Source organism: Bombyx mori, chromosome 23 (genome assembly GCF_030269925.1).
Source record: "Bombyx mori chromosome 23, ASM3026992v2".
NCBI lineage: Eukaryota > Metazoa > Arthropoda > Insecta > Lepidoptera > Bombycidae > Bombyx > Bombyx mori.
Window position 1 is genome coordinate 10,015,581 of NC_085129.1, and position 72,089 is coordinate 10,087,669.

At 36.5% G+C, this 72,089-nt stretch overlaps 6 protein-coding genes and 1 non-coding gene across 12 annotated transcripts in view; 6 read left to right on the forward strand and 1 right to left on the reverse strand.

The window, feature by feature from the left end:
• Positions 1 to 3,405: 3,405 nt before the first annotated feature.
• Positions 3,406 to 8,213, forward strand: hJHBP (hemolymph juvenile hormone binding protein). Its single transcript, NM_001043609.2, is given in 5 exon segments — positions 3,406 to 3,500; positions 4,268 to 4,496; positions 5,748 to 5,872; positions 6,717 to 6,869; positions 7,864 to 8,213. Coding segments are annotated over 5 exon segments (732 nt in total). The 5' UTR covers positions 3,406 to 3,439; the 3' UTR covers positions 8,028 to 8,213.
• A 5,925-nt stretch (positions 8,214 to 14,138) lies between these two features.
• On the forward strand, positions 14,139 to 28,405 carry LOC101735573 (juvenile hormone-binding protein). Of its 5 annotated transcripts, none has more exons than XM_062675235.1 (7): positions 14,139 to 14,245; positions 15,072 to 15,229; positions 21,671 to 21,898; positions 24,123 to 24,354; positions 26,568 to 26,692; positions 26,872 to 27,006; positions 28,240 to 28,405. In XM_062675235.1, exons 3-7 carry the CDS (start codon positions 21,802 to 21,804, stop codon positions 28,401 to 28,403), a joined length of 753 nt encoding a protein of 250 aa, XP_062531219.1. In that variant the 5' UTR covers positions 14,139 to 14,245; positions 15,072 to 15,229; positions 21,671 to 21,801; the 3' UTR covers positions 28,404 to 28,405. The 5 variants fall into 5 exon arrangements, with proteins under 5 accessions (XP_062531219.1, XP_062531217.1, XP_062531220.1 ...); XM_062675233.1 differs by lacking the exon at positions 14,139 to 14,245 and adding an exon at positions 14,578 to 14,697; XM_062675236.1 differs by lacking the exons at positions 14,139 to 14,245; positions 15,072 to 15,229 and adding an exon at positions 19,422 to 19,724.
• Positions 25,021 to 25,092, forward strand: TRNAA-CGC (transfer RNA alanine (anticodon CGC)). The gene has a single exon. It is a non-coding gene; the product is annotated as a tRNA-Ala (tRNA).
• A 1,940-nt stretch (positions 28,406 to 30,345) lies between the features above and the next one.
• LOC101735712 (replication factor C subunit 3) lies at positions 30,346 to 31,659 on the reverse strand. Its single transcript, XM_004932611.3, has one exon. The coding sequence runs from the start codon at positions 31,504 to 31,506 to the stop codon at positions 30,439 to 30,441; it is 1,068 nt and encodes a 355-aa protein (XP_004932668.1). The 5' UTR covers positions 31,507 to 31,659; the 3' UTR covers positions 30,346 to 30,438.
• Positions 31,660 to 32,082: 423 nt separating this feature from the next.
• On the forward strand, positions 32,083 to 40,260 carry LOC101735766 (beta-secretase 1). Its single transcript, XM_012695942.4, has 9 exons — positions 32,083 to 32,327; positions 32,879 to 32,998; positions 33,078 to 33,230; positions 34,849 to 35,023; positions 35,311 to 35,537; positions 36,690 to 36,764; positions 37,765 to 37,872; positions 38,196 to 38,330; positions 39,204 to 40,260. The coding sequence occupies exons 1-9, from the start codon at positions 32,205 to 32,207 to the stop codon at positions 39,513 to 39,515; spliced, it is 1,428 nt and encodes a 475-aa protein (XP_012551396.1). The 5' UTR covers positions 32,083 to 32,204; the 3' UTR covers positions 39,516 to 40,260.
• Positions 40,261 to 57,923: 17,663 nt separating this feature from the next.
• Positions 57,924 to 69,347, forward strand: LOC119628332 (circadian clock-controlled protein daywake). Of its 2 annotated transcripts, XM_004932612.4 has the most exons (5): positions 57,924 to 58,306; positions 64,070 to 64,289; positions 64,861 to 64,991; positions 65,913 to 66,068; positions 68,172 to 69,347. In XM_004932612.4, the coding sequence occupies exons 1-5, from the start codon at positions 58,246 to 58,248 to the stop codon at positions 68,321 to 68,323; spliced, it is 720 nt and encodes a 239-aa protein (XP_004932669.1). In that variant the 5' UTR covers positions 57,924 to 58,245; the 3' UTR covers positions 68,324 to 69,347. The 2 variants fall into 2 exon arrangements, with proteins under 2 accessions (XP_004932669.1, XP_062531222.1); XM_062675238.1 differs by lacking the exon at positions 64,070 to 64,289.
• A 1,515-nt stretch (positions 69,348 to 70,862) lies between these two features.
• Positions 70,863 to 72,089, forward strand: part of ce-0330 (juvenile hormone binding protein ce-0330) — a 10,177-nt gene continuing 8,950 nt past the window's right edge. Inside the window, exon 1 of the mRNA XM_021352185.3 lies at positions 70,863 to 72,089. This exon is cut by the window's right edge and continues 2,250 nt beyond it. The gene's annotated coding sequence lies outside the window, so the exon portion shown is untranslated.

Here is a 72,089-nt window from a genome sequence, read left to right on the forward strand (position 1 = left end):
TTATTAATATTTGTCTAAAGTGTTGGTAGTCTTGGCGAAATCTTTGATTATAGAAGTATAATAAATAGTCTTTGACAATAGAATCATAATAGTTTACAAACTTATAATTTCAATTAGTTAGGTATAGTCGAATTTCGACTACCGGGGACCACTAGTTTACATTATTGCGTAAATATCGTAAATTTTGGAACTCAAACGACTATTAAGCGGATGGCTGAATATACAGCTCAGAAGGCGAACAAAAACAACATTCCCGTATCGTGGTTTGAATATTATTTGATTAGTTAAAGTCGAGGGTTTAATATTTAAAATGAATTATGTATGTAGCATAATTACTTCATAAAATACTGAATATTTTTGTACACAACCAATTTTGAAGGTTACGTTGGAGTTTGGATTGAGGTTTTGTTGTTACTTTAGTTACTGTACATTAGTCGACTCATGTACAATTAAAAAAAAAACGAGTGTGCTTTAGACCACAGAAGGTAAGTAAAACTTCCTTAGCTCTATTTATATATCTATATATTTAGATATACGAAATGTAACTGGCTATGAGGGAAAGATAGAAAGAAAATGTGTGCTGCACCTCTCTCTCTTGCCCCTACCGTATATATGAAACGTAACTCTCTCTCTCTTTCTATCTGCAACTAATTTCCTTCCTTCCCCCCCTCTAAACTTCCGTTCGCCTCGCTTGATCACCCTTTTCGTAACGCTCTCGTCACGCATTCACCGACTTCAATTCAAGCTTGCGGTTTTTTTTATTGCTAAGATGGGTGGACGAGCTCACGGCCCACCTAACGTTAAGTGGCTATCGGAGCCAATAGACATCTAAAAAATAAATGCCACCACCCACCTTGAGATATAAGTTCTAAGGTCTCCGTATGGTTACAACGGCTGCCGCACCTTTCAAACCGAAACGCATTACTGCTTCACTGCAGAAATAGGCAGGGTGGTGATACCTACCGTGCGGACTCAGAAGAGTTCCAAGCGTTAAAAAGTTTTACTTCGAAATTTGTCTGATAGCTTAATATAATATAACACACAGAAAATCGTTGTTCATATACATTGATGAACTTATCATAAACACTATTCATTATTTTATATGAGGTAAACACTGTCATTACTGTTCACTAATTACGAATTATTCGCACTAATAACCCACATCTGATACACGTGTACACACGTAAAGACCAAACATTTTAGTTCAAAAACAATCACTAATTGAACAAATTATTTGATGCTTTTCTTTTAGAAAAACCTTGATTATTTAGGCCCCATAGATTTTCATTCATGACAAAACATATACGATACAAATTTGTTGTTGCATACTTGCGAACATCATTTTTAACCCGTAATGAAGAATTAAATAGCCTTTCTATTCGTATAACACGGAACACGGATGGACATAGGACACCTCTCAATAAACTGCGATTATGCCTAATTTCAAAACTTGCTGATAACTTTTTCCTAAATAAATACTTACTTGACACATAATCACGACCGACTTTCACGTCAAAGGACAATAGCATCGTGTAAGCCGCACAATTTGTAAATTTACGCGTATGTCCTGCTTATTTCTGCTGTCATGGTTGGCAACCACTTAACATCGGATGGACATAATATTCATCATCATCATCTTCATTTCAGCCTATCGCCGTCCACTGCTGAACATAGGCCTCTCCAATAGATTTCCAGTGCGACCGGTCCATTGCCACCTGCATCCAACGAGACCCAGCGCTTTTTACTAGGTCGTCGGTCCATCTAGTAGGTGGCCGTCCCACACAGCGCTTGCCAGTACGTGGTCGCCACTCCAGGATCTTTCTGCCCCATCGACCGTCCTCTCTTCGTGCTATGTGGCCGGCCCATTGCCACTTCAGTTCACTAATTCTACGGGCTATGTCAGCAACCTTCGTTCTTCTACGGATCTCCTCATTTCGGATTCGATCACGTAGAGAAATGCCGAGCATAGCCCTCTCCATAGCTCGCTGCGCGACTTTGAGCCTTCTAAAAAGATCCCTAGTGAAGCACCATGTCTCCGAGCAGTAAGTCATCACTGGTAACACACATTGGTTGTACGCCTTTGTCTTAAGGCACTGAGGTATTTTGGACGAGAAGACGTTGTGCAGTTTACCGTACGCTGCCCAGCCGAGTTGGATCCGTCTACTGACCTCTCTCTCAAAGTTGGACCTACCTAATCGGACTGCCTGTCCTGCCATGTCAGTCCGAGTACAGGAGCATTGCACGAAGGAAATTCCTGTAAAGAGAGGAGTGAGACAGGGAGATGTGATATCTCCGAAACTGTTTATCACTGCTCTGGGGGATTCCTTCAAGCTTCTGGAATGGCAAGGACTTGGCATCAATATTAACGGCGAATACATCACTCATCTTCGGTTTGCCGATGACATCGTGGTCATGGCAGAGTCGCTAGAAGATTTAGGGCGTATGCTCGGTGACCTCAGTAGGGTTTCTCAACAAGTGGGTCTTAAAATGAACATGGACAAAACAAAAATCATGTACAATGTCCATGTTGCACCCACCATAGTTACTGTTGGGAGCTCTACTCTTGAAGTTGTTGACGACATAATATTGCTCTCTATTTAATAATAGTAGCGTGAATTGCTATAAGCTTATACCTGATTTTTAATTGTAGCCTGAGCTAATATGGAAGACAAATATCTCCACCCAAACTAAGACGAAAAGTCAACATTATAATTGTGTTGGAATAAGAGGCTATCACCCTAAGAATACTATAGACAACAGCTTGTCTATCTGACCACGGCCGGAGGTAAGCATTTACCTATCATTGATACTAGAGAGATCGAGAGATTTCGAAGACACTTCGCAATGCGTGTGAAAAATTAAAAAGCAAATTGTTCTGAAAGCTGTATGACGCTGCCGAGTCACCGATCAAAGTCATAAAGCGAAAAAACTCAACTATTTATATAAATAATTTTTCTACTTTATAATTTTCTTTAACTGACTCTGTGCGTTTTGTTGTGTTTGCTACTTCCGAAATGACTGAATTAAAGTAGACGCGATTAGTGATGTTTTGAGATCATTGTGAAATAAATGTTTTGAGATAGGTAAGCTTAGATTTAGCATTTTAAATTAGTTAATAAAATAAATATAAAATAAAAGAATTCTAAAACGCGAATTCATGCTTATAACAAAAACGTTTACGACTGGCAAAAACCGATGAAAATACAAAATAATAGAGCAACAATTTAAATAAATTTGTATAACGGTGACTTGTGAGCGTTGTATATGAAACTAAAGTTAATTATATGCACTGTTGATAATTTCTGACCTGTGCTTGATAACTAAATATACCCATTATTCTTTATTTGTCATTATATAATCAGAATCTATATAAACATGTGATTAATTTGAATCCATCAGTTCGATGTCAGTTCCTCATTAGGCTTCACGGGACATCAAAATGGCTTCTTTGAAAGTATTCCTGGTTTTTGTGTTTGCTAGATACGTGGCTTCCGATGGAGGTACGTGACATTCGTTGGTGATAATGTTTTTTTTACTGTTACAATTATAGTTTTGTTTATTTTGTGACAAGTGTAATCTAAAAATTTCAAGCAAAAATTTCTGTGTGGTTAATTTCACAGGAATCTAGATAACGTAGTGCAAAAGTCACGATTTTATTGGCACGTCCAATAACAACTTGAATTTAAATTATTATTAATTTGGGTTTAAATGAAGACAAATAAAACATTATTTTTTTTAACTTCGAAAATTGAAATTATAGGCTACAAAGTGCTTCGTATATAGAATAAAAGTCAAAATGCTAACTTAGAGAAAGAATGTGGTTGATTACGCTGTGTTTTACTGACGTCAAACTATAACTTTATCTCATTACAATGCTAAAAAGTGAAACTGACGAGAAAATAGCTACTAATTAATTACCCGAGCCCTTTAACTTATCACAGCTTAATTCTACTTTCCACTTTCTCGACAGGAAGTTGAAGTCTCAGTAAATTCGGATTAACGGTTTTGCTTTCAAGGGTCAAAAAGGAACATGTATTAAGTGCTTTAACACAGAGAGAAGTAAGACCAAATATTTTGAAGATTTTACCAAACTATAGTTGATTTAGACTATTGTAAAGGGGAATACATTTTACGATGATTGATTGCGTGTTTTTATAATTATCATATTATCGTTGCGAGCAATTTTTGCAAATTTACAACACTCCACTCCAATTACTTACTTTTATTAATATATGCTTATTGAATAGTCTGGCTTTCGATGTTACAGATGCTCTTCTAAAACCCTGCAAACTTGGTGACATGCAATGCCTTAGCAGTGCGACAGAGCAGTTTTTGGAGAAAACCAGTAAAGGGATACCACAATACGACATATGGCCTATCGATCCACTAGTTGTGACGTCATTGGATGTAATTGCTCCCAGCGATGCGGGAATCGTGATACGCTTCAAAAATTTAAACATCACGGGTTTAAAGAACCAGCAAATATCTGATTTCCAGTAAGTGTATTTATTTGTTTACCAAAGCATCGGTATTATTGCAGAATTGGTATTAATATTTTGTCATGTATTAAAATGTACGGAGTGAAATTAAATGTGTGCCTATATTGATCACAAGAAACGCAGAGGATTTGACAGTTGATTATTATGTTAGTCTGGTTAACTACAAACGCTACTAATGAATGAAAAAAATAAGGTTTTAACTAATCGGGTTACCCACAAGCGCTTTCAAGCAAACATTCTTGTGATGAAAACGTTCGTTTGGTTTACCTGGGTAATAATGAATAATTAATTTAATTCTATATTCTTATAAGTACTTACGTATGTAAAGCAGTTTCCCATACTGTACATACAATCTTAGCTTGGGGCCTTATGTAATTAGTACCCATTATTTTTTAATTCATTAAATACTAAACTGCCCGAGATGGAACTATGCTGTTAATATAGAAAAAGAGTCTTGTTGACTTCTTCAATTTAATATTGTTTCCCCACTTCATCTTTTTAATGATTAAGATCTACACTTTATAATTTCGTAATTCAGTCCTATCTGTCAAAGTGGTCTGGCCACCTCATCCAAATGAACGTTAAACTTTTCTCACTCAATCTCTAGTTAGAATTTATTCTCGTCATGCGTACCAAAAATATGCACATACGTAATATACACAAGCGGACTTCTCGCGTGATTGTCTTATCGATCTTGAATTAAACGAAGGAAGTCGTTAATTAGGCCTAAAGGTTGAGCGCCCGGTGCGTTGACTATGTTGCTTGTCAAATGCGGCAGGTAGGTATCAATTTATCACATGCCAGTGAATAAATTTTCTTCTCCCCTACCTATTCGTTGGTAGCCTATAGGGCTATTCCAGCTACGGCCGAACGGGTAGGTGAGCTTAAGGGGTCAATCTCAGAGAATGTGCAATAAAACGCACGCTTTTTTTACAGTAAAAAATATATTTTTTTACACTATTGTCAATTTAAATTTATTAAAATTTATTTTGTATTTTTTAGTTGAATTTTATATAAAGCGTGTTTTTTAGTTTTTATAAACTATAATTTATTAAATACAATATTACTATGTTATGTATAAACTATATGGTCCGAATCAAAATATGAAAGTGAAACTTCAAACCCAACGAATTAAGGCTTCAAACAGACACACTTCCATTTCCATTTACAATTGAATTGATAGTAAATCAAATAAACTAACTAGCAGTCCGAAAGACAAAGGCAACTTAATATAATATTTCATTACAGAATGGACACTAAAGCGAAAACGGTGCTGCTGAAGACGAAAGCCGATTTACATATTGTTGGGGACATTGTAATCGAGTTGACCGAACAATCGAAGTCCTTCACAGGACTTTACACGGCCGATACAAGTAAGAAACTGCTAATTAAAATACATCACAATCAAAACAAACAAAAAAAATTAAAAAGTTTTATTGTTTTTTTAGAGAGAGAGTATAAACCCAAACACAATTAGCATATAAGCCAGAGTATAAACCAAAACAGATTTTAAAATTATCAGTCAACAGGCAGCAGTGGGCGGGCGGTCTTATCGCTAAAATCGATCACTTACAGAAAACCATGTTTTTAGAGAAATTATGAAAAAGATACCACAGGTATTGTAGCACAACAAGCGGTGTGCTATTAATAACAATATTCAAAGTGATCAATTAAACTAGACCAAACATTTAAACACATTATTCAGTAATGGAGAAAAATAAATAAATATGCACTTACAGTGTGTATAAATCACCATATCACTTAAACACCAATAAATTCACATAAATATAATAAATCAACAGTTTTTTAATCATCACATTTTTAGTCGGTTATGAAACTTAAGCTTGTGTGGTTCTGATGGCTGAACCTTAGCGGTACTAGATCTTTATGGTCCGTAAAAATCCGACTAAAACCTAAATTACGGTAACAATATCAAGATTAATCTTGATACTTTTATTATTATATGTGACATGTCTAGCATAAAGCTAAGTATGGTATATTATGTACCTACTATGCAAAATACGCCATGTGTTTGCTCTTCCGAGTTTTCACGTACTAACGAATCTACAAATCTTCTTATAGTTTATGGACCATTGACACAAGCAACTTTTCCTCCGGGGAACATGCAACGTGTTTGATTCTTTCTCAATTACAAATTTAATGTGGTAGAATTTGCAGTGCACGTTCAGTTTGAATAAATCAATATGAATATTTCAGATGTCATTGGAGCTGTCAGGTATGGCTACAATTTAAAAAATGATGATAACGGAGTTCAACATTTTGAAGTCCAGCCGGAAACGTTTACGTGTGAAAGCATTGGAGAGCCGAAGATTACTCTCAGTTCAGATTTGAGTAGCGCATTGGAAAAAGGTAAGTTGAGACACTACTCAATGAAAATATGATAAAGGTGACAGCGTTGCTTTAAGTGTAAGCATGGCTTTAACATTCATTATACATACCACGTTAAGTCTGTCAAGTGCGGGAGAAGGCATTCCTAAGCATCCAATCATAACAGATGTTCTAAAGCAGTGAACTGAGCCGACCGTTGGATCAATTATGAACAGGAACCGGTGCACTACACAATTACTTTCAATGATCTGCTGATTAGTTGACGGATATAGGGGGGTACTCTATTTCTTATACTGTTACAAAACCATGCGTATAAGGTGATAGGAATTGAGTCAGCGAGGCGCATCGCTTTTCTTAGTGCCAAAAGTCTGCGTTTTTCCCAAAGATCAGAAACCGTTCCGACTAGGGGAACGAGTTGGATATTACGGTCAAAGATCAAGGTCTAAGGTACCAAATGAGGTATTCATATGGGCTGGATGCCGCATTTTTTGGCTGTCCTTAGGTCATTTTCGACAAACCCACAGCGGGAAGAACGAAGTGCTTCCACTTTTGTGGGAATAGTGCCTAATATTCTATAACTACTCAGATCAGAAGCAATCGATTCTTGGGGTCTCTCACAGGCGCAACAGTTTGCGTATATTCTGTATTGGGGACGTAGTCAAGGGTTCAAATCAAGGAGCATCCCCCTGGTATTCAATATGAGCTGGTCTTTGGACCTTCTGATTGCCAACTGCTGCGCCTTTTTGTTAATACTTCGCGAAGCCTGACCTCCGCCTCCACAAGCTTTGGATCTTTTGTCATTTAAGGACTACATGCTGTACGTGAATGATAAATAGCAATAAATATTGTGATCTTCTGCACCTTATAAAAAATATAATTTGAAAAATAAAATGTTACAAATTTCTAAAGCATAGCTAAGTATAACATAATATTTATCAAGGAGCTAAGGATTAAGCCATCAGTGCTTCTTCCATTAAAATGAAATAATCAGATTTTTTTGGTATTTTTTCCACAGATTCCGGTAATAATTCCTTGGAACCCGATATGGAACCTTTGAAAACGTTAAGACAAGCAGCTATTTGTAAAATAGCTGAAGCGTGCTATATCAGTGTCGTGCACAACATTAGAGCTTCGGCCAAAATCTTACCCGCGTCAAGCTTCTTCGAAAATCTTAATTAAGTTTTAAGAATTGTTTATTAGACTCCACTTTCGTATAATTTGTGATTTTAATATTCATTTATAATCTAGCCTTTATATAAAAAATACGGTTTATTATTTTCACTTCTCGTGATTCTGTAGAATTAAAATTAGGATCTCTAACGGTATTTTTTATGGATACAATAAACATAATTTACACTAAGTTTACATAGTAAAATATATAGAACTTGATGTTTCTTAAACAAATAACTCGTAAATCTGATAAAAACTTAATGATAAAGAAATGTGCTTTCAACTCTAATACTTTTAATTCATGATCCTACTATTCCATTAAGCAAGCTCTGTAACAAATAAAACAGAATGAGCCAGAAGTCTTGCCTTATTGCTTATTCTTATCAATCTTGAAGCAGCCAAACATTTCTGTGGATAACAAACCCCCTGAAGTCTTAGCTACGACCTAAATTCGATATAAAATCAGTTTTGTGGAATGAAGGTAATATATTTGAAATGGAATGTAAAGTAATATTGAGCATAGATAGGTACTGGTGGGAGGATATTATATCTATTGACTGAACCTTAAAAAATCATACTTGCAAATTTTAATCTGAATAAAAGATGCTCTCTCAAAATATTATGTCTATAACCTATAATCCAAAGAGTTTCTGTTTTATTTATTACAACACTGGCCGACATAATTCAGACAGACAGAAAGTAAGTATTGTACTGTTTGACGAAGCATGTTGCTGATAACTCTATTTCTGTAATCTGACGAAGCGTTTTGCAGATAATAACATGTACTTTTAGGTTATTAAAATAATATTTTTTGTATTAATTCAGACAGCTATTCTTGTACAACTCTTTACCAGACAACAAAGTTTGAAGTACATTAATTATCTTTACACTCTAAGTGTGTGTAAAGAAACGTTTTAGTCAATATTTATGCAAAATTTAAGTTGTTAAGGTCAAATAATATAAAAAAAATACCTATAAATTTCGCAAAACATATGAATCATTAAAATGGTATTCTAAAAACGTTGTTATTTTAAACCATTCATAGCTTTGAAGAAAATTAAGCCCGCTCAGGAATCCTTGTTGAGTGAATGCTTATAAAATCACGTTCCACGAACGTTCCGAAACAAAGAATAACGGACCTGATGAACCCTTTTCTATTTATTCGGTTGAAAGCTTTGGCTGTATCTTTATACGCAGGTTTTTTTTGAATATTTTTTTATAGCCAGAATTGATATTAAACAGTGAATTATGCAAACGGTTTCCGGACACGAAGCAGCCATACGCTACGATTTGAAGGGTGCGGCTGCCGCCACACGTAATAATATAATGAAGATTTCGATTTTATATTATTACGTCCGAAATAAATTTTGTACTATTAAAACAAATCGATTAAAAGACACGATGTTCTCTTTCGAAATAATTGGCATATTAAGTATTTTATTAGTGAAACTAGCAGTTGAACGTTCACAAAGTATTTCATGTAGCTAAAATTAGGGAAACATCGCTTTAAGTTCAAAAAGAAAAAAAATGTACAAAATATTATCCAAACATATTATCAGTATATCATTTACATTACATATTATCATACTAGGGGAACACAGCATTTCTGTTACGATTCCAATCTTATGTTAACAATTATTTTTTTATCGTCGTATTCTGTCCCTTAACTTATGGTGGTAGCAAAGTATCCGAATTTCATTTTCTTACACATAAAGTAGAAGTCACTATTGTGTAATTTAAGAGCTATGGAGAAGACGGATAGGCCTCCAAGCCGACAGGTATGACTTAGCAGTCATGCCTTCGACTCACTTCGCTTTCTATACTATCGCTAGGATGTTATTAAATAGTGGTCCTTAGCTGCTGCCAGTATTATTAATCAGTCAACAAAAACTGTTTTTTTCAACAGCTACAGAACAATGCGTTTTATTTAATTTTAGTATTAGACGAGATAGGGAGCTAGATTCTGGACACAACTATAAATTACTAACAGCTGCTACCGATGAGTACTAGTACATGTCACGAACATACAACCCTAAAGGCGCTTAATGTTTCTGGTTCTAAAGCGTATAATCTAGGAGTATATGTCACTTTCGATTCTGCAATTTGAATCACATTTTTGCTATCAATAACTAACTCTTATAAATCGTATTATATATGCTTCGTTGATTTTCTTTACAGGTGACCCATGGGTCGGGAAGATAAATCTGAAAATAATGTTAAATAATTTAATTAAATAATGAAATTTTACTAATGTCGCTAAAAGAAAGGATATTGCACGGAGATTGCAAGCACGCTTAACACCGGGTGAACCGGTATTAGCAATATAAAAAAAAAACGTACGTAGTTAGTTCTATTATAACAATAAACAAAAACATTATCTGAAATTTAAAAGACACATAAATTTGTTCGCTTTTATATAAACATAAAAGTCAACAACCTTATTTCAGTAGTATTATCTATACCTAGTCAGGTCATAAATTCTGTCACATGTTTAATGTAAAATAATTGAAACAAGTTTATTCATTATGTATCCATTCATATACCAAAATGAACTTAACAAAACATAGATTCTTATGACACTAAATTTTATTCAAAATGATCTCCGTGATTTTGAATACAGGCCTTCAATCTGCGCGGCCAGTCGTCTATCGCAGCACGAACCAGGTACATGTCAATATCGGCGGCTGCCTTAATCAAGGATGTCTTGAGTGACTCCAAATTGGGATGAGGCTTTGAGCACGCCTTTTCCTCCAAGTGTTGCCATATCTTGTAATCTAACGGATTCAAATCTGGACTAGAGGAGGGCCAGTCTTCGTGCCGGATGAAGTCGATTTCACGCGCCGCCAGCCAGTCTTGTGTGCTCTTCGCTCTATGAGCTGGCGCCGAATCTTGTTGGAATACCCAGTGCCTGTTATTGAACATGGTATGAGAAACAGGTTCCACAAGGCTCATCAGGACTGCATTGTGATACACAACTGCATTCGTTTTTACACCTTTCTCACAAAAATGTACCTCAGTTAAGCCCCAATAAGAAACTCCCAACCATACCATGAGCGAGGATGGATAATGACCTCGTTGGACACGCGGAATACGGTTGCTCGCTTCTTCACTACTGTGTGCGTACACCTTATCATTTTGTTTGTTGTAGCTCTCTTCTACGAAAAAAATTTTTTCATCCGAAAAAAGAATTTCCCGATATTTTTTTCCCGCGTACCGCTTCAACAAAGCGCGGCATCTCTTCAGTCTCAGGTCCATTAGACGAGCATTCAAACGATGTCCTGTTTTTCTTCGATATGCCCGAAGCCCTAAGTCTTCATTTAACACCCTTTTCACCGTGGTTCTGCTTAACCCCATCTGAAGGGCCAACAGTTTCTGCTTACGTTTGGGATTTCTTTGAATTCGCGCCTTCACAGCTTTTATCACTGCTGGAGTCCTAACAGACCGAGGGCGACCACTTCTTGACCTATCATCTACACTAGAGTCTTCATTGTATCGTTTGATGGTACGATAAACGAATCTTTTGGTTATATTCAAATTTTTCAGTATGTTAAAAATTTGAATTGGCGCGTAACCGCAACGATGCAACGCAATAACTGCAACACGGACTTCTTTAAGCGTCCACTCCATATTTAAAAATGAGTAAAATTCTAAAATTCTATACATTTTTATTTTCATGAACAATTCGAAATTCGAATTCAATAAACTTTTTTGTGGCCAGCATTCTAAAAGAAAAGTTTTTACTGTGTGACAATACTTATGACCTGACTAGTTATATATAAAAGAAAGTCGTGTTAGTTACACTATTTATAACTCAAGAACGACTGAACTGATTTGGAAGGACATAAGATCCTTTTTATCACGTTCGCGTGGGACGTGACATAAAACGGGGTATAACAATACGCAACTGATATGGAATAATAAAACGCAACTGACAGCTAAACGTAATGTAGTTTATAGTAGAATTTTGAAGTTAACTTGTTGATGTGTTTGTTTTGAGTTTCTATTAGTTTATTGTGCCGAGATAGGTAATAATTAAGAAAGCCATGCCGCGATTAACACGATCAAATCTTTCCCGACGAAGCCGTAATGCAACTAGGATTCGAAACATTGCGAGTGAACGGACTGAAGATAATAATTATTTATTTATTTAAGGATTACCGACAGGGTTTACAGTAAGACATAAAATAATATTGACAAGTATAGAGCAATTGATAACTGCAACTCTAATTAGAGGCAATCACAGCATGCATTACATTAATATATTAATAGAGATTTAACAATACTATTAATAATAATAATAAATTAAAAACAAAAGAAAGACAACAAGGACAGTAATACCCGAGTACTCAGACCAAGGCTGAGGCTGAGGTTCAACAAAAACTTTTTATAATTTTGTACTTAAATATTGGAAGGGAATCGCCAAATATGTCAATATAATATATAAAAATAACAACAAAAATACATGGCCAATAAAGAATCATTAAAATGAATTATCCAAATAAAAAATTGATCTTGATAAAATCAAAAGTCTGCTTATTTATTTCCTCTACGGCGGAACAAAGTTCGCCGGGTCAGCTAGTATAATATAAAAAGAATAAGTTACATACTGAGAATCGACCTCTACCTACATCAATATGCACATTATGTCCAGTTTCGGAGTCATTTGGAAGGCAAAGCCAAGTTGGCGTCCAAAATGCTGGGAGTCCTCAACAGAGCGAAGCGGTACTTCACGCCTGGACAAATACTTTTGCTCTATAAAGCACAAGTCCGGCCTCGCGTGGAGTAATGCTCCCATCTCTGGGCCGGGGCTCCCAAATACCAGCTTCTTTCATTTGACTCCATACAGAAGAGACCCGTTCGGATTGTCGATAATCTGGAACCTCTGGATCTGCGGAGGGACTTCGGTTCCCTCTGTATTTTGTACCGCATGTTCCATGGGGAGTGCTCTGAGGAATTGTTCGAGATGATACCAACGTCTCGTTTTTACCATCGCACCGCCTGCCACCGGAGTAGAGTTCATCCATACTACCTGGAGCCACTGCGGTCATCCACAGTGCGTTTCCAGAGGAATTTTTTGCCACGTACCATCCGGCTATGGAATGAGCTCCCCTCCACGTTGTTTCCCGAGCGCTATGACATGTCCTTCTTCAAACGAGGCTTGTGGAAAGTATTAATCAGTAGGCAGCAGCTTGGCTCTGCTCCTGGCATTGCTGAAGTCCATGGGCGACGGTAACCACTTACCATCAAGGTGGGCCGTACGCTCATCTGCCTACAAAGGCTATAAAAAAAATGTACAATTCACATCAGTTAATTACAAGACCACAATCCTCTAAATGACTAAGCAAATGATTTGGTATTTAATAATTGATGTCATCAGCGCAAAAGTGGCCTAACCCATTATTCGTTATATCCGTGCGTTATATGTTTATTGCAGTTTATTTAAAATACAATATAATATTTTGATACAAAGCTGGCCTATTCCTAGTTTCACCTATAGATAATAAATGGCATTGTAAACATTATTTTGTGCGTATTGCTTTTGCGTACGAAGCAGTGTAAAAGTAAATTCAAACCTCATTATCTCCATACTAACTATGGTAAGCTTAGGCCACTTTTGCACTCACCGCCTCAATTATTCTTTTGTTTCACAATTTCTAAATTAAAATTTAATCCCGTGTCCATAATTACTGCCAGTAAGTATAATAAATCCGCGTTGCAGTGATAATGCCCACCATAACGATACCAAAGGTGCTCAAGTGCGGAATATTAATAGAACTAGAAAAAAAATGGAGCTTAATTATTGTGTATGAAATGAATCTTATTACAAAAAAAATATGATAATAGGCTGCGAAGGTCAAGCACATTGGTTTTTGGATAAGAGATTGACTTTCCGTCGCCACATTAAATCATTCCGTAACCTAGCCGGACTCATACTCGGTAGACTCCATCTGATTAATGTAAACGGAGCTCTAATTTGAGGCTAGTTTTTATCATGAGATTAGAGATGTTGAGGCTGCAATAAACGCAGCATGGCGTCACAGTCAGTACTATTCGATGTAACATCGGTGAATGATAGCAAAGACGTCATACTGGATCCCGGAGAGCGCTCTCCGCTGGCTGTCAAAGATGATTCAATAAATCTAACCTCAACAACTTGGTGAATCGCAAACCATGACGCTCATCTTTCGGCAGTGATGAATCGGACGGACGGACGATACACAACGTTTGTGAGTATTGCAGAAGCCACTGCATTGTACACGCGATGCGAAGGAGCGGTCCGGCGATGAAAAGCTCCATTCAGACTCCATGAAGTAGCCCGTGAGATGCAAGAGGTGTCATTTAGTTAGCAACGTCTCATTCGAAACAAAAACCACTCCTATTTTAGCATACCACGCATACTGACCTCCAAAAATTGTTTTAATTTGAACGTAGACTCTAGAATGTTGTAGCTATCGTTCAAATAACACTAATCACTCGGCCGACTGCTTATCTTCCATGCTATTCCAAATTGTCAACAGTTGATAATTTTTGACCTGTGATAACTTAAATTTCTTAGTTGATGTTTTATAAATAATACCTTAAATAGTCTGTTCCTTACGATGTTCTTGAGTTCGAAGATATCGCTTCTTTGAAACTATTCTTGGTTCTCGTGTTTGTTGAGCATGTAGTGTCTGTACAGGTACCTATGTGATAATTCATAACCAGGATGTGCATTTCGAGCAATGTAAAAACCACGTTCTAAGTCTTTACATACGTACCTAGCCTTGATTCTTGCAATGAACCAAAGAGAAACGGAGATGACTGAAAATCAGCGTTGTTCGATTTATTGATTATGAACAGCATTAGCTGAGCCACCTCCTTTTGCATTTTTTCTTCATTTATTTATACTCAATTTAATTTAATGTGAAAGGCAATAAATGATTTTTATTTTTATTTATTTTACCTTATTTTTTTACAAATATAACCCGTTAAATAAACCAATTAATACATATATGAATTATTTTTTAAATTTATTAGAGTTATTTTGGTTTTGTATTTGAAATTGCATTACAGGTGTTCTCAAATTGTGCAAATTGTGAAAAAAAATGGCGACGCGGATTGCTTAACGAGTGCCAACGAACAGATTAGAAGTAAATAATGGAGAAATACCCGAATTCCGATCTACTGACCCATTATTTGTAGCATCGTTGGACGTTGTTGTACCAAACGAGGTAGGATTAGTAGTTCACTATAAAATCATTGAGCATCGGACCGCCGAAATCGAGGGTCCGATGCTAAAACTGCTTCCGCACCAGGATGCGGCGATCCCTTGGAGTGGAGGACACATGATCCGCCGCGAGCGCCTCCGCTTCCAGGTCCAATGGAGGCATCGCGCTGACTACAAACGCCACCTCAACTATGCGCTATCCGCACACCACGATTTTTCAAAATTTTTCCTACATGATCATTTAAGCAATTCTAGTTAAGTGCTCATTATGTGAATTTGATTTTTATTTCACATATATCATTAGTAAATTGGATGGAAGATAAATATTAGCGATAAATATAAATAAGAGGAATAAATATTATTTTTATTATTAATAATGGGTATACATTTCAGTCTTTTAGACTAAGAAGAAACAATCATGGGTTTTTTCATTCATAATAAAGTTTTGGCGAATCGAAAACTTTGCTATATTATAATGTAGTTCAAAATGGACAAGGAACTACGTTTTTTAATCAAGATTTAACAAACACGAAAAACGTTACGAAATTACATACTGTCTGCTAAATGATAAATTGCGAATAAAATTAAATAGGAATATTTTCGCAATCTCGACTCCTTTATTGCTCTCGGGACAAGACTACTAAGGAAACGTATTCCGTCAATGATTTTTGGTAGGCTACATCTTTTTGCGATAGAATTTCACAAAACTAGCTCTTGTTTGGGCATAAATGTACTTGAAATGCCATTGTTGAAGTTGGTAATGCTGCTTCCATCCATTTGTCTCCTTTTGTTTTGCTGATTATCATTTAGTTTTTCCGTTTGTTTTCTTCTACAGCTTATTCAACTTCGGATACCCATTACAAGCATCGACGTTGGTTAGGTCAAGCAAGTAAAATTACATATACCTAGCGGTATTTTCCAGCGTGGTGAGCCACAAAAATGTCATTTGTGATTAATTAATTGACTAATTTAAGCATGACTACAATTAATGACCACAATTACGTGCCAACCAAGTTTTAAGAAGAAACTCTGGACAGAATTTGTTTTTATTTTAACATTCTTCTCCCGAGAGCAATAAACGGGCAAAGGTTGCGAAAATATTCCTGTAGCATATTTTTCACAATTTATCTTTTGGTGGACAATAATCTCATGATATTCTTTATGCTCGTTGAATCTCGATTAGGAAGATACGGTATCTACTTCTTCAATCTTGAACTACATTAAAGATCGAACAGTCAAAATATGGCAACTAAAATAAAAAAAACACAATATGCCACAATTCACTTTTGATTCTTTCATGATGATTTTTCTGACTGACATTCCTTGAAATGATTTTTCAATCAAAGACATTTAAAAAACATTTCAATGCCCATATTGTGTCCTTATTATTATTATTAAAGTTTTTTTTTCAAGTTCCTTTCCTTTTCCTTTTTCCTTCGGTGTGAAATGTGCGCCCGTGCACACGCGTTATAAAATAAAAACATTTTTTTTTAATTCTTTCCACTAGATTTGAACCGCCACATAATCGAAATATTAAATATGGGTGTGGCGTGAAAAACGAGTGCTTACTAGAATACTTAACGTAACTTACCAAAAAAATTACAGCAAATTCGTTAAGTACTTGTATAGATCCTTAAATTGCATAATATAAACAATTGTGGATTAGTTCACTCATCGGCGTAATTAACTAAAATTAAAATATAAATTAACATTATTTTAGTCGTTATGGTTAGGATCAAATCCCATTGTTTGTCCGTGTCACATGATGTGCTTAAATCGAGCGATCATTAAATTTGCACAGATCATTTATCAGCTTGGTTCCGGCATAATGAAACTGAAGGGAAATATTCAGAGAATTTCATACATTTTTTGTTAATTGAATTCTCATATCTGCTAAGTTTAAGCTTGAACAATTTCGTTGTGGAATAATTAGGCGTAAAAATCAATTAGAAAATTATTTAAAACTGGATTTAGGTTTTCATACAAATGACTTCTATATAGATAATTTACACTGGTGTAATCGCCGGTTAATTAATACTGTGACTCAAAACAAAATACATAATATGTAGATTTTAACAATAAATGAATGAATTTATCCAAAGAACTATCTTATATAATATACATATATGATCTATGACAAAAAAATCTATCACTCCGGAATAACGTGGATATAAGTAACGTCTACTTACAAATTTATTTTCATAAAAATTCAGCAGCTCCAATTAAGGAAATATCTACACGCGCCCAAGGGACACTTTATCACTGAAAACATTATCGCATCCCGTATATCACTAGCCCGCACGAAAATAAATTGGAGAGCACACGGTATTATCACGGTGTAGCTTGTAACGTCTTATGATTATACCCTACAAGAGATCTTATTGAATAACTATTATAACTACATGTATATATATATTTTATTGCCCCTGAAAGCAGACAAGAACACGGCCCACCTGATGGTGAGTGGTTACCGTCGCTCATGGACGTCAGCAATGCCAGAGGCACAGCCAAGCCTCTCCCTACCGAAAGATATGCGTATAAGAGATGGTATTGGAACAGTTCAAGCACAAATGTTTTTCGGAGCTACATACACTAAGAATATTCAATTATTATAATTAGAATTGTACACATTGTAAGAATAATAACAACCAACTCACGGCTTCAAGGAATTTGGTTACTAGATTGATAAGTTTATATGTCTTTAACAGTAAACAAATATTAATTTTGTTTACGTTAGGCTCGTAGCTTCAGAGGTAGTTGCATTACACCCTGTATGTTTATTTAAGTGATATTATTAAAATTTATTATAACATATTGTATATTAACATAAATTTAGATTAAAATACAGTTCGTAACATGAAATGGGAGCTCAAAAACGTTGAGTCGTTTGAACAGACATTTTTTATTCTCTGCTTTAAATAGTAGTTGATGACTGGCAAGTTATTCAGGAGGTTTTTTTTTAAATAATATCAAAGTTGATCGAACTGCGTCAGGAAGTTTTTAGTGAGCACCCACACTAACATAACCAAACCTGTAGCTTAGGGGTGTCGATTTACTTAAAGAAGACTAACTTTTTGTTTGCATTAGAACTACAAACTTTGTACGGTTGTTCTTGGTTCTAAACATTTGCGTTAAAGTTTCTGCCATTTTTATTTTTATTTTATTATATTACCTTTGTAGACAGACAAACATATGGCCCACCTGATGGTGAGCGGTTACCGTCCCCATCGACCGTCACTCACCGTCGTGAAGATCGCTTGCCGAATGACCATGACGGAAACCGTACTGTCGGTAACTGATCAGCTGGCGATCCTCAAGATACTACAGGAGTTGCATATGTATTTTTCGCTCCATCACCTTGGAAAGCAAGGAAGTTATTGCTAGGGCTATAACTCTGTAGGTCCGACTAGTTACCCTTCTTGAGGATAGTGAAAATTGGCAGTCTTCCATGAAGACAGAATCCTCTTAGTGCTATAATAAATGCGATGCATATACGATACGCGTTAGCGCAGGTGTCAGCACAGGGGATCACTGTGGGGATGCAATCTGATCTACTCAACTTATGGTCGTCCAGAAGCCGGAGCTTCTTTCTGCCTGACTGCAAACTCTGTGAAGCAGATCTCCGGCAGAGAGCTATCACACACGGGGATGTTCAGAGGCGTGGCACTCCCGTCTTCCATAGTAGAGTTCGAGGCGAAAAGTTCTCTCTCTTAGCACTATGGGCCAGACTGTCATCGGATTTGTGCAGTGGTGGGAGACTAGACTGGCAAAAGTTTTCTTCTGCAGACTGGGCAAGCGACCAAAAAGTACAGTTCCCGGAGGAATAGCTCCTTAGCCGCTCGTCTTAGAAATTCTGGAATCTGCTGACTTATACCGACCACCACACTATATCCGGCTAGGTCGGTGGTCAGCAGAAGGTCCAGCAGAGAAGGCTCGTGCCCCTCAAAATCTGGGACACGGGTGGGCTATGTCACCAGCTCAATCGGTCTACAACAAAAGGTGCGCTTTTTTTTCCCACCTCTGCTAATAGCCTTGAGAGGCTATTTCAGCTTCACCCTAACATGTAGGTGAGCTCACGGGGCTCAAACCGGAGTGTTGTTAGCACGGCTCTAGCTAGAGCAGTGCTTCGCAGAATCTACCACCGGATCGGAAACGCGACCCACTGAGAAGATCCGGCGAGAAACTCAGTGGGCTGTGTCTATAGTTTAATTCGCTCGTCGAGCCCTTCGTCGCAAGCAACGGGGTCGACGAGGACGGTGACCAGTGCTTGTGGTACTTAAAAGCACCGTTAATGGATCGGAAGGATCCGTAATGACGTGTTTTGGGCGACGTCGACTATTTACCATTCGGTCTACAGGATCGGGTATGTAATTCTCAGCGGCCACGACAAGAAAGTTATCATGTCGTGCCGCCTTCTCAAAGTGGCGCAATTATGCCGACTGTAGATACTTACTGACTGAATCAAGCTCCAGGTCATCAAGGAGATCCACGTTCCGAAGGTGCGCGAGTCATTTCAATTAGTTTATTCGTTTTATTTATATTTGTATCTGCGTTTTGTTAGTTTTGCAGGTTTGTGTGATTTAAAACAAGTTTCTTTTTTCATCTTATGAAACCCTAGAATAGATACTCATACAGTGATATTTTATTTCCAAAAATTAAATTCGTGTCCAAAAATTTCAAAAGCAATGGATAAAGATTAAAATTTCACCTAAATTTCATTAAAGCCAAAGTGTTTTTACGTGAATTAACTTAAGATATAATCAAGAAAGTCAAGAAGTTCAAGTAAATTCCATTTCGATCTGAAATATTAATTGTTCAAATGTTACTTTAGTATTTTAAGTAAGTAGGTAACGTTTGTCTTAGCACTTTTAAAGTTTCTTTAAAGTTTCCTAACTAATTATGAAAGATACTATTAAACATATTAATTAAAAAAGAAAACAATCTAAATTCACAAACGTAATTAAGTATAAACAATTATTCGTTCACATTCCTATTAAGTCCACACAATTAAATGCTACACTTGACCGTGCGACTGGTCAATCAGTCGCCTCTCACAGAAAGCCTGTATACCGTTGCTTAACCTAGTTTTGTTTTAAAATATTTTTTTGTTCTAGATGCACGGCCGAACTTACAGTTTATTTAGTGTTATAATTAACAAACACATCACATCTTAAATCACTCTGCACAGCATGAGTACGAACTCCTTATCGTATTATACGTCAGTCTTATTCTTCAAATAGTTCCGAATTACCGTTTTCCGCATATATTAGTCAGGTCTTACCATCAGAAATTTATAGATATACGGAACGCTAATTACTAAAATAAGTAGCGTTAGTTACCAAAATACACACCGCCACGTAATTATCACCACCCAATGCTGTATGAATATGCTAATTTGAAAACCAAAAAGTATGGCTACAATCCATTCTTTTGGACCAAATTTCTTATGAGATGCCCGTATACCTGAACTAAAGGGGCGCGCGGGATATACACTTAGGGCATGAGAATTCCCCCCCCCCCTCCCCTTACCAAGGTAACCGCAGATGGAAGTCAGTGCTTCAAAAAACCCAGTCAACGACCCCTTTGTACTTTTCGTCCGACCGGTTCAGCTCCGCTCGGTACAGACCCGGCAGCGGATAATTGAAATCCTAAATTAACATTCGAATTTCAAGATATATTTTTTTGCTTAGATGAGTGGACGATCTCGTAGCCCACCTGGTGTTAAATGGTTTCCAGTAACCATTTAACACCAGGTCCGCCCATAGACATCTACAACGTAAATGCGCCACCCACCTTGAGATATAAGTTCTAAGGTCTCAGTAAAGTTAGTTACAATGGCTGCCCCACCCTTCAAACCGAAACGCATTACTGCTTCACGACAGAAATAGGCAGGGTGGTGGTACCTATCCGTGCGAACTCACAAGAGGTCCTACCACCTACCACTAATGGAATAGTAGTAGGTAAAAGTGGTACAGTTTAATTATTCTCACGGCTAACGTATGTAAATGATTCAAACTTTCACATACCAATCTGTGCAGAAAATTAGTAGCATCTTCTTATCTTTTAGTCATCGTCATTATTGACATTGTAAATAAGTAAACATAAGTTAAGATTTCAAATAGGAATGTCGTGATCGAAGACATCATTATAAAGTCTACAGGAGCAAAGTGGATTTTTATTTGTAAAACACACAAATGAATATTAATTTTATTAGTGACAAAAAATTTACATAGGAATAACAGTAAGAAACGTAAATAAATAATATACATACATAATTAAAATATGTTACGCTCTACGCAATACTCGCGCGAATATACCAACGACCTGAAATGTTAAAGGTTAAAATATAACTTTCAAATTGCTCTAAATTAAACAAAGGGATGTACAATACTGGTTTGTGAATAAAATGACGTGCTTTAAATAATCCTGCCTTCTCTGTTCACAGCTTGGTGTCATTTTGCTGCTGGTGCTCAATAAACATAGTCTGGTTTTCCGTTTTATTTTAAAATAAATTGATGCATAAAAATAAGTCCCGCTATACCTGATATTTTGTTCATATCTGTTTGGGCACACGAGATGTCGTACCTACGTTTTGTAGTAAGCGTTCTTGCAATGAACTATATATTTTTATGTGCCGGACAAAATTTATTAGAGAGAAGGCGTGAAGTAAGCAGTGAGTTATTTCTTTTTTCATTTTAGCTATTCTATTTATTACCTGTGTTGGCTTTCATTTAGGCATACCTGTATTTAGACTTAATGTTAGAGTTTAAAATTACAATTCGAAATATTCCAAATCGAAAATTAAGATCACAAAAACACTGATTTATGTATTTTTTATAAATTAATATATTATACTAAAAAAAACACCCAAACCCCAAAATATCTAAAATTCATTGTCAAATCTCAATTTGCTGATGAATAGATTTAATAATACCAGTGATTTATTACGATATTACTATTATCTTTTAATAATAAAACTTAATCGAAATTTACAGGGTCACCATAAAAATCTACTCTCAATTAAATTATTCCACTGGTTTTACGAGTTATTGATATCTGATGAGAACGTTCGGAAATTCGAAACCTGCTGCTGACATCTTTATTGCCTTACCAATTAAATCTTAATGTCACTGAACTAACATCAGCAAAAAAAAATCTGAATTAGGGTTTTCTTCTATAATAGTGGTAAACTAGGTTTGGATTTACTGTCATTAGGATATTTTGAAATGACGGTAGTATTTAAATTGAAATAGGGAATTTATTTTTCCCCTACTTAAGTATTTGTTGATAGCCTAAGGGGCTACTATACGCTGTGACTGGTAGGTGCGCAAATTTAATATAGAGATAACAAGCTAAACAAGAAGAGAATATTTTGTGAGACAAAAATGTCCAGAATAAACTTTTTCAAACAAATAATTCGTTCTATCTTCTCAATCTAATTTTTTTATTTAATCATTTCATTAGTAGATCAGTAAGTTTAATGAAATCAATTTAAAAAAAATATATGTTTTTATTTCACTGTTGTATTCAAAACCCCGCAATGTGTTTCTATTATACATAGTTTTATTTTTAATTCAATTCGGCTTCGTGGCCTTAAAATCTGTAGGTACGTATAGAACTCTAGATGACCCTTTCCACATGTAGGTACCATGAAGTATATAAAAAGACTTCGAAAGGGCATTAAAGTTTTTTTTTAAAGACCTTGAAATAATACAAGCGTCTTAAACCCAGGGCCGGTTTTAAAATCGAGGTTCGTTAAGAAGAACGGATGCAATGAATAAAAAATTGCCTTCTTTTTTTTCTTACCTAAGATATAGCCTTGAGAAGCTTATCTTTGTTTTATTCAAGAAGCTACTGAGCCTTCCGTTACCTCGAATTCATTTGAAAATGACATGTCATGTTATTCAGAAATAAATCTATGCGTGAATAATGTGTGGAAGTTTTAGTCTTAGGCCCTTTTCGGTTATATTGAGCAATCTCACATGAAACATAAAATATAAGTAGACAGGTATCGGGCACCGGATGTGTTGAATAAATCTAATATTCTGAATCTGTTGGGTCAACATTAAATATTCACATTGTTTATTTAGAATTATTTACAAAAAAGGTTCAAATTCGTTTTAGTATTACTAGATGCATGCCCGTAAACTTATTTATTCCGGGATTTGTATTGTTTAAGGACATATTATCACAATGAACACTGTGAAATATTTAAACTTATTGGTGAATCTTTCCTTAATTAATTACATAGTGTTAAATTTGTAGTAAAGTAGGATTTAAATGTTCGTCAGATCAAAGAGAACGAAAAGTTAAAACAAAATTATCATTATATTGATCGCTTAAGGTTGTATGTATAAAATTTAGATTTATTTTTATATCTTCACACAATTTTTAAGCCTACTGCTCAGTCAATATTTTCAAAGAGGTCTGTACTCGTCGAACTCGACAAAGAGTTCGCCGTGCAACCTAACCCATGAATCAGCTCGCTGAGTTTCTCGCCGGATCTTCTCAGCGGGTCGCGATTCCGATCCGGTAGTAGATTCATTCGCGAAGCAATTGCTCTTGAGTTGTTAGGTCTCCTTCGGAGGCGCTCGAGCAGTTGTTAGCTAATCCCGCCCCTCTTGGCTGAGCCTTTGCTCGCCCACCTGTCCTGGTGAAACTGGAAAGGCCTTCGGGCCACCAGTAAACTATCAATGATAAAGTATTTTACCACACGAGGCTCACACTAAAATAAAAATAGAACTTTTACCCTTAAAAAAATTTCTGCACAAATATGGTAGTTGCGACCGACCATTTCTTTCGACGGAAACTGTTCGTCAGTAGGTGGGCCTGTTTTTGAATGCAATTTTTCATGATTTTTTATGAATGCAAAGTCATATTAAATTATTTTATTTTAGCTACAACAACACCTATTCCCTTTCCGCCATGTCGGGCCGATGACATCGACTGCCTGCGGCGTGGTTTGAGAACATTCTTCAACCTCATGGATTCAGGTCATTACGGAATGACGCCCGTGGACCCGATTTACATAAACAGTGTCGCCATCGCGTTACCCGAGCAGCAACTATCCTTCTTATTGAGGAAAGTCATTGTTACCGGTATCAGTTGGACCAAACTGGTCGATAAAAGGTAATTTTTTAATCCTTTTTAATCTTTAACTTTGCCTTATTTATGTTTATAGGTAATCGCATTGGTTAAAAGAAGTCACTAAAGACAAATGTTACTTAATTACGAGTACCTATAATTATTATCTGTCCGGTTTCTATAAATGTCAATATTCAGTATGAAATGTTTACTAAATAACAAATACTAGTAGTCGCGCGGTAGTCGAAATTCGACTATAATTAATTGAAATTATAAGTTTGTACACTATTATGATTCTATTTTAAAAGACTATTATACTTCTATAATCACAAATTTCGCCAAGAAAAAACTAAAGAAAAATAATAATAAAAACAAACAATATTTAATTTTAATCTATTCTCAATTTGACCACAGAAGTCAAGAACAAAAGTTTGACAGTAAATAAATAGTATGCATGAGTGTGTGCGTCAAATACATGGTAGTGTGATACATGATAATTTTAAAAAATATTAACATTCTGCACTCCTATATAATTTCTCTATAAGTGTGGGAAATTTCATACTCCTCCGTCCGCGCAATTTTCGTAAAAAGGGTTCAAAGTTTTTCCTTCACGTATTAACATATAGATTCTATGCTCTACGTGACATTAAGGTTCAACATCTTAATTAAAAATACATGATATACTACTATTGTTTCATAAACTTTAACAAGGGGGGTGTAACTCAGTGGTAGAGTGTCTGCTTCGCATGCTGAAAGTCCTGGGTTCAAATCCCAGCACCTCCAAACTTTCATTTACAACCTTTTGTAAGCGCAAGAAGTCAAAATTTTATACATTTTACCAACGAATTCCTACTTTTTACGAACTAAATTTCAATATACCTAGCTATTCTAAGCCAGTTCTAAATTCTAGTATTGATATAAAATATTTGATTATTTTTCTAAAAACATAACTAGCTTATTTATTCAAATTTATTCCGCCTGAATTCTTGGAAGAAAGCTTGTATACAAAAATACGGATAAAACAAAAGTGTGTGCGACCAAGCGACAATGCAAACCCCATTGTTCATGGAAAATACAGGGCGAACAGACGTGAGAGAATTTATTTTTGCACATATATCACAGGCAAGCGGTGACTCGAATAACAGACACTGTAAAAATAACCTGAAATGAATGTTATGGCTTATTTTCAGGTTAGGAACACCCACAGAGTAAATGTTATGTTAACGTTAGTTTATACATAGGTACATAAATTGGTATTTATGGACTGAGGCTCACTGTCCACATTAATTAATTGTCACGCATTTCAAAAATCACCTTCATGTCTGAATGTTATTGTTGATGGCATTTATGATCTTTGTGGGCTCGGAGAACAAAATGCCGTTACTTGTTAACAGAGCCATATTTCCTCAAAATGTACTGCATACATACGTAATTTTAATACCGGCGGCTGTTCGCCCCACTCAAAACATGGACACATGTGACTTATCCTTGAGGCCATGACGACTTTAACAAAACCCTCTACAAGTAATAGCGGTAGTAAGATTTAGTTCTAGCCGTGTCCCACTGTTTTATTTGCGTTAAATTAGTGTTTGTTTAAGTTTTTTTTATTTAGAGCTATCTTCATACTCAACAATATAACCCTCTACAGGGCGTTCGAAATGGACATTGAAATATCGTAGCTTAACTTATAGGCTGGGCCGGGGCCCAGCATCGTAGGATACTTGTTTAATTCCGTATTAACGTGTTGCAATTTAAAAGATAAGAAGTGGCTATTTCTACATAATTATTATGGCTGACCTCGCTTCATATAGTAAGCGGTAGTAGGTATTCATTTTGTAGTGACATTGACTCCTGTAGGAAGCGCACGACGATTTTTTTTATTGCTTAGATGGGTGGACGAGCTCACAGCCCACCTGGTGTTAAGTGGTTACTGGAACCCATAGACATCTACAACGTAAATGCGCCACCCACCTTGAGATATAAGTTCTAAGGTCTCAAGTATAGTTACAACGGCTGTCCCAACCTTCAAACAGAAACGCATTACTGCTTCACTGTAGATATAGGCGGAGTGGTGGTACCTACCCGCGCGGACTCACAAGAGGTCCTACCACCACAGTCCATGTCTCAATCATCGCTGATGTACATCATATTATAATAATATGTACTAACCACTTAATAGCTTAATACCACGCACGGCATCGTAAAATGGTGATGGTACTAAAACTTGTCCATTGCAAAATAGCTTTTAACATTTTCAGATTCCATGAAAACGGAATTAAAAATGGAGTACTCTTTAGTAGCGACTTGCATGTAACCGGAGATCTAGTCATGGCGAAAGCGGATATATACGAACCCTTATTCGCACATATGACCATGGACATCCGTAAGTACTATGTAGAAAATCTACATTCAAGAATAAAATTTCTTAAGATTCTATGAAAAATATGCAAGCCTTTTTTAATGAACTTTACGATAAATTACCTTCAATTCAGCAACTCGTCTGCTTATTTAAGATTGTTAAATACTTCTTACTTAGATCAATCAATGTCTTTGTTTTTGTAGAGGGTGTTCAAACTAACATAACGTATTCGTGGGATGTTGGAAAAAAAAAAGATAACGAGTATTACATTTCGTTGGGACAAGAGCGTATCGCAATCAGAAACGGACGTCTACCAACTTTCTTCCTTCAGCCAAGGGGTAAGAACTATTTTTTAAGCTCGTCAGATATCTCTACATTTATGCCAGAATATTTCAGTGTCTAACAGCAAATGTGCTGTTCGTTCGTGCTTTTTTTTATTGCTTAGGCGGGTGGACGAGCTCGCGGCCCACCTGATGTTAAGTGGTTGCCAGAGCCCATAAACATTTATAACGAAAATGCCGCACCCACCTTGAGATATGAGTTCTAAGGTCTCAGTATACTTATAACGGCTGCCCCACCCCCACTCTTTGTCATTAGATGCTTTTAACTGTAACTCTAGAACGCAAAACAGAAATACTCGCCAAACTCTTCGAAGCGTTCGACGTAAACGTGACGTAGCTTATTCTCCTAGCCCGGAAGCATTTCTAGCTCCACCTGAACGGGGAAGGCCCAAGCGTCTTCACAAGAAGCCTAACACTTCAAGGTCACCTACTTCCCAATTGAATCTAATGTCGGAATGGAAGCTCGACCCACTGAGTTGATCGAACGAGAAGTTCTGCGGCTGATATTACGTGATTCTTGTCACGTCAGACTCTTTAAAAAGTTCGGTGACCTGTGCTATGACCGCTGCTAGTGCTAGAACTAGAATCGTTCAAAAAAACTGAGAGTGGATCAAGTGGATCCATCAGGCTACCACTGACTGGCTACTGCATAAGCCGGGTCTTGGACATAGTTAGCTGGTGCCATATTAAAGGGAGTCACGAGGGGTGTTCAGAGGAATACTTAGAGATGATTCTTCATCTCCTCTCTTCATCAGAGTTTATTCAGGTCTGAGGAGCCAATTTAGCTGTGTGCTTGGCATTGCTGATGTTCATGAGCAAAGATTACTGCGATTAGGCGGAAAGTATTCTGTACAAAGAAATAGTATATTACGCACCTAGGGAGAAAACTAGGACATTCAAGCCTGCGAATTGGGAAATCTCGGATGGGGATGTTCTACTTTTCTCCTTAGGTGCTTATACATTTTTTTGACCCGCGAGCCAGGGAATGAATGAGAAGCAGAATTATTTGTCGAAAACAAAATAATTTCTTTTTTCAATGACATTGTTATCTCTATTATATAAAACAGTTGACGAGCATTACTATTGCTCAAGAAGAGTAAGTAGCCCTTAAGGCGATTATGTAGTATAATTTTCTGATCACATCATTGGCAAAAACTTTTAAGCCCTTAAAAACATAACATATTAATTTAAGAATGTATCATAATTATTTACTGTACCTTTTGTTTACAGCATCAGCAGATACAAAAATCATAGATAAAACGTTGCAATTAAAGACTTCAATTGTAGACCACTTTTCGGAAGAAATAACTGCAGCAGCAATGCGGATTGTGATGGACAATATCCGACTATTTGCTCATACAGTACCAGTGAAATACTATTACAAACTCTTTTAAAACCAGTTGTTTTATTTCCTAAGAGACCTTGCTGACATTTTTTTTTTCCTACCTATGCTGATAGCCTTGAGAGGCTATTTCAGCTTCGCCCTAACGTTTGTAGGTGAGCTCCCCCCCGATCACCCTCTTCGGCCAACCTATACCCTGGGCCAGGAAGGTCAAGTACCTGGGTGTCACCCTGGATGCATCCATGACATTCCGCCCGCATATAAAAACAGTCCGCGACCGAGCCGCATTTATTCTCGGCAGACTCTATCCCATGATCTGTAAGCGGAGTAAAATGTCCCTTCGGAACAAGGTGACACTTTACAAAACTTGCATAAGGCCCGTCATGACTTATGCGAGTGTGGTGTTCGCTCACGCGGCCCGCACACACATAGACACCCTCCAATCCCTACAATCCCGCTTTTGCAGGTTAGCCGTTGGAGCTCCGTGGTTCGTGAGGAACGTTGACCTACACGACGACCTGGGCCTCGAATCACTCCAGAAATACATGAAATCAGCGTCGGAACGGTACTTCGATAAGGCTATGCGTCATGATAATCGCCTTATCGTTGCTGCCGCTGACTACTCCCCGAAACCTGATCATGCAGGAGCCAGTCACCGTCGACGCCCTAGACACGTCCTTACGGATCCATCAGATCCAATAACCTTTGCATTAGACGTCTTCAGCGCTAACACTAGGAGTAGGCTTAGGAACCCCAATAACCGTACTCGTCGAAATCGACAAAGAGGTCGACGTGCAACCTAACCCATGCATCAGCCCGCTGAGTTTCTCGCCGGGTCTTCGCAGTGGGTCGCGATTCCGATCCGGTAGTAGATTCATTCGCGAAGCAATTACTCTCGAGTTGTTAGGTCTCCTTCGGAGGCGCTCGGACAGTTGTTAGCAAATCCCACCCCTCCTGGCTGAGCCTTTGCTCGCCCACATGTCCTGGTGAAACTGGAAAGGCCTCCGGGCCACCAGTAATCTATCAATCATAAAAAAAAGGTGAGCCCACGGGGCTCAAACCGGAGAGTTGCTAACACTGACCCTAGCAAGAGCAGTGCTTCGCAGAATCTACCACCGGATCGGAAACGCGACCTACTCAGAAGATCTAGCGAGAAACTCAGTGGGCTGTGTCTGTGGGTTAATTCGCTCGTCGAGGCCTTCGTCGCAAGCGACGGGTTCGACGAGGATGGTGACCGGTGCTTGTGGTGCCTAAAAGCACCGTTAATGGATCAGGAGGATCCGTTCCATTTTCTAGTGATTAAAAACTATCTGAAATCACTCAATACAATAATACTAAGACCGTATATCTAAAGGTCGATGGTAGCAATCACACTGTGCTGTCTTTGCGCCCTGTAAAATATCATTTATAGCAGCCAAAAGTTCATAAATTTTTAAAATTACTTTTTTTGATACATGTATGTTTGCTTCACATTACTTTTGCCTAGTTATTATTTAGTTTTTTTTTCTTTAATTATGGGTAGAGATGTCTGCTAATCATTAATTACTAACAGTACAGAATTAAGAAAGATCAACTTTATGATCTGATCTGAGATTACCTATATACTCGCTTTTTTTAGGGATTCCTACCATGAACTGACATGTAGTACACTCAATAGTAAGTGATCACTGTACTCATAAACACCAAAAATGTCCTCACAGCAAACTGGTTGCCTTCTGGTGAGAGCACTTTTTGAAAAAGAGCATTTCATTGCCCTCAGAAGATATAGAGTAGTGAAAAGTTAGAGTGAAGCTAATTTCAGACCCAAAAAACATATGGCAAAAATTATATCTGGCACCAAGCTAATGTTTACAGCAAGCCCACGAGTAGGTATGAACTCTATGGAGTGATCAGTGATGGTTACATAGAGATTACTTATAGAACATAGAGTATAACCACACAGGGAACCAAGGTTTTTCTCACCAGACCCAGAGGTTTCAAATGATTTACTTGAATTACAGTCACAATACTAATTTAATTTTATTAAAAGCTATTCACAATTATTTTCACTTTACTTAATACACAAATAATAAAAAAAATCAGTCTGCTCAAAACATATCACCTAAGGATTCTTCCATAAATTTCTTATAAATAGCCATAAATTTAGCAACAAAAGCTTCAAGGTGGAATATTGGCTTATTCCCTAATCGCATCCTGTGCTCATATCGTGCTGCATAGCTCGCTACTTGACATTTTAAAGTCATATCACAATTTCTTACTAATTCTTTAAGTAATCCTGAAAATATAGTCTCTGTTGGTATTCCATGTATTATTAGTTCATAAAGTTTCTGACGTACTTCACATAGTTTTTTTGGGGACTGTTCTGATAAAATCATTGATGCAGTTTCTCTTATGAATGTTTGCCAATCCGGTTCTGGCACTTTTTGATCGGGTGTAAAGGGATATTGTTGGACCTTACAAGCCTCACACATGAGTAATGCTCGGCGTAAATTACGATCAGCAGATTTGGCTATACGTAGTGCTAAATCATTAGGTAAGCTTAGACATTCCTTTTTACAAACAAGTTGAAGCACTGTTGCAATTTCAGATTCAGTGGGTGCAGGTACTGATATCGTCAAACAACGTGATCTTATCGCTGGAATGACTCTAGAAATAGAATTAGCAATAAGTATGAGACGACAAGTTGCCACATATTTCTCCATGGTTCTACGTAATGCGTGTTGTGCGTCCTTGGTTAAATCATCTACTTCATTTAAAATGACAACCTTGAATTCACGTTGTCCGTTTGAATCTATCTGATGAGTTTGAGCAACGTTTTTTACTAAATCCATAATAACAACGCGATCATGAATTCCGACGTCGGTTGGGTTAACTTCAATGTGATAGTTACTGCTAACTGTCATAATTTCGATTTTCTTGTTTGAGGGTGTTGTAAAATTCATTGTTTCTTGCCTTAAGCGCTCCACACCTGATCCATAAAGCTCTCTCAATAAGCACATAACTCGTGTTTTCTTACCGGCTCCAGAGGGCCCGTAAATAAGAAGGTGAGGAAAGTCACTTTGTTGCACAAGATTTTTCAGACGTACAGCTTGTTCTTTGTGGTAATCCAACTTCATTAAATCTTTTGGTCTATGTTTATCAACCCAGAGACTCATTTTTCAGTTAATTTATAACTTTTAAATAACTTCAATTTTGTTTATAAGTCAAATTTGTCACAAGTTTCGGCGGCTTTTTTACTGATTGTTATTGCTTAATTTGTTTGTAGTACAGGCAAAAGAAATACAGGCATACCGCCAAAATCTCCTTCCCTGTGTTGATCTTTTTGAGATTATGAGTGTGTTAGCCATTATTCGAAATCGAAGTCTAAAAAATTTACCAGGCTGAGAAGACGATTTGAAAAAGCGATTCCTAAAAATTTTTAAATTTTCGATTTACTTGAGCTTTTAGAAATTTATTGATTTATTTAATTCGAAGATCGGTGAACGAGCTCATACTAGGAAAAAAATTTACACGTGTTTGCAGATGCGTGTAAATTAAATTAATTGATTACACTAAAATTAATTGCTAATTATTTGTTTGTATCAATACAGAAAAAAACGAAATTTTGATACTATTTGGTATTATTTTCGATTAATTTAAATAAAACTTAATTTTTGGTTTCAAACAAATCGATTCTGTGAGAAGTCGATCTTGAATCGTTATCCCTATCTGACATATGTGATACTTGACTTGACAATTGACATTGTTTACAAATCTCAAAACCTTTAACAAATCCTTAACAAACCCATTGGTTTAGTTTCGATAAACCTGGTTCAAATATTAAGCCAATTTTTCGATGGCGTAGATCGCTGAAATGGCGAAGCTGTTAATAATTTTTCTCTATTGTATTTGTGCGAATGGAGAACAGTTTAATTTGCAAGGAGATGCCGGCCTTGCCTATTCTGTTGAGGTAATCATGGGACATCCACATCAAAAGGTAATACTATATTAATTAATCTTCTTACCCATAGCACACAAAATTGGGTCGGAAAAAACAACAAAACATAAAGTTTTGTTCTATTTGCCATTTCCATTTTCTGGCAACTTCATGACGTAGGTAAACCAGTCAAACAGTTATTATGAAAGAATTCAGTTTCTAAATATAAAAAAGAATTGGTCGTAAAATTATCACACATTATAGCATTCATAACTATTTTTTCTTATGATGTGAAATCAGTGAAGAATTTAAGAAAAACAACCAAATATTTAAACTAATCAGCAAATTTTGTAAATTGATAAGAACTATGAGTGGTACATCTTGTAAATACACATCTGTGGCTATTTTTAAACCACAGCTTTACTTTTCATAGTCATTAAGATTTCAGCCTATGTATAAAAGTGCACAGCAGTATCCCATGTCTTGGCTTAATATTAAATATCATTTAGTAAGTTTTGAGCTAGTCTGCTCAAAAATGGTATTAAAGAAATGACCATAACGAAAATGCATTCGAAGACCATCTAGTCTAATAAAATATTTATTTATTTCAGATAAACCTTTTAATTGATACTGGTAGCACAACATTAGCTGTTGCTTCATATTCAAGACAAGATAGTGATAAATACTTTGATGCAAACAATTCTAGCAGCATTTATGACAGTGGGAAAAAGGTATTTATTATTATGGTTAATTTTAAAATTGAAACAAATGTAGTTGTTCATAGTATATTAAATTTAATTTTTTTTATAGGTGCAGGCAACATACTTTGAAGGCAAATGGATTGGCCGTTTAGTCTCAGATTATATACAGCTCCCATCTATGCCATTGGTGCCAGAAGTCAGGACTGATATGGCACTTATTATGGAAAGCCACAATTTTTTTATGAATGGCTCACAATGGCAGGTAGCTTACAAAATAATTTTTAAATCAAAACATAAATATATAAAATATTTTAAATTATTAGATAGAAAATATTCTTTTCTCACAATATATCATAGTGTAATTTATTTTTGGCTAGTAAATTGCTGACTTAATTAGAATTTTTGATTAGTTAGTTATTAGCATTCTAATTGAGATATATGGTCAAGAAACTTAGGCTGGTGTCTACTGCTAGATTATTATTTAAAAGAAGATGTGTTAGAGTACTCACAAAAAAAGCTGCAATGTGTTATTCTTTTAGCACCAAAAGCATCATGTCCAACACTTTATGTGAAAAGTTTTTACAGGTCACATTGGCCTAAAGTATGCCTGGTGCTTTAGTATCAAGAGATGTAACTGTGCAACTGTTTGAGACCTCCTGTGCCGAGGCTGCCTAAAAATGTTTCTATTATAATACATACCTAACTGACTTCTACGGTTTAGGAATGTAATTGTTTAATAAAAAAGAAACATGCTAGCATTTTCGGTGCTAGCATGGCTTTGCCCCTGGCATTGCTGAAGTCCATGGGCGACGGTAACCACTCACCATCAGGTGGGCCTTGTGCTCGTCTGCCTACAAGGGGAATAAAAAAAAAAAAATTTGCTGGTGCTAGGGCATCTTGCACTCTGTAGGTGGCGGCCTCCCCCCGGTGAAGGTCAAGGGGCGACCTGAGGGGGTGAGGCCGCGCGGCGCGCTACCAGCACTCTAGCGCGCTGCCGTGGAGTGAATAGAGCGACCGGTCGACGGTGTATCGCGTCCCGACCCGGCAGGCTGGTTCTGGTCCAGCGGGGTATTCCGGGACACCAGCGGCACCGTCTGGGCGGCCCGACGGGCTGCCGTACCGAGACGGCCGACGTTTCAGAGCCTTCGATTCGCCTCGAAGGCTCCGTCGGCTGGGCGTCCTTGGGGTGAGCCGCGCCGTCTGGTTGTAGTGTTGACCGCGGTAGCCCCCCTACCTCATCCGGGTTCTGACCTCGGAGGGGATCGGACGTCGGGTGTAAGAGTGCAGAGGAGTCGTTTAGTGGGTGGGCTCTAAAATCCTTGGGCCCGCGGTCTGCTCACAACACCATGCAGATCGTTGAGTCTCACATACCCCGCGCGCCCCTTTTGCGCGGGGACCTCGTAGGAGGTTCGGCCCTCTACCCGAAAAAAAAAAAAAAAAAAAAAAAAGGGCATCTTGCACTGGTAAAGGTACCACCACCTTACCTATTTCTCCTGCATTCTGGTTTAATGCATCTGGCAACTGTTGTATTATTAAAGTGAGACTAGAAACTCAAATCTAAATGTGGGTGGCTGCATTTACCTGGTAGTCGTGTATGGACTCTGGTAACTAGTTGACACCAGGTAAAACGTGAGCAACCTGACTTAGGAATAAAATAAGCGAGGGTTGATTGTGCATACCTATAAGAGCCTATATTTTAGATTTTCGCATAGCAATAACAAGGTAAGTTTATTCAATAAAAGCGTGTCAACTAAAAACAAATTCAATAATAGCTTCTAATGTAATACTCTTAAGTTCCTTAAATTTTCACACCATTGCTTTCCTTATTCTTCTTACATTTAAATGCATAATAACAAATAATATTAATAATTCTATTGCAGGGTCTTCTAGGACTCGCATATCTACCAGTTGGAGCAAGGGGAGCAGATGTAATTGTGGAATCATGGTTAGATTCCCTTGACCGTACTTTGACTAGACCTGTATCATTTCAACTCAAACTTTGTGCTACATTAAGTACACAAAATGCGACGCACTATGGAAACTTTCAGATACTAGGTAATGAATTACTAAAAACTAATGAGGCATGTCTAATATAATAACTTAGGTAGTTATTATATTAAACATCGGTATAAAGTTACAACCAGAAAATGACGACTATGATTGCTATGTGACCCATAATTGTTTTTATAATCGGTTCATTATTCAGCAGCAACATAAACAGAGCACTGAATACTAAATTTCTACGAAAATATTATACAAAACTAATAATTAAGTTTAGTTAACCTCGATTGATGGTTTCCCAAATACCAAAACAGTAATTTAAACTCTTTATTTTATTACAGATGGTAAACAAAAAAATGAAAATTTAAACAAATCATACCGAACAACTATAATACAAAAAAGGTGGTATGAAGTTGGTGTTTTATCTGTGAGGGTTATGAGACATGTAAATAAATCAAGCAATCCTCCAGACATAGATGAACATATGTGTCAAACGCTTAATAAAATAAAGGCTATAGTTGATAGCGGAACAACAAATATAAGGTTACCTAATTGTTATTTTAGGCAGGCAAGTTTTTTTAATTTATAACATCATACACGACATGCATAATTATCTTAAATTACAAAAAAAAACGTTGATGTTAATGTTTTTAAAATTAATTTAGATTGAACCTGCTCAATTAGAATTGCATTTGAGACATCGTAACTGTACATCGGTTTTACAAAAAAAATATGTATATAATTATAGAATTGATATGTTGTTTTTTGATATTAATAGCGACACCTTAGTCATGTAGTCTGTGAAACTAAAAAAACAAACGTCGCGTTAGTTTCGATTTTAACCACATGCAAAGTGACATGTCAGACTGAATATCAGTCTTTTTTCTTCCGAACGTGATGTTTTATATAAAAAAGACATTACATAAATAATTACGATGCTTGTGGTGTATATATCAGAACTGGTATGAGATATCTTATTAGAGAAATAGACGTATCAACGCCACTTAAGACCGAGTGGTCCAAGTGATCTTAAGTGGCGTTGAGCGTCTTATCCTTTAGGTCGGGATGACTTCAGAGTTCAGTACAAGTGACCCCCCTATAACACGGTAGATACGTTTGTACTGTGCGTTATATGAGTCTAGAAGTCAGTACAAAAAAGGTAACTATTTTTTCTGAATGAAACATCTTAAGTTATTGTACATAAACAATAATAAGTAGTAAAATTTTGGCTATATCCATATATTGTGTGTTCATAGTACATAATGTAATTTTCGAAATAATTTTAAACAAAATCTCGTTATCATGTTGTATGTAGAAGTACCGTGTTATAAGTAAGAGGGTTTTGGGGAATTTTTCTTTTCGTATTAGTGAAACAGTATGGTAAAAAATACCGTGTTACAGGAGAGTTAACTATATATAAATTTGATTTATCTTTAGATATATATTTCTTATCTGCGTGTGTTTGTCACTGAACTCCTCCTAAGCAGTTGGACCGATTTGAATGTTTTTTTTTGTATGCGTTTGGCTGGCAACCTGGATGGCTTAGATTCACAAATCAGCCTGGCAGATGGCGCTGCAGTCGGTATCTAGGTTATTTATCTTTTTTTAGAAATAATTTATTTGGCAAAACAACGTTTGCCGGACCAGCTAGTAAATATTATAATAAGAATACGACCAAAATTTGATAAGATCAAGGAAGTAATAGAGCAATTTTTTTTAGATTGTTGATGATTTGAGAAGCGCAGCACAGACTTCTAATATGTTAATTACGGATGACTTTTGGTATGCGGGAGAGGTAAGTTTTATTATTTATAAAATTTCAAATTACGAAAATGCTGTTGTATTATGTTTCCAAATACACATTTTTTGAGTTATAATTTTGAATAAAACTTTGTAGTCAGTTATCAAAAAGATGTCATCTTAGAAACAATTGAACTCAATTAAAAAATAATAAAAATAAATAATAAGAAAATCCATTAGTAAGATGTGCCTTTCGAGTGATAATTCCTATAACATTTGTTTATACCAGGCACGGATGTGATCTTATCACGTGATCTTCTTCTAGAAATTACTCGTGTACGTTAGTACTAAGTCCAACATAAATTATACTTTGCAATGTATTTGGAACATCACATTCAAAGTGAACGTAAATCAATCTCGGGGTAATAATGCTTAGTAGTATTAGAGGCGAATTGACTCCAAATAATTTCGTATAAATAAAATCCTGTCGTAATATCTGGAGTTATGCAATATTCTAGTCTGATGTTAAAGCTAAAATCATGTGGCATAAGTAATGAAATTACTTTCCGAGTACGTATATCGTTTGCGTATAATCGATTTCTCGATAGAACGCAAAACAACACAACAGGTCAGGTCACACCATACACATATTAATAACACAGATAATAATACAAGATTTTCAACATAGATACATAGACTAAAATACGAAAACCGCCCCTTTTTCGAGGCTTAATTAAGTTAATAAACAGAAATAACTGAATTCATGTTATCGCAATAGCATTTGTGGAAGGACATAGTGATAAAGTTATATAGGAGAAAAAATATACGATCCGAGTCGGGAATGTACCGTGGCCTTAACTCGGCCACCCGGCCGCGTCGAAGTCGCCGAAGTCGTAGATAAAAAGTAAAAAATTAAATTTCAGCTTGCAATTAAAATGTGGGTTCTCGTTAGTTCGAGAATACTTTGTCCCGTACCTGTGTCTTCTAAGTTAACAGCTGCCACTTGTAGATCCATTGGTCTAATACATTAGAATACAATTTTTTTTATTTTGCAGACTGGATGTTGGCCAGAGCCTCAAGACTGGTCACTACCCTGGGTAGCGGTAGACCTACTTAGCTACGAAGCAGATAACCAGTACTTTACGTTAATGCTGTCGCCGCAGGTAAATGCGTTTCATATACGAGTATAATGTCTATCATTTTATTTTTAAAACAAAACACACAAAAAAAAAAAAACACATGCGTCCATATTTGAAAGCTACGATAGTCATTATTATAAAACACTTAGGACACGTTTTTTGAAATGGGTGCCGTGTTTTCGTGTATTGGGTTCCGTGGAAACTATTGAATAGCAGGTAGACCGCAAACTCTTTAACAATAAAAAAAAAGAACTACCCTAATACATATTATGTAGACTTGACCTAATGGTTTCATATCATTGCACAATAAAAAAAAATCATAAATTTGAAAAATAAAATATTTACAGAATTATATGAGAGTCGTGGCAGCACAGAACAGCAGCGGTGAAAGTGGGACCGTATCAGAATACTGTTACAAATTGGGTTTTGAAAAAGGCGGAGATGAAACTGTACTCGGCTATACAGCCATGGAAGGATTTCAGGTAGGCCCGCAATAATATTCTAACATTAGTATTGTCGTAATAAGAAAAGCGAACCACCGAGCTACTATTTTTCAAAGTTGATGGAACGAACTTCATTATGTGTGACGTCATCTGGGGCCAAAATTATATGCGACAAGCCAACCGTAAAGTATGAACTAAAACAACGGTTAGCTTCAAATGAACACAATATGCATTGTGATTGGTGTTTAATTATGTTAGAGTTATTACGTTTTATTTAATGATTTCACATTTAAATCATAATTTTTTTAAAGTAAATAGTTTAGATATATGTATATGATTCTTATCGATAAAATGTAATTGAAAACTTTAAAAAGTCGTTTCACACATGGAGTGCGTCAACCAGCTACGAGCAACTTGGTTGTTCATCAATTTTGAACATAATTTAAATGACAATTATTAGTATGTTTTAGACACGTTATTACGGATCCTCCCGATCCATTAACGGTGCTTTTAGTTACTACAAACACCGCTCACCGTCCTAAATCAGTAAATTAACCCATAGACACAGCCCACTGAGTTTCTCGCCGGATCTTCTCAGTGGGTCGCGTTTCGGATCCGGTGGTAGATTTTGCGAAGCATGGCTCTTGCTAGGGTCAGTGTTAGCAACACTCCACTTTGAGCCCCGTGAGCTCACCTACACGTCAAGGAGAAGTTGAAATGGCCTGTCAAGGCTATCAGCATAGGTAGGAAAAAGTGTGTTTTATTTTATTTTTTAACTGATATTTTCTTAAGCTGTAGGATAATATTCCCGTTGTATTTGATACGATTTCCTTCCATCACGTATTGAGGTATTGCTATTCTAAATTTTAAACGTGTATACTATTAATGCTTATATTTCTAATACTATTTCAGGTATTATTTAACAGATCAGCCGGTTGGATCGGCTGGCAGACCTCGGACTGTGGTCCAAACACTAAAATAATGGGACCGTTTGTCGTTTCTAGTTCTCTTAAATCAAAATGCAAACTCATTAAGTCCGCACCTGACTCTACGATCTCGATAAAAGCAGCTCAATGGGCCTTAAGCGCCATATCTGTTATAGCGGCTAGTATATTACTGTACTTACTGTATCCGTGTATAAAAACATTACTGACGAGACGGCTTAGATCTCCTTCACAGATTTCTATGTCACAAGCAGCCTTAGTTGAGCAAGAATCTACGTGATTGACGTAATGTATTAATAGATGGCGTTGTCTATTGATTAGCTTAATAGTCTTCATATTGCAACTTCAGAATTGAAGTAGCTTAACTAAAAACTTGAAGACAACATGTATGCTATAAGTATAACATATCAAATTAAAATAAAAAAATTAAAAATTCAATTTAAATTTTAGGTTAGAAAAGGCCAAGTACACTTTCCGTCTCTTTTAAGTCAAGCGCTTAATCTATAAGCACCTTGAACATCTTAAACTTTAAGCACTTGAAACTATGGTGTGGTATTGTTTAAGGCTTAAAGTATTAAAATCGAAACTGAAAAACTACAATTCTCCTAATACGTTTTTGGCGTATACCAAAAAACAAGAATTTTGGATTAACCCACTTCAATTCTAAAGGTGCGATATCATTCTTACGTTGAGTATGTATCTGCAGATCATCCAATATCCAAAATGTTAGTTTAGAATTTTTAATCTATCATAGATATGTTTTTCAATAAGCTTATAATTTGTGTTTGTATGTGTACGTGTTTTCAAGTAAGTTTTTATTCAACTAGCTATTAATTTTTTGCGACCGGTGTTTGTAGTAAAAATAACACCATTAATAATTGATAAAAAAAGTTTGGTTAAGTTATTTTAAATAGCAGTCATAGATACTGGCAATAAGTCCTAAGAATAATGTTTTAGTCAAAACTAGTTGATAATATAATTATTTAAAGAAAATATGTGGCAATAAAATTTTAAAAAGATTAAAATGTAGGAATTTATTACATATTTTGTCGTTTTGCGTTAATATAACGCTTAGGCGAGAAAAAAAAATCAGGAACCAATACCAAAATTCGAATTATTCTGTGTGATAGTTTAGTTGTGGGCATTGTATAATAAGTATTATGTAATAAGATCTTGATTAGATTGTAGTTACTCTAAAAGAGTCGTAGTTTTAAAAGTCTGAGTAGAATATAGTCGATAGTTTAAAATACTCATGAAAAACGTCTTTGGTAGCAAATAAATATAAGTGATCTGGAAAATCAGTGATACAGATTAATTCAACAGTTACCTTCCCAAAAAGGTTCTGAGGATTTTAAATTTACATACATAGTAATATATTTTGATTTTTTAAAATGCAATATTCACTCATACTGCTTCATAAGTGTAATAAAAAACTCTGATAATTTTTCAGCACGGTACTTAAATTATTTAATAATTATTAATCTTAAGTGCACATTCAAAAAAAAATCCTACGAAATAATCAATTTTATTACAAAATTGCGATTTAAAAATATCTTTCAAGTTTCACATTTTATGAACATTTATAATTATTGTCTAGCTATTATAGAACAGGAGAAATTTTATAGTAGCCTGAATCGTTCTAACGACATTTTCAAGATATGTTTGCATAAATGTACACAAGTCTCGAACATTTGGATCGTCCATTACCGAGAAAAAATTCATTTCTGAAAAGAAATTTCATGGCGCCAAATTTTTTGACAATATTTTTAAACCATGAATTGCCTCTATTGCTTAAAATAGAAATGAAAAGAAATTTAAGGGCGCCAAATTTTCTGACAATATTTTTAAATCATGAATTGCCTTTATTGTTTTTAGTAAGTATTATTGTGTAATAGTCATTGATATCACTACAAGAATTTACACACACTGCTTTTGTTATTACTTTAAGGAATTTACTTTTGGTATTACCTCGTTATTAGTTAAATGAAATTTGAAAACATATGTTACTATGTAATTAGGGTAATTGCTACTAATTCTTGCCTTTAAATATATTATGGTCAATGTTTGTCACAATATTTAGTTTTCCATTGGAAATATAGTAAAAAACGAATCATATTTTTATATCATTTAGTTTTATTAGTAACGTAAATAGGGGAGAATAATATATTTTTCAATAAACACTGTATATTTCTTGAAAGCAGGCTATATTCTATAGGCTTATATTCCAAGGATAAATAATATTAAATAATATTTACGTTATTTTAATTTTTTGGAAACAACTTGCTCCTAAAGGCCCTTCACAACAAAGACAATTACATTCCGGAAAAGATTCTCTAATTATGACAATACTTAGTCTCGCACCATCCGACAATAAATCAATTTTATGTGGTCGAAAATAAAATGTAAGGTGCTTTCAGACTACGCTATACTGTAGTGCCATATAGTATTGCAGCGTATATTACTTAGCCAATAATATATAGTACAGTACAGTGTGAACGTTTCCTTAACAATGTATGGTGCGCGATATTGTTGTGCTATAAGCTATATACTATATGCTATTATGTTATAGCGTAGCCTGAAAGTAGCTTAAGTCTGCCCTATCGATGATTAACTATCCGACATTTATATATTATGGAATAAAATTGCAAACATTGACCTAGAATGCTAATTTTTCTGCTAACAATTTTTAGATTGTTAGCACACCTTTAATATAATCAATATGTAGGTATGTACTTAACATATTTTTATGGTATAGTTTTTTAATGTTTAAGATTTTTCTAGATTGCCCTAGATTCTAGAAACTGAGTATTTTTTATTTGAAATGTAATCAAGCCCGTGCAGTGTTTGAATTTTCTATAAATTTACTAAGTAAAGGACAATGCCCAAAAGTGGGCCAACTTCATGACAAAACTATTTGTACTTGAAAAACTATGCCTTATTTTTTCATGTTGTTTAGTTTATGTATCAACATTTCTTTCACCCTGGCATTGTTTTACAAAAATATAAATTACTTATTTGATAACATCCCAAAACTGAGTGCCATAGTTTTTAAATTCGCCAATAGACAAAGGGAAAATTAGCCCATACAGCCTTATAGTAAACTTATATGCTGACAAACGAAAGAGTTGTCTGTGACTTGAACAACAAATTAAAAAAATTGCTAATGGTTATAATTCACAGACTTTTTAGTTTATTGTTGTTCAATTCAATATTTATGTATTGTAATAATAATTATTACTTAAAACCATGAATTATTTAATATTTTTAGATATTAATGATTCCATTAGTAAAAATCTCAATGGCCTACCATTACTCTATTCTTATTATATATGATCAGAGAGTTTTGGCAGCAACCCGAGTGAAGCGTCACTTGAATTTTTATTTTAATGTTTTTTTAATAGTTTATTGTGTAATTTGTATTATTTGTATTTGTAATATTGTGTATAAAAGGTCTGCGTAAACTCATGCTCAGTCAATGTGGTATTCGTCGACTTGACGTCAAAACTCCCAAAAAGCAATAAAAAGAGATACACCGGCTTTTTATTGACATATATAACTTCGACAGACTAGGCTGTATAGGCTACGCTCTTTGCCTGCTTATTGGTGAATTTAAAAACAACAACAACAATATCGTTGCCGGCTTCCGGCTTTTCATTTCATTTTATTATTATTATGAGGATATAATAATAATAAAATGTACGTAAGGGCTTATTTCTAGCAACATTAACCACAATTAACTTATTTAATACTGTAAATAATTATGAGAGCGATTATTGATTTCGAAGAAAACATTTAACAACTTAATTTTAGCTGCAGAAAAAAACAGATTTCTCTTAAACCTGGGTGAGAATATAAAAATCGTTTTCTGAATATGAAACTATATTTCTTTGTCTATCAAATTAAGTTAAAACCATCATGACAGGACAACTTTTTTTAGGGGCCCAAACGCCCATAGAAAATGGGCATTGTCCTTTGCATTGTGTTGTATTTGTGACAGAGAAGCGAAGTAATGAAACGTGGAATTGCGCGCCAATATTGACGCGTAATTGACGTTTTCACGCATTCGTTACATAAATACGTTAAGGTTTGAAAAAATCGGCTTTTTTGTGTTGTGATATTTTTAAAGGAAGGAGAAAGGCAAAGGGAAAGTATTACTTTCATTCACATTTATTTATATGTATTTAATGCTTTAAACACTTGACTATGATTTGTATTTGTCTCAATTATTAACGTAAATATTATTGACCAATCAGGTAAAAGGGTACAATTGTAATTGGGAAATAAAAATATATTTACAGTAAAAAAAAAACACGTTTTATTAAAATATATTCTGACAATTATTTCATCATGCTTTTATCACTTATACATTTTTACAAAGTAATTTTTTACTGAAATATTATAGTTTATAATTAAAGAACAGTTCTCGACTTTAGTAGCATCTTGTTTTTTTTAATGTTGTTGTTGACCTTATTGGGACTTTTAAAAAAAACGTAGTATTTTAAAATACATTAATTTAAAATTTGAAGCCTGTATAGAGATCTCTTGGATCAATAAAAAATAATACATGCGGACTCAATAAATGCCGTTTTTGCAGGCAAACAAATCGAAGTCGACCAATGCGAATATGCCATTGTTGAAGAAAAATTCAGGTACGAAATGTTCTAAAAAATACGTGCTTGCCAAGTGTTCATGAACTACTTTAACGTTGAAGGAATAACATCGTTTTATTACAGTAAAAATCGTAATTACAGTTGGTTGAGCGTATTGGAAACCCACTCTGATAGGCATAAAGATGTTACCTAATTTTCCGTAAGGCAGTCATACATTCCTGTTTGACATGTAGCACAGCTCATGTTGGATTCGGTGAATCGTGACAGAGGACGCCTCACTTTCCGGCTCACGCAGGTGCTCACTGGGCATGGTTGTTTCGGTGAGTTGGACACGCCGGTTGCGACTTGGACACGGCAGAGCATACGCTCGTCGCCTGCCCCGCATGGGAGGGGTGGCGCCGTGTCCTCGTCGCAAAAATAGGAACCGACTTGTCGTTGCCGAGTGTTGTGGTATCGATGCTCGGCGACGACGAGTGTGTGATGTTCGACTTCTGCGAGTGCGCCATCTCGCAGAAGGAGGCGGCGGGGCGCGTGAGAGACGCACAATCCCGCCGCCGTCGAGCGGGGGCCAGGGAGGCGGAAGTCGCCTAAGCCCTGGCCCTCTAAGTGTTTCGGGTCTCCCTCACATGTCGGTCTGGGGACCGGCGAGTGGGGCCTAAGAAGACGACGTGCAAGCTGCTCTGCACGCGTTTTACGCAAGAGCATCCGGGTGATGGAAGGCCGGCTATCCTCGACCCACGTTGGTTCTGGTCCAGCGGGGTATTCCGTAGGATAGCTCACTCTTACCGGCGCCATCTAGGCGGGCTTCGGATAGCCTGCCAACCGAGAGGGCTGGTGGTCGTGGCGCCGACGACCGCCGGTCCGGCGTCCCGAGGGGGAGGGTGATGGGAGAGATGTACTCCGCACTAAACGCTTCACTTACCCCCTTTTTCATGAGTTCTGTCTCATGCGAGGTTTGGAAGTTGGTTGTTGAGCGACAGGAGGTTTTAGTCAGTTCGACTCCGACATGCCCCGCCCTCCATCCCCAGTGGAGGGCGGGAGTCCAGCGATTTCCTCCTGACCAAAAAAAAAGCACAGCCCATGTGCAAGACAATTGAAACTGACCATGACACTAAAAAGGACCTTGTTTCCAACATTTGTGTGGGTGGGTAATAAAATTTTACACAAATAATGGAATTGTCTGTTCACAAACGTGCTAATCTTTTTATAGATAGGCCAAATTGTGTTAAAGCTTTGGTCCGTATGCTTATCAGTGGCTTTTTTTTCCAACCTATTCGCTGGTAACCTATTGGGCTATTCTAGATACGCCCGGACGGGTAGGTGAGCTCACAGGCGCAACCTGAGAGAGTTTGCTAACACTAGCCCTAGAAAAAGCAGCGCTTACCAGAATCTACCACCGGATCGGAATTGCGACCCACCGAGAAAATTCGGCGAGAAACTCAGTGAGCTCTGTCTATCGTTTAGTGTATTTTGCTTCCTCGCTAGTAAGGTATCGAAGAAATAAATCTTAACAAAATTCGTTGAATACCTTGACACAGACGCGGTAGGAAATAGCCAATGCAATGTCTTCGAAGGAACTGGTTGAAATTGCATCAATATTTTTATCGCATTCGTTGTGGTTAGTATTGCGTAAAGACACCATTTAAAACTTTAATTTGGTTGATTGCAATGTGTTTACGGAAACGAAATATTTTTGATTAACATACCTAAACCATAAATCGATTTACAAGAAATTTGTTGAGTAATACAATAATTTTAGTTTTACAAGTGGAGAGTTTTTGTGAAAGAAACATGATGATTCGTATTGCTATTAAGACTGCTAATCAAGTTCTCATAGGTTGGTACTGGTGGTAGGACCTCTTATGAGTGCGTGGGTGGGTACCACCACCCTGCCTATTTCTGTCGTGAAGCAGTAATGCGTTTCGGTTTGAAGGGTGGGGTAGCCGTTGTAACTATACTTGAGACCTTAGAACTTATATCTCAAGATGGGTGGCGCATTTACGTTGTGGATGTCTATGGGCTCCAGTAACCACTTAACACCAGGTGGGCTGTGAGCTCGTCCACCAATCTAAGCAATAAAAAAAAAAGGTTAAGATTTGTCGAACGTAAATTTCATAGTTATCTGAACAGATGATACAGTAGTTAGCATTTCTGACCGATAGGCTAAGTAATGGATCGATTCCCACCTCGGATAACATCGTGTGACGAACAGGTTTGATTGCATTGTGTCTGGGTGTTTAATGTATATATATTTAAACCTATATATATATAAGTGCGTATATAAAATGTATCAAAATTGTGTGATTACCTGTAGGAACATTGAAATATATTTGTCAAGCTAAACTGAAGACGCGGATTAAGTAATCAATTTCCTATCCATTAGCTATCGGTCATTTCCTGAAATCTTAATAACTTGAAGTTGTGGAAATTAAGATTGGAATAATTTCCGTTTACTGATTGGAGTTAGATTGGATTCCGAATTAAGTATATCTTAGTGTTCAAATTTAGGTATTTCTAATATACACTCCTACTTGTTCTATTGTCCTATTGCCATATGAAAACAGATATTATGGCAGAAGTTAACTTTCGTGAGTGATAAGTCAATAATCCATGGAAGACCGTATTTTACTGCTCAAGGTGATTGCTCGCTTCGTAGGCCAAAAGAAATGTTGGCTAATTAAGAGAAAAAAAAAATCATCCAGAAATTAGTAAAATTTCCCAGGCCATGTCGGTCTTGTGAATGACGATTAATTGACATCGTTAATGGTATGGTTATTAATATATCTTATGATACCACATAACAATTTCCTATATAACATACATAATATAAATTGCTTCCTTCATCAGTTTCCGGCTTTACTTGTCCTAGGTTGTGCGCATCCAATTCTTTGCTGTCTAGTTTATTATGCCATTCGAGTAAATTTCCTTCGGATTTCCTACGCTTTCTTTGCCTTTTGAGCTCGACCATTTCATTTCCATTTCCGGTTTTTTTTTATCTTGCTAAGTACCTGCCTCTATTCTGTTATAAGTTCAAATGAGCAAAAGTTCAAAATTAATATATTTCGTTTCCATTTGAATGTCGTACATGTCGTTTTTGAAATATTCTCGGTTTCAAAAATCTATTGCATGTTGACTCGTTTTAAATCGTATTGAGCCCAAAACTCTGCAGTTGAAGTACCTCGGCCTCATTCTGGACAGTCGTTGGACCTTCCGTGCTTACTTTCACAATCTGGTCCCTCGTTTGTTGGGGGTGGCCGGCGCCTTAAGCCGGCTGCTTCCCAACGTTGGGGGGCCTGACCAGGTGACGCGCCGTCTCTATACAGGGGTGGTGCGATCAATGGCCTTACACGGGGCGCCCGTGTGGGGCCAGTCCCTGGCCGTGGGGGTAGCGAAGCTGCTGCAACGGCCGCAACGCACCATCGCGGTCAGGGTCATCCGCGGCTATCGCACTATCTCCTTCGAGGCGGCGTGTGTACTGGCTGCTGACTATCAGTCGCGGGCTGACCTTCGTGCCCGGGGCGTAGCACGTCCCAGCCCCAGTGTGGTCAGAGCACGGAGGGCCCAATCTCGGCAGTCCGTGCTGAAGTCATGGTCCAGACGACTGGCCGATCCTTCGGCTGGACCGTCGAGGCAATTCACCCGGTTCTTGTGAATTGCATGAATCGTGACAGAGGACGCCTCACTTTCCGGCTCACGCAGGTGCTCACTGGGCATGGTTGTTTCGGTGAGTTCCTGCACCGGATCGGAGCCGAGCCGACATCAGAGTACCACCATTGTGGTTGCGACTTGGACAGGACGGAGCACACGCTCGTCGCCTGCCCCGCAAAAATAGCGAACGACTTGTCGTTGCCGAGTGTTGTGGCATCGATGCTCGGTGACGACGAGTCGTGGAAGGCGATGTTCGACTTCTGCGAGTGCACCATCTCGCAGACGGAGGCAGCGGGGTGCGTGAGAGACGCACAGGCCCGCCGCCGTCGAGCGGGGGCCAGGGAGGTGGATTTCGCCCAAGCCCTGGCCCTCGTAAGTGTTTCGGTTCCCTCACATGTCGGCCTGGGGACCGGCGAAGGGGGCCTAAGAAGACGACGTGCAAGCTGCTCTACACGCGTTTTATGCAAGAGCATTTGGGTTATGGAAGGCCGGCTATCCTCAACCCACGCTGGTTCTGGCCCAGCTGGGTATTCCGTAGGATAGACCATTCTAACCGGCGCCATCTAGGCGGGCTTCGGATAGCCTGCCGACCGAGAGGGCTAGTGGTCGTGGCGCCGACGATCGCCGGTCCGGCGTCCTGAGGGGGAGGGTGATGGAAGAGATGTGCTCCGTACTAAACGCTTCACTTTCCCCCCTTTGTCTTTTCATGAGTTCTGTCTCATGCGAGGTTTGGATGCTGGTTGATGAGCGACAGGAGGTTTTAATCGGTTCAACTCCGACATACCCCGTCCTCCATCTCCAGTGGAGCGCGGAAGTCCGGTGATTTCCTCCTGAAAAAAAAAGCCTAAAATTCAAAATGACATGTTTTCATTGCTATTTGCTTCAATTTTTTTTCTTCTGTCAATTTCAGGTGCCATTCTATACAGAAAGTTTATTGAAAAGTATAACGGAACGAAATTTCCGAACGTGCGATACCGCCCCCGCAGCCGCCTTACCCCCCGCTGAGACAGAGCTCTTTGAGCGCGAAAACACACGCCCTCAGCGCGCGCGACGACGACCAGTAAAATATTGCGAGTCTTAGTTTAACTGTACGATTCTCAACTCATTTTGTATTTTATGTTAGTTATTGTGTCGCTCTTTATATTAAAACCTCATACCAAATCAGTGTAAACATTATTTATATATCATCTTCGCCAACAGCCCGGAACAACGAACTCACGAAAATTCACAAAAGTCCCGCCAGTCGGACTTGTAGTGTTAAAAAAGAGTTTTTCTATTGGGGATAATAAGCTGGTCGACTTGTATTTGCTGATGTAACGCGTGTTCCCTTTCAAACAATAGGTTTTTGATTTTGTCCATTGTCATGATACAATATGATCATTTCCCGGTATTATTTGTTTGTGATATTATCTTACTTTGGGCATAGTTAGACACGTTGAAATAATTGTGTTTTTAGAAAGCATGTTTTTTTTTTATTGCTTGGATGGGTAGACGAGCTCACAGCCCACCTGGTGTTAAGTGGTTACTGGAGCCCATAGACATCTACAACGTAAATGCGCCACCCACCTTGAGATATAAGTTCTAAGGTCTCAGTATAGTTACAACGGCTGCCCCACCCTTCAAACCGAAACGCATTACTGCTTCACGGCAGAAATAGGCAGGGAGGCGGTACCTACCCGTGCGGACTCAGAAGAGGTCCTACCACCAGTAATAACGCAAATTATAATTTTGGGGGTTTGATTTTTACTACACGATGTTATTCCTTCACCGTGGAAGTCAATCGTGACCAATGGTTAAGTACGTATTTCATTAGAAAAATTGGTACCCGCTTGCGGGATTCGAACACTGGTATATCACTACATACGAATGCACCAGACGTCTTATCCTTTGGGCCATGTAGCGTCGCTTTTAAAAATATGCGGCGATACTTTTAAAAATATAATAACATTATTTTTTAAATTAACAGTCTATGTTAATCACGGACAAAACTATAAATTTCAAGGTACATAAAGTTCTAAAGATCGAATACAAATAACAAGGACTTTCCTTCCCAGGGGTGCCTTTAGGACTTTTCCTCGGCGAGTTCGATTAAATAATTCAGTCGTCAAGCGTTTTGCGGCAATTTGCATAGAAACGAGATCAGACTGGAGTCGCGAGTTGAAACTGAAATGAAATCGAGATTATTCCGAGATGGGAAAGAACCGTGCCTAATGCACTGTAGAAAGAAAATTTAATTTTCTACACGATCAAACTTACGTAGAACGATCGGGGGATTGCCGCAGATCATTCAGTGCTTCGACATTGTCATGCAAATTGGTTGAATCTTCCATTCGTTGTTTTTGTACAATATAATTGAAAAGTTATCAAATTAGATAATACGTAGTAATATTACCTATAGGTATAGTTTTTTATACACCTGTAGGTAGGTATATACGACAAAGGGAAGATCTTCCACTCTTTTCCACTTTCTTCCAGATAGATCCACCGAGCGGGTGATATCGCTCGGTAGACCGACACGGTCCTAATGTTGTTGTTCGGAACTTGTATATATGCGAGCTTAGCTTTTTTTTTACGCTTTATTTACGCGCTGCTTATTACTGCTTCACGGCAGAAATAGGCGGCGCGGTGGTACCTACCCGTGCGGACTCACAAGAGGTCCTACCACCAGTAAAAATAATAATAACTTGATAATGTCGTAAGCGAGATTCAGGCATCTGTCAAATATCCCCCCCGCCCGCAAGCGGTACTGAATAGACGTGTATAATTGTGCTCCGATAAAATTAAAAGTTTATGGTTTTTTCTGCAATTTTTCTCACCAACTGTACTCTGGAATCGTGTAATAAACATTAGTGTCAGTGGGATGTAGTGTTATAATTACAAAATAGTTATAAACTATGATTAAGAAATAAAATTAAAAGTGAATCTCAAACTAAAAACAAGTGAATGACAATTAAGTGATAGACGGTGATAGATAAATAATAACTTTTTTATGTACCCGCAATACTACGAAGTATATTATAAACCCGTAATTCGCACTATTCGTAGAATCTTCGTTGGTCTAGTCAGTCACGATACAAGTTGTAAGCGACTGATCTGAGTTCGATTCCAAGTGGTCCACGTAAGACTTTTTGTATGGAAACATAATATTGTGCTTATCAAGAACATCATATTGTTGTATAATACTTGAAAATATTATATTAAACCAGAAGTATCTATAACTCGTAACATAGGTGCTCTCATTTGGAAATAACTTACGTATCGATACCAACAAAAAACAAAGATGCCGCTTAACCGATCACCGCCATCTACACCACATAATACTGTTACACAAAATATTTCACCGAGTAGTTTAATTCAAACAGAAACCGTAATGGATAGCGGCGAAAAGGAATACCTAAATATAACACAACGAAATAAAAAACGCCAAAGATTCGAATCAAAACCCCAATCAAAGCAGAACACTGACAACGATCAATTTCAGAATTTTATGTCTGAAATGAAATCGATGTTTAATTTATTTAAAACACAACAAGATAAAAGCATAGAAAAAATTTACGAGGCGGTAGAACAGATTAAGAACCAAAACGACAGTATCCAATCATCCATAAATTTTTTATCTGAAAAATACGACGCACTTAATAAACAAATTGTTAATTTAGAAACTGAAACACGAAATAACCTAATATATATACAAGAACTAGAAAATAAACTCGAAAAAAATGAACAAAATATTAGAGCTCCCTGTGTGGAAATAAGAAATATACCTGGTCGTGAGAAGGAGACTAAAGACGATCTTTTAAGTATTTTATGGAAAATTACTGACACGCTGAATGTGCCGGTTGAAAACCATGAGATAAAAGATATTTTTCGCATAAGTACTAAGAAGAATCCATCTAAAAAAACTATTATTGTGGAGTTTACCACCAACCTCAAAAAAGAAAAATTTATTAGAATGTATAAAAAACACAATAAAGGAAATAATAAGCTTGGTACGGTTAACGTGGGTATGAGTGGACCAGACATGCCAATATTTATTTCGGAAAATCTTACAGCCAAAAAGAAGAGACTTTTTTACCTGTCTAGGGATTTTGCTAAATGTAATGACTATCGCTACTGCTGGGTATCAAACGGAAAAATATTCATTAGGAAAAATGATGGATCCCCACAACACTTAATTAATGAAGAAGCAGATCTTAGAAAATTAAATATAACAATATGACAATTGTATGTCCAATGTTTTTGTAAGATAATTAATCGATTCTTGTTTTTATGCAACGAGGAAATATTGTTACTATTAATTGTTTCGTTACCCTTATTTTCGTTTAACTTACCCTATTGTTCGTTTAACTTACCCTATTTGTTTTGTCTTGTTTTTGTTGGATTGACTTATTTAAATAAATGTACTCAATATTGTGACACTTACATTTTACACTCCGCTACAAATCACACACATATAAAAAGTAATATTTTCTACTCAAGTAATTTCTCATTTAAACAAATGAAGATAATATTTCAAGTACATATACTCAAACCTGCGCTACTATATTTTCGATTGGTAACAAATACTTATATTCTGACGATAGGTGACCCTCGCAAGAAGTACAACAAATTGTTAACTCTAACTTTCAAATATGGATGACACCACAGGCATGATAAACGATTTAAATTATTTAACTACTTCAAAATCCTACATTTGTGCTCCTGAAGAATGTTGTACATATGTCCAAAATGACATCACAGCGCTTAAAATCTTTCACATGAATATCAGAAGTATAGGTAGTATAGCTAACTTTAACAATTTTCTTATTTTGATAAAACGTCTTAATTTAATGTTTGACATTCTTATTTTGTCCGAATGTTGGCTAAGTAAATGCACAAATGTGCCTAGTATACCTGGTTTTAAATGCTATAAATCCAAATATTTCAATCAAAACGATGGCGTTGTGGCCTATGTGAGACTTGACATTCCAGTCTCAATAGAGGATTGTAATATCATAGATGCAAGCTTTATTCTAGTCAAATTGAGTACAAGTGTCGCTGTTCTAGCAGTGTATCGTTCTCCTTCCATTCGTAATATTAACGGGTTTATTAATAGCCTAGACAAAACTTTAACAAAACTCAAATCATTTAAGACAATGCTCTTAATCGGAGATTTAAATATAGATATTTCTGAAAATGTCGGAGATGCGATTTCTGACTTGTATTTAAATGTATTGGCCTCACATGGTATGCTTCCAGCTCATTTGTTCCCAACGCGCGAAAACAACTGTATTGACCATGCAATCTTAAAATCAGATAAACCTGCAATTTCTCTAGTACTTGACACTCAAATTACTGATCATCGCCCTATTGTTATTTTCTGTAATTCGGAAATTACTCGTAAAAAAAATTCTAAACGACGAAAACATGTTAACATCCCTGCCTGTGTAACTAATCTTGAAAGCGTTGACTTTTCACCCGTACTGACTGCTGTTAATCCAAATATAGCTGCTTCGAAACTGGTCAACATTATTTCAGATGTGGTTAAATCAAATACTACTATAAGATGTGTACCTAATAAAGCAAAAATTATAAAACCTTGGATTACTTGTGGGCTCCTAAGATGCATCAGAAATCGTGACAAGCTGTATATTAAATCAAAAAGAAACCCAAATAATTTTGTACTGAAAAAGACATATACGAGATATAGGAACTTCTGCAATAACCTATTAAAGAAATTAAAACGGGAATATGAAAAAAATGAGTTTCTAAAACATCGTAATAATCCGAAGGCTACCTGGAAACATATTAAAAACATATCGAACATTACAAATGATAGATCTTCCGCCAGTGATTTGTTATCGCTCAAAGGAGATCCCATGGCTTCGGCAAATGCAGTAAATGAGTTCTTTGCAAATGTTGGAAAGAGTTATGCATCTAAAATAACTAATAAGTCAAATACTTCACGCAACAAGCAACGTCCGAGTATCACAACTACATCATCTGAGAACTCAATGACGCTCTTCGGTACGGATATTCATGAAGTGATTGGAGTGATAAATGGCTTGAGAGGGGATTGTGCGGTGGGTTGGGATGATATACCAGCTGCTTTAATAAAGGCGGCTGGTCTCATTCTCGCTCCAGTGCTTTGTCATGTTTTCAACACTTGTATTGATTCCGGTATCTTTCCAACAGTTTTTAAAAAAGCATTAGTGCACCCCATACACAAGAATGGTGATAAGATGAATATTACAAATTACAGGCCCATATCAGTTTTATCAACCTTATCTAAGATCTTTGAGAAATTATTAAATAAGAGACTGCTAAATTACCTGAAAACGTATAACATAATTGCCCAAAACCAATACGGTTTTAGATCTGGTAGAGGCACTGAAGACGCAGCACTGGAACTAACCTCCACTATATTAGAACACCTAAACAACAAAGCTAAAACGCTCGCCATTTTCCTCGATCTATCAAAGGCGTTTGACACTGTATCTGTACCTATATTGCTGAGTAAACTGGAAGTCATTGGTATCAGGGGACACTCACTCAAAATATTTCAAAGCTATCTGTCTAACCGCTCACAAATAGTCACCATTGATAATACCACCAGTGAAGAAGCGTCTGTCACTTACGGTGTCCCGCAAGGCAGTGTCCTTGGGCCTACCCTATTTCTTCTGTACATAAACGAGCTTTGCTTGTTAAAAATTAAAAATACAAATATCGTTACATACGCTGATGACACAGCTGTAGTTGTTCATGGTGATAACTGGATAGAGACGCGTTTATGTGCAGAGGAAGCGCTGGCGACAGTATCTGATTGGCTTAAAACTAACTTGTTGACCCTTAATATGGAAAAAACTAGATTTGTTACCTTCTCTCCGAGGAATGTATCGCAGCCACCGCTTTCCTTTTCCTTGACTGTTCATCAATGCCATTCAGAAACGAACACACATGATCTTTGTCCAAAAATTTCACGAACTAATGCTGTAAAATATCTTGGTCTAAAAATTGACGGCACCCTATCTTGGCAAGAGCATATAAATGATTTGGTTGGAAAAGTACGAAAGCTTATCTTTGTCTTTCGGAAGCTAAGAACATCAAGCGATCTCCACATACTGAAAATGGTTTATTATGCTTTGGCACACTCTGTCATAACCTATTGCATTGTCGTTTGGGGAGGCTGTAGGAAAGGATTATTACTTAGATTGGAAAGAGCACAGAGAGCCGTGCTTAAAGTAATATCTAAAAAACCAATAAGGTTTCCAACGGAGGAATTGTATGATATCTGCAAAGTGCCTCGAGTTAGACAATCTTTTATTAGGAGCACATTGTTACGTAAACATTTGGAACTCGTTTTTGACCCTAATATCTGTTCGCAAACTCGTCGTCAGGGCAGAGTGTGCAAAATCTATGTAGCAAATTATAATGTAGTCAGGTCTCACTATAGGTATTTAAGCTCTATTCTGTACAACAAGATAAATAAATTACTAAATATTTACCCACTTATTTCTAAAGAAGTTAAAATTATCATTGATAGATGGCTTTTCTCCCTTACATACGAAGATATGGAAGAATTACTGGAGTAGATTACACATTTTGGTAATGAGCAATTTATATATTAGGTATTAACACGCATCTACACATACACTCAGACATACACCCACACACACACACACACACGCACACACACACACACACACGCACGCACACACACACACACACACACACACACACATACACTAATTGTACTTCTAGATTTTGAAATAATATTGTATTGATTTGATAATTGTATTTAAAATTAATTATTATAATGTGTTTATGAAATATTTAAATTTATATGTTATTGTTCGTTGTGTGTAGGGGTTGGCGTTGTTATCTGCAACACAGTCTATGACTACAGCAGATAACATCGTTTCAATATTTGTTATTATGATTAAAATTGTATGTTTTTGTAATAAATAAATAAATAAAAAAAAAAAAAAAAATCTTGTGTTCTGTAATGTCTACCGTCACACACCGTGAGATATTAGAATACTTTTATCGTTGAACATTACAACGTATTTCGATTGAATAATTAATATTCAAATTAGACTTGAAGAATTAATGTATTTAAATTAGACTGTTCGTTTTGTCATTTTGATGAGTAATTTTGTAATTAGATTTTGATTTAGGTACACGCAATCATGGATTTGTGCAAACACAGAGGTAATTACTATGTTGATTACCTATCTATTAGATGCTGCGTTTGGTCAACTAACGTAAATTTGGGGCACATAATTTAATATTCAATAGGCTCTACCTGTGTAAATTAACTGCAACACCGAAACACGTTGTTTGCGTTGCCAAATCGTCGTCAGGGCTGGTGGAATATTTTCTGCTTATCGCAATATATGAAGCCATTTCATCTGGAAATTGTGAAACCTTGACACGACTGGCTGACTAAATGTAAATGCACTCGATTACATGCGTTAATTACGCAAAGAACAGCCTCTCATATCGGTTGAGTTAAATTTTGTACTGTCCGATGACATTGTGTAAGCTATTTCGTACAATGCAAAAAAAAAAACGTGTGCCTACCGGTCTTTTATTTACTTATTTAAATTCAATGTTTACACGTATGGATTTTTGTTCTTTGCTTGAATTAATTTAAATTAATTAAATAGGTATATGTATTTATTCCAATAACTAAAATTAGGGGGCTCTTACATGAAAATAGTCTATGTGGTTTTTAAGTACAGACTGCTCCTGGTACCTTATGTTTCTTATTTCATGCTAATGACACTGTAGTTTTGCCACATAATTTTATTACCTAACGTTCTCATCGAACCCGTCACTTGCGACGAAGAGCTCGGCGAGTAAATTAATCCACAGATGCAACCCACTGAGTTGCTCGCCGGATCTTCTCAGTGGGTCGCGGTTCTGATCCGGTGGTCGATTCGGCGAAGCACTGCTCTTGCTAGGTTAGTGTTAGCAACGTCATCAGGATTGAACCCCGTGAGCTCACCTACTAATTTGGTGAATCTAGAATAACGCCTCAAGGTTACCACTCGTAGAATAGGAAGGAAAAAAGAAAAAAAAAACTAACAGTTACTGCTAATTCTTTTATTCCATTATTGTAATTCTGGTATTTTTTCTTGAGAAGCAGTGATCCGTATCGGTTTGGAGGGTGCCATATTTACTATTCAAAGACCAAGACATGGTGATAACCGCTTATTAACATCAAATGGACGCCAAGTGCGAATACGCTAATAAGTCCCACTCGCAGGTAACAATTTTTCTAATGAATTTCCTACTCAATGCATGTTCCCGTATAACTCTCACAATGAAAGAATAACCTAGTGTAATAAAAATTAACTAATCCATAGACACAGCCCACTGATTTCTCGCCGGATCTTCTCAGTGGGTCGCGTTTCCGATCCGGTGGTAGATTCTGCCAAGCACTGCTCTTGCTAGGGCCAGTGTCAGCAATACCTCCTGGTTTGAGCTCACCTACACGCTAAGGTAACGCTAATATAGCCTCTCAAGGCTATCAGCATATAGGAAAAAAAATCAAACCAGTTAGAATATTATAATATAATTTGCATATTTACTGATTGTAGGTAGTGCTTTAGCCCTGCAATGATCGGTACCACCTACCTTGCTTATTTCTGTCATGAAACAGTAACTAATTACGGTTTCAAGGTTGGGAAAGCCGTTATGCTATAGATTATTATTACCTGTATTATTTAGAATTAGATTAGTATTTAGAATTCGACCTTATGTAGCAAGGTGGGTGGCTAAGGTCGTGACCATTATGTGCTCCAGTAACCACTTAATAAAAGGTGAGCCGCGAACTCATTCGCCCTTCGAGGCCCAATAAAAAACCCACATATTTAATATCAGAGTGGATAACCCAATATCAAAAGAATCCGACTTGCTTTGAGATAAATTATACGCGAAGGGTCCCGAGTACCAGTTCTTTTTAAAAAAAAAAATCTTTATCTGGATATACGAGCTCACGATCTACGTGTTGTTAAGTAGTTACCGGAGTCCATAGACATCAACAACGAAAATGTCACCACCCACCTTGAGAATTGAATTCTAAGTTTCCGTTTTACAGTACAACGGCTACCCCAGCCTTCGAATCGAAACGCATTACTGCTTCACGGCAGAAATTGACAGGGTGGTGGTACCTACCCGTGCTGGCTCACAACACGCCCTACCACCATATCTATACTAATATTATAAAGCTGAAGAGTTTGTTTGTTTGAACGCGCTAATCTCAGGAACTACTGGTCCGATTTGAAAAATTATTTCAGTGTTAGATAGCCCATTTATTGAGGAAAGCTATAGCTAACATCATAAATAACATCACAGTAAGACCGGACACGGTAAGTGGAGCACCAATAAAGGATGTTTCAAAATAGGGGTTTAAATAGCTCCTTAACATTCTATAGTTCAAAAATATTTTCATTTTCTACGTATATGAAGTGGGGGGTAAAATTTAGCGCTATGCCAAAGTAACTTTTCCACGCGGACGGAGTCGCGGGCGAAAGTTAGTAAGAAATACATCTTCCTTGTGAATGTTAGTTTTGACCTCCTAAACTAAGTTTAATCGAATATACCAGTAAATATTTTTTACCGCACTATTGTGTTGGACTGTTGGTATAGAATGAACACCTTGACACTATACAATGCCGCGTAACAGTTTATATAAATCAGATGGCGTTCCGTTGATTTTAATAGTGAGCGAGCTTTCATTTGGTGTGACCAGTTCGCTTCGGGAATATGAAGAGAAAAGTTTGTGCGTTTTTCGCGTTCAGCAGTGTCGTGTCAATATTCGGAGCCTGTAAGTTTATTGTATGAAATTTCATGAGGGATTCCATGGCCACATTTTTCGTTAAACGGATCAGGATAAGTAGCTCTTTGAACGACGTTCGTTCGAAATTGGTCTACATGCATTTGATGAAGATCGCTAAAGACATTTTGCAGACTTGAATTTTAGTAAATGTCCGAACATAGAGTTTGTGAAAAAATCATTGCAATAAAATAATAAAAAAAACTCAATATTTTTAAGGAAACGTCGGGAGAGTTTTACATGTTATTTTAGAAATCAATGTATATGCGAATAATACGATTTACATATTATTTGAAATAAGCATTGAAATATCAATTCTATACTTTTCTATTATTCGACCAACACGCCGACGCAGTAGTTACCGTTATCTTTCTATTCTGGGTGTCGTGGCTATCATTCGTATAGTTATCAACCAAAAATTCGTGTGACTAACAGGTTTGCTTGTTTTGTTGTTGAGTGTTGAGTTATTTACTAAATATATGTATTTAAATCTATGTAAGTGTATATATCACCCCTGTTCATATAGTACAGGGGATCTTAGTTCGGAGCCAGATTGTTCTATGTGATTCGTCTCCTAAATATTTACTAAAATATTTTTTTAAATACAAGCGCTAAGCAGATCACTTGACTGATACTGCAACTATAATTTCTGTTGTATAATTTCTATCTACATGTTTAAAAACTTAGAATTTTGTGTTCTTATTAAAAAAATATAAGAAGTGTCATTCATTACAAACAAGGCGAACAGTGTGGTGGACTAGACTTCAACCGTTTATAGGGCATAACAAACTACGGAATATTTGCAAAAATAGAAACGATTAAGATATCATTATAATCATGTTTTAATAAGTAATGAATAAATAAATAAAATATTATTTTTTATTATTTAATTCTGATAATCCATGAATGTTGCCAGACTCGAAAATAATGACCTAATACGGAAGCGTTCAGAAACACATGCAAAAAAAACTCCCTTTGCCTTACAAAAAATTTAACTAATACGAACAGTGCGGCGCCTAAAAATATCGACGTGAATCTACTTTCGGGAGATGTTGATGAGTATGATCAGATAGTGTATCAATCATAATTATATCGCAGTTAAAATTACACATTTGTATTGTCGATTTTTTTAAGAAAACTTTTGCTGTACGTACCTACTATGACATTATTTCCGTAATCTACATGATTGGATAACCTCAAATAATCTATTTGTACCTACCTATACATATATGTTTACTGATGGTAGGACCTCTTGTGAGTCCGCACGGGTAGGTACCACCACCCCGCCTATTTCTGCCATGAAGCAGCAATGCGTTTCGGTCTGAAGGGTGGGGTATCCGTTGTCACTATATTGAGACCTTAGAACTTATATCTCAAAGTGGGTGGTGAATTTACGTTGTAGATGTCTATGGGCTCCAGTGACCACTTAACACCAGGTTGGCTGTGAGCTCGTCCATCCATCTAAGCATTAAAAAAAAAAGTCATTTCACAAAAATATCAGCTTAATGTAAATATAGTGTGAATTTGACCTTCCGTAACAAACTTGTTCCGCGATGTAATACTTGTGAAATGCTAAACGTATTTTTTTCGACTTCATTGCGACTACTTCGTTTTCATCTCTCGTATGCGTTAGTTGACGAATAGTTCCTGCCAGAGTCACGGTTATTTCAGGGTTAAAACTCCACGGACCGTGGTTAAAACGTGACCGTTTTACACATGGCTTATTTAGCAATAATATTATTGTGAATGGTTTTTACGTGTTTGCTACTTTGTACGAAAACCAAACAAAATATTTAAGTACGTGAAAATTGTTTAAAATCTAAACGATACCGCTAGACATAATTATGAATGAAAGTGAGAATAACTTATCGTTACGGTAAACGGTTTTGGTACTGGAAGATATTTCGATTGACAATGTTAATGGTATAATTAGTTTTGTAGCTGATGAGACGAAAACGATATTTTGAACTGAATTGATATTTTGAGCGGTTTGTTGTGATGTGATATGTATTTGATCTGAAGTTTATCGGTACTTGTTATATGATCTTTATCTGCGCTAAAAAAATTGTTCTCAATAATAATAACAATAATAATAATAATAATAATAATTAACAAAACACAATAATCTTCATCCAAAATCTGCAATAGAAAGATTGACAATTAAAAGACAAGACGGGGGTAGAGGCTTGATAGATATATGGCATCTATGGCGTAAACAAATACACAGCTTAAAAACATTTTTCTACATAAAATCAGATTTAAGTGAAATTCACAGAGTCATAGCACAAAATGATAACAACTACACACCGCTAAATCTCAAACAAAAAGAACTAACAGATAATACAGAAAACCTAAGAAATAGAAACCCGCAAAAAGACATGGAAGAAAACTGGAAGAAAAAAGCGCTACATGGACGACACCCTCATGACCTAAGCCAATCTCACATAGACAGCAAGGCATCAAACATGTGGCTCAAAACAGGAAGTCTGTTCCCCGAAACGGAAGGATTTTTAATTGCCATACAGGACCAAGTAATAAACACAAAAAATTACAGAAAATATATTATTAAAGATCCCACTATTAGAGACGATAAATGCCGCAAATGCAACACCCAGCCAGAAACCATACAGCATATAACTGGAGCATGTTTAACCCTTACACAGACAGATTACACTCACAGACACAACCAACTTGCCAATATTATCCATCAACAACTGGCTCTCAAACATAAATTGATACAAAATACAAACACACCGTACTACAATTATAAACCACAAACCGTTCTTGAAAATGACTCCTGTAAACTTTATTATGATCGCGCTATTCTTACCGATAGGACGATTCACTACAATAGACCGGATATCACTTTACAAGATAAAAACAATAAAGTCACCTACATTATTGACATTGCAGTCCCGAATACCCACAACATTCAAAAAACGTTTACAGAAAAGATGACAAAATACACAGAACTTAAAGAAGAAATAGTTAGAATTTGGAAACAGAAAAAAGCATACATAGTCCCAATAATAATCTCAACCACTGGAGTTGTTCCAAACCACATCCACAACAGCTTAAAGCTTCTAGATTTAAAAGATAACATATTTATTTCACTACAAAAGGCAGCTATCCTAAATACATGCAGAATAGTGAGAAAGTTCATGCAGCTTGAAGAAAACCAAACTTACTACACGCAATAAAAACTAGCATAATTATTAACTCATAACTAATGTATATTACTTGGCCAAAAGCCCGTATATACAGTTCCACCGGCTCTATCGACAGACTGAACTGAGAAAGGGGAAACATATGAAAATAATAATAATAAGCCCATTTTATTTCCAAAAACAAATAGAAAAAAAGAAAAAACACCTTATCAAATAAAAATTACAAAATTAAATATAAACTTGTTTTTGGAACCCCATTCGGGTATAGGCCTCCTCCAGCTTGCTCCACTCTTCCCTATCCTTGGCTTTGTTTCTCCATTCTTTTCCAGTTGCTGCTATTATTTCGTCGATCCATTTGCTTCTTGGTCGTCCTCTTCTTCTTTTGCCCGCTGGTCCTTCCCATGTTGTAATTTCTAATGTCCATCTTTTATCCGTATATCTCGCAAGATGTCCTGCCCAGGTCTCAATAAGCAGAGCAAACAATTTTAATAAAATCTATTTTGGGTAATAAATGTTGTTCACTTGTTTCATCATCATCGTCGTCGATTCCTCATGACCGAGGACCCTGAGCACCACGGTCAAGTTTCTGTACCGGTTCTCTCTTGGCTTCCTGGTATTTAACAAGTTTATTCGCAACTGAGACGCCGGTCGTTGTGGCTCCTTTAAAACCTCTGGTTGACAGTCTTCCGCGACTCCTTTTACTTTCTACAGTGGCCTACAACTTTATATTTTTTAACTCACCAAGTTCACGTTAGGCCACATGATCGGAATATAAAGATGTATAAGGAATGTATATGTATGTATAAAGAATTTCAGCATGCAAACTGTAGACAGTTTTTTTTCTGTGTTAAACTATAGTCGTTTAGTATTCATTTTGAATTTTAGACGTATGCTTTCACCATAACCACGGAACCCTATGTTCTAATCTAAGGTGCAATGACCCAGACTCTTTTTGCATAGATCAACAGACATTCCGCTTTGCAAAAATATAATTTGGCGATTTAGGTTGATTACTTCGAAATTACTATAATATATTATTATAGTAATGTCCGCGACATTAACATAATATACTTGTTTAATAATTTCATTATTAAAATTTAAACGAAATATGTAGATCTATTAACTTTATTACCTCTCTTGTTTATGTACGTTTGTTTTATCATAACAATGACTTGAAAGATAAGTATCTCTAAATACACAAATGTAACAGCACAAAAAGAAGAACTTTATTATCCTCGGTTTTGTATTTTTCTTCCTCGTTATTCGCAAAGGACATCTAATATCGCGAAACTATTATTTCTTCCGATCATTATGCATCGGTTACGGCCTCGTGGTCGTTATTAATAGTAGGGATAAATAGTTTATTGAATGTATATCTCTTGTAGCTTCAATATCCAAGAGGAATTCCTTCAGTTTTGAAATTATCGTATTGGCCAAACTTGTTTCGTCACAATGTAATTAAATTTAAATATAAATATTTAATTAAACTCAATCGTTTGGACTAGTATTAAATTCTATTGAAATATATTCTTATTGTATGAGTGATAAGCTAATCGGATAATCCACTTATTGAAACTAAGTTGGCCAACCAAATTGATTTCTCGATTCAGCATCGGAAATTCTAGGCATAAAATTGCGGATTTATGGAAACTGCCAAATTTTATAGAAGTTGATCGACATATCTGGTTTTGGAACTTCATTCCATTAGGTAATTGGTGCAGTTTAAGCCGGTCGGTTTTGCAAAACTTTTATTCGGATTGCTCACAAAGTTGGAATTTATTTAGTCTGCCAATAATTGGTTGGAAGCGGAGTATTTAAAACATAAGTGTAATTGAATTTTACAAGCAAATTTTAATACACGAATATTAATTGTTAAAATTGATGGTTTTGAGATAATTTTGGACAAAACTGAATATTTACGTTTTTTTGAATTTTAAACATAATTTCCTATCTACGACTAATAACATTGGCAATGCCAAACCGCTGAAGTTGAAAGAGAAGCTGAAGGACGGTGTCTTATACAGAAATATCGAGCAAGAGAGTTAATTTTTAATGTAATATCTGGATTTACTTCGAGTAAATTCCCGAAGGCCTACCAATTGTAAATTAATACGTTACTAGCACGTGTACCCGAACGACTTCCACGATTAATGAATAATGTTTAGTAATAACAACCAGACCCACAAAGTGAAAAATAATCTACGTAATTCCTAAGGTGTATTGTAAGCCACCATTGTGACAAAAAAAAATTTTTAAAGGAAATCTTAATCGAATATCAGGAAGTTCAACTAGGAAGCTCTTGAAATTTACTGGGGGTAGGAAATATTGCGAGCCGACACGGGTAGGTACAATCACCCTATTCATTCCTGCCGTGACGCGATTATGCATTCCAATTTGAAGGAAGCTAGGATAGCTGTTAAGCCCTATAATTATTTTGGACCTCATATCCAAGGTGGATGGCAGCATTTATGTTTTGATATTTCTCAGCTTCAGTAAATCCTTAATTACAGATTAACTAACAAACAAAAACTTCGTTTTCGTATACAATCCTTTGCACCCTTTGTAAAATACCTCGTCTAAATTCCAGTACCTGATGTCCAGAAATGTAATCTGACCGATGCAGTATGCCTGAAGACGTCAGCGCAATCGATGGTGCCGCAGCTAACCGATGGATTACCGGATTTGGGGTCTAAGGTGTTAGATCCCCTTTACGTGGAAGCCATAAAAGTTGACCTTGCCGGATTGAAGTTGGCGCTTACTGATGCACAGATAACTGGAATGAAAGATACAATCATTGACAAATTGAGGTAATTTTACGCTATCATGGCAACGTTGAATCTGGGAAACAGGATAAAAGAATTAAGAGCGATTATCTTGTGAGCGATTATGTTTTTTAAAAAAAAAGATCTCTACATTTATCCAGATATTAATTTTGTTTGTGTAAAAATTAACTAAGGACTGAAGAGTAGAATCATAATAAATATTGACTAAAGGACCCTAATATGCTATAATATGTATACCCTAAGGACCTTATTCACTCGTGGTAGGAGCTCTTGTGAGTCCGCACGGGTTGGTACCACCACCCTGCCTATTTCTGCCGTGAAGCAGTAATGCGTTTCGGTTTGAAGGGTGGGGCAGCCGTTGTAACTATACTGAGACCTTAGAACTTATATCTCAAGGTGGATGGCGCATTTAAGTTGTAGATGTCTATGGGCTCCAGTAACCACTTAACACCAGGTGGTCTGTGAGCTCGTCCATCCATCTAAGCAATAAAAAAGAAAAGAAAAAATATATAAATGTACCTATAGTTATAATATTAATTTTTTTTTTCATATTAATGCCGGTACAGAACAAAGCTTTATTTTGATTTTGTTTTAGCGTGGATTTAGCAAAAAAACAGATACAAGTTATCTGTCACGTCAGTGTTTACTTGAAGGGTAAATATAAGGCTTCAGGGAAACTCCTCATTTTGCCCATCACAGGTGATGGGGACACAACTATTAAACTAAGTAAGGATTATATAATATTTAAACTTTCATCATGCGTTCAACATAAATACCAAATATACTGTATTTACTAACAAATATTTAATTCATATTCTTTTACAAAAGCTGATTACGCTTTTTTATTTTTTTTTCAACTCACGTGCTTAATACGAAGTACCTGCGCCTAAGGGGTACTTGAGGTATGTGGGATTTGACGGTGTACAGACGTTGGGAGCAGACCAAGGGCCCAAGGTGTTTTTAGGGTCCTACCCACTAAACAAAAGCGGATTACCCTGCCTTCCAAATGAGTCCTTATTACAAGCCTTATAAAGTCGTCGTGGCCGAAAGGATAAGACGTTCGGTGCATTCGTGTTTAGAGATGCACCGGTGTCCGAATCCCAAGCGGGTACCAATTTTTCTAATGAAATACCCTACTCAACAAATGTTCTCGATTGACTTCCACGGTGAAGGAATAACATCGTGTAATAAAAATCAAACCCGCAAAATTATTATTATTGTGAGTCCGCACGGGTAGGTATCACCAACCTGCCTATTTCTGTCGTGAAGCAGTAATGCGCTTCGGTTTGTTTGAAGGGTGGGTCAGCCGTCGTAACTATACTTGAGACCTTAGAACTTATATCTCAAGCTGAGTGGCGCTTTTACGTTATAGATGTCTATGGGCTCCAGTAACCATTTAACACCAGGTGGGCTCTGAGCTCGTCCATCCACCTAAGCAATGAAAACAAAAAAGTGATGTCCGTTGCAGTGTAACTGTAATCAAATATGCAATGGTAATTGAAAAATCTAATGAAGTAGAGGAAGCTGGGGGAAAGATGCGAACGCTTATGGGCAGATGAACAACACCATGACTACTACTCGTGCGAGCTTACAACAGGCCCAAATCCTTCAATTAATCACATATTATTCGTTGCGTTATGCTTACAGAGAATCTCAGGATCCAAATGATATACCCGTTCAACCTTGTTAAGAATTCGGAAGGAAAGGACGTTATCGACTTAAGCAGCTACAGATATAGCTATGACGTCAAAGACAACGCGCACTTTCATATGACGAATTTGTTTAATGGTAACAAACAATTAGGTATGTGGATGCACTTGAGTTGACTAATTGACTATTTAACTAATTGACGCGTTCGTAAAAACGAAGTCTGAGTGGTTTTTTTTATATCTAAGCTGATGGTCTAGAGAGACCATATCAGAGTTACCGGGGTAGTAGGTGAGCTCATGGGGCTCAAACGTTGTTGCTAACACGAACCCTAGCATGAGCCGTGCTTCGCAGTATTACCACCGGATAGGACACGCGACCCACTGAGAAGATCCGCCCAGAAACTCAGTGGGCTTCTGAGTGATGATTGAGTGAAGTGGCACATGTATTGTGCGAAAGATTAACAAAAACCAGACTCGGTTGCACATTATGTATACCTAGTCAGGTCATAAATTCTGTCACATGTTTAATGTAAAATAATTGAAACAAGTTTATTCATTATGTAAACATTCATATACCAAAATGAACTTAACAAAACATAGATTCTTATGACACTAAAGTTTATTCAAAATGACCTCCGTGATTTTGGATACAGGCCTTCAATCTGCGCGGCCAGTTGTCTATCGCAGCACGAACGAGATCCATGTCAATATCGGCGGCTGCCTTAATCAAGGATGTCTTGAGTGACTCCAAATTGGGATGAGACTTTGAGCACGCCTTTTCCTCCAAGTGTTGCCATATCTTGTAATCTATCGGATTCAAATCTGGACTGGAGGAGGGCCAGTCTTCGTGCCGGATGAAGTCGATTTCACGCGCCGCCAGCCAGTCTTGTGTGCTCTATGAGCTGGCGCCGAATCTTGTTGGAATACCCAGTGCCTGTTATTGAACATGGTATGAGAAACAGGTTCCGCAAGGTTCGTCAGGACTGTATTTTGATACACAACTGCATTCGTTTTTACACCTTTCTCACAAAAATGTACCTCTGTTAAGCCCCAATAAGAAACTCCCAACCATACCATGAGCGAGGATGGAAAATGACCTCGTTGGACACGCGGAATACGGTTGCTTGCTTCTTCACTACTGTGTGCGTACACCTTATCATTTTGTTTGTTGTAGCTCTATTCTACGGTAAACATTTTTTCATCCGAAAAAGAATTTCCCGATATTTTTTTCCCGCGTATCGCTTCAACAAAGCGCGGCATCTCTTCAGTCTTAGGTCCATTAGACGAGCATTCAAACGATGTCCTGTTTTTATTCGATATGCCCGAAGCCCTAAGTCTTCATTTAACACCCTTTTCACCGTGGTTCTGCTTAACCCCATCTGAAGGGCCAACAGTTTCTGCTTACGTTTGGGATTTCTTTGAATTCGCGCCTTCACAGCTTTTATCACTGCTGGAGTCCTAACAGACCGAGGGCGACCACTTCTTGACCTGTCATCTACACTAGAGTCTTCATTGTATCGTTTGATGGTACGATAAACGAATCTTTTGGTTAAATTCAAAATTTTCAGTATGTTATAAATTTGAATTGGCGCGTAACCGCAACGATGCAACGCAATAACTGCAACACGGTCTTCTTTAAGCGTCCACTCCATATTTAAAAATGAGTAAAATTCTAAAAGTATACATTTTTATTTTCATGAACAATTCGAAATTCGAATTCAATAAACTTTTTTGTGGCCAGCATTCTAAAAGAAAAGTTTTTACTGTGTGACAATACTTATGACCTGACTAGTTATATTAGTAGTAGACTACGAAATTTAGGTGTTTATGACTAAAGTAAAAGTTTCGATGTCATTCCCTTAATTTGAAGACATAAGCACTGGAATTTAAAATACACGTTGGTTGGGCCCCCTGTAAAAAAAGAAAACAAATATTCTAGATTTTAATGACAAGTCTCAATCAAGAAAGATAAATCAAAGGTCGAAGTTAAAATTACCTCAATATAAAATCATTAGGATAGGATGTCTATACAAGATACAACGATCAATATACAATGTATAAAATACATAAATGATATACAACGTAATGTACAATAAATAAACAATTTACGTACGAAACTTTTAATGTTACTATTTAAATAAAGGCGGTCCTACCACGCATCCACAAACATTCATAAAAACAGTTATTTATTTCATAAAGGTTTTAATGTATTTTGTTCAGTTAGTAAAAGGTTATAACAAAATATCATATTTTACAGGTGACGTGATGTTGACCTTTATGAATCAAAATTGGAAAGCGTTGACGCAGGAATTCGGAAAACCACTCCTCGAAATACCCATGGAGATGGTTTACAATACAGTCAAAACATATTTAAAATCTCAACCTTTAGAGGACATAGCTAATTTATAAGACAATGCCAAAGAACCTTTATTTTTAAGATTGTAAGTAGATTTTATATTGCATAATTGAGATGAATGGGTCATTGTAAGAAATATCACAATAGTAATTTAATTTATTGGAGTGGTCGTTGCATTCGTATCAAGCGATGAAACGGTGTTCGAATATCGCAGGAAAGAACCAAATATTTCTAATGAAATAAGTACTTTACAATTCATGTTTGACTTCTACGGTGAAGGAATAATAAACATCGTGTAGTAAAAATCAAACCCGAAAAATTATGATTTGCGTAATAGCTGCTGGTTGAACGTCTTGTAATTCCGCACGAGTGGGTACCACCACTACCACCCTGCCTATTTCTGCTGTGAAGCAGCAATGCGCTTTGGTTTGAAGGGTGGGGCAGCCGTTGAACTGTAAAAACTGAGACCTTGGAACTCATTCATGTCTGTCATGCCATGTGGGTGGTGGCATTTACGTTGTAGAAGCTTATGGGCTCCGGTAACCACTTAAAACCAAATGGCCGTGAGTTCGTCCACCCGTCCAAGCTAAAAAAAACTTATGTTTGTTTCTGATATTGTTATTAGTTTTTTACAAAATGAAAAAAATTACTACATTTTTGTGAGGGTATTTTTAAGAATGTCACAGAATTGGGTTGATAAATATAATTAGAATCTTATTAAAATAAGCTTGTCAAGAATGTGATAATTGAAACATATTATATTTAAAGTTATATTTATATACACAATTTATTTGGGAAATGATACTGATTATTTTTTACCATATTTTTCGATTGCTAAACATTACTTGCATTGAAAAACACATTTGTTGTTTTGATTTATTTCCAAATCCTGTATTATTAATAAACGTTACCTACTCCTTTTCGGAAAACAACAACATTGTTTGAGATAAAAAAATATGTTAAATAAGCTATTTAGTTTAATAATAAGGTCTTAGAATGTAATCTATTTCTTCTATGTTAGTGCTTTTGTGTATAGAGCTTTAAAGAGAAAATTGCATAAAATGTAATTAAGGATTCTGTTTTGAGTTTTATTAAAATCTAATAAAGTGCTGACCCTGAAGAACCAACAAAAGCGGTAAGCAGATTCAAACTAATCGGATAATATGCGAACACGTACATACAAGACTAAATACAAAGAAATAATCATTTTGAATAAATAATTGTCCATTTTAATAGTTATGTAACTTTGCATTGCGCAAGGAGGTTTTTTTTTATTGCTTAGATGGCTGGACGAGCTCACAGCCCACCTGGTGTTAAGTGGTTACTGGAGCCCATAGACATTTACAACGTAAATGCGCCACCCACCTTGAGATATAAGTTCTAAGTTCTCAGTATAGCAACGGCTACCCCACCGTTCAAACCGAAACACATTACTGCTTTACGGTAGAAATAGGTAGGGTGGTGATACCTACCCGTGCGGACTCACAAGTGGTCCTACCACCAGTAATTACGCAAATTATAATTTTGCGGGTTTGATTTTTATTACACGATATTTAGTGTAATATCCTCTGGTCGGCTCCAATCGAAGGGGGTGCAATGAAACGGGGGTGTATGAATCCTGCACGGATAGACACTACCATCCTGTCTGATTCTGTCGCCAAGCAGATATGCTGTTCGGTTTTTTTTTTTTTTTTTATTACTTGGATGGGTGGATGAGCTTATGGCCCACTTCAGTGGTTACTGGACCTTAAGACATATGAGTTCTAAAGACTCAGTTTTACTACGCCTCCTTTCAAACCGAAACGCATTACTGCTTCATGGCAAAAATAGGTAGGGTGGTGGTACCTACTCGTACAGGCTCACAAGACGCTCTATTACCCGTTTTGTGTGCGCCCTACTACTCGTTGCAGGGTGGGAAATCTGTTGCGTTATACAATTTATAAAAATACGTCCTCGTGGTGGGTGTTCGTCATTTCCATTGTGACGTCTATGTGCTCAGGTGAACCCTAAACATCAAATGGCCGTAAACTCGTTCAACCAACAGCGCAATTAAAAAAATCGGTTTGCCAATCAACTTACTTTTTTCAATTCAAAATTATTTAATATCCCACGTAATGTTACATACAATTTAAAGCTGACAAAATCGCTTCTGTGTCCAATGTTTTTTCTATTTTTTACTTGACTCTCATTATTCCTAAATGGAAGGCAATTTAAGCAAATTATTTTGGACATTGTAAACATTTGTAGATAATAAATGTTTACGTGATTACTGTAACCACGTTAGCTAATTATATTTAAGAATAGCTAAACTGTTGAATCATTGGGATTTAAATAATTTTTGTAAATGAAGATAAATTAATAAAAATAAAAGATAAAAATAATTTATCAAGAAAAATGAGACAGGAAAAGTTCTAATAAACGATGAGAAAATAACAAAGTGCCGAAAGATATACTTTGAAAAATTAATGAATCAGGAGAACTACTGGAATAGGGTGATTAATAGGAAGCCAGAGTACGTCGGGCTCGTGAATGAAATCGGTGTGTATGAAGTTAAAGAAGCAGTGAGAAGAGAAGAAAAGACTCAATACCGAAAACAAGGAAGATACTCCAGAAGAAAAAAAAGTATATCGTTTAAACTTGTAATAAAACTGCAGAATTCAGTGTACTTTGAGTGAATTTAAATACTTCTTAAGTTTACTTTTACTCTGTTAAATGTTCCAAGTTTTGTGGCAAATAAATTTAATTATACGAAAAAAACTGTTTATCTGTTTTCAAGCCTAAGCCGCTGAATCAATTTTAGCGAAATTCGATATGAAATTAGTGTGAATGCTGGGAAAGAATAGATTGTCTTTCTTCCCATTGCTGTGTTTGGGTCTCCGCTCAAGATATACCTATAATATATCGACTAAGCCGAGTTTCAAAATATGTTTTCATTAGGTATTATTTTTTTATTATTATTGTATTCCATCTTCGAGCCGATGAATTGCCAATGTTATGTACGCCATTATTATCACATGTATCAGGCCATAAATAAAAAAGTTCAAGTTATTTTCAATGTTAAATGTTTGTGATGTGGCAGTAAGTACTTTTTTAAATAAATAAATAAATAAAAATAGGCGCTTGCTAAATACCACCAGCGATTTGTAAATTGAAATATCCAATTTGAAGACGAAACGTACAGGGTATGAAATCAATAATAAGTAACCTTTATGAGTGGAGGCGCTCCACTTAACCAACTAGTTAAGTATGTTATTGTGGAAATGAAAATGTTTGAAAATATTAAGTATTATTTTCCATGGATGAATATTTGTAGATTTACTTATAACGTTCACTTTATGAAAATGATCTGAAACTTAATAGAGTTGTTGTTGGCACTTCGCAGAAAGTTTCTGGAATAGTATCTGTCGGGTGGAGTGCGAATTGTTTCAACGAATGGGTATATTTTATACATACATATTTTAGTGGCAGTCACAGCGCGGTCGACTTTTACGAGTTTTATGGTAAGTTTAGTTTTAGTTTAATTTATCGTTTTTGTTAGGGTGAAAATCGTCATTGCTCCCTTTGCCTTTCCATCTTATTCGGTTCCTTTAGGTTGTTTTGATTTGTTTTTGTTTTTTGTTTTTTTTTTGGGTAAAAATAGTCTTTAGGCTATACCGACTTTTACTTATTTTTCTATTTACAAAACCATTTATTTTAAAATCTGTGTTAAGATACTGACAACTTTTTATGCTTTTTATTAGCTAATTTTAGTACATAATACACACACAAAGGAACATAATTGCTCTGCCCTCTGTAGGCCTGGTTTGGTGGACGGATGGA

What these genes read in the sequence shown, in the direction of transcription:
- LOC101735573 (XM_062675235.1), top strand. Translation starts at nt 21,802, where the DNA reads ATGTCGTACCTACGTTTTGTAGTAAGCGTTCTTGCAATGAACTATATA. An exon ending in GAGAAGGCGTGAAGTAAGCA is followed by an intron (nt 21,899 to 24,122) that starts GTGAGTTATTTC and finishes ATTTTATTTTAG; the next exon opens with CTACAACAACACCTATTCCC. An exon ending in ACCAAACTGGTCGATAAAAG is followed by an intron (nt 24,355 to 26,567) that starts GTAATTTTTTAA and finishes TAACATTTTCAG; the next exon opens with ATTCCATGAAAACGGAATTA.
- LOC101735712 (XM_004932611.3), bottom strand. Translation starts at nt 31,506, where the DNA reads ATGAGTCTCTGGGTTGATAAACATAGACCAAAAGATTTAATGAAGTTG.
- LOC119628332 (XM_004932612.4), top strand. Translation starts at nt 58,246, where the DNA reads ATGAAGAGAAAAGTTTGTGCGTTTTTCGCGTTCAGCAGTGTCGTGTCA. An exon ending in ACAATCATTGACAAATTGAG is followed by an intron (nt 64,290 to 64,860) that starts GTAATTTTACGC and finishes ATTTTGTTTTAG; the next exon opens with CGTGGATTTAGCAAAAAAAC. An exon ending in GGACACAACTATTAAACTAA is followed by an intron (nt 64,992 to 65,912) that starts GTAAGGATTATA and finishes TTATGCTTACAG; the next exon opens with AGAATCTCAGGATCCAAATG.
- LOC101735766 (XM_012695942.4), top strand. Translation starts at nt 32,205, where the DNA reads ATGGCGAAGCTGTTAATAATTTTTCTCTATTGTATTTGTGCGAATGGA. An exon ending in TTTATGACAGTGGGAAAAAG is followed by an intron (nt 32,999 to 33,077) that starts GTATTTATTATT and finishes TTTTTTTTATAG; the next exon opens with GTGCAGGCAACATACTTTGA. An exon ending in TGAATGGCTCACAATGGCAG is followed by an intron (nt 33,231 to 34,848) that starts GTAGCTTACAAA and finishes ATTCTATTGCAG; the next exon opens with GGTCTTCTAGGACTCGCATA.